We start from the raw sequence: 72,089 nt of genomic DNA, 5'->3' as shown, positions 1-72,089 counted from the left end.
TACCTGAGGTACTGTGGCCCCTGTTCACACTTGTGCGGCCGATGACGTCGTCACACAGAGCTGTTTGTTTGCATGTTGTGCAACGGAGGTGGCGCTTTTGGTGGGGAGGGTGGGAAAAGCGGCGTGAAGTGTCTATTGAGCGGTGGGACCAATGTTACGGTGTGCGCTTCACTGTGGGTTTGTGGATGTGGTGGTGGTGCGAGGGAGTGGGTGTGGTGCGGGGGGAGAGAGGCTGTGGGGCTTCTGTCATCTCATTTTTATTTGCTAAGATTTTGTATTATTTGGATTTCATAGACGAGCCTAAATGTTTCAAATGTAATGCACAGGCTTCCATATAATATCAAATATACAAAGTGTAGATCGTGCAGAGTCTAGTCTCAGGTCTGATCTGATTCTGGTCTGGTTCCCGTTTTGTCCAGTTCATTAAGTTTACTAAGTTACACATTCCAAGACCAGACTGTGAAAAGTCAAGATTTTCAACAATAACGGTGCATGGTAAAAGTTAATAAAATAAAATTTTTGGACATTTGATTTTTCACAAGTTCAGCCCAAATCCTACACATGAAATCAATACAATCTGATCCCCCACACATCCTGGATCTTACTCTTTGCTCTTAGTTTATTTCATAATTTTTATAGAAGTATCGGCTCAGGACTTGGAATTGGCAGATACTCAAAATCAAATGACTCGGAGGCAAAAAAAAATGTGATCAGGACATCCCTAATTTAATCTACACTAAGTTCTACATCATATTCTAATTCGTTTAATTGATTTTTTGCCTGGAATTACTATCTCGTAAAATGTAATTACAGATGCTTTACAAATGAATCATCTATTGTGAAACCATTTTGATTAAAGGCAAGTGTATGTCAAAACAATCTAGTCAAAACAAAAATCTACTCACTTTTATGAATAAATCCTAACTGCTTCTTAGAACAAGAAGATCTTACCTTGTCTCCGACCAGCATAGTGGCCCGTGTCAGTAGGTCTTTGCGTTCAAAAGAGAGTTTCTTCTGCTGTCCATCTACTGTCATCACCAGCAGCCCAATGTCCGGTCTCAACATCATATCCTCCTTTTTCTCCTCCTTCACCTCCTTCTCTTCATCTTTCTCTTGTTTAGTAGGCACATCCATTGGTTCCTCCTTCTCCACCTTGATTTTTACCTGTAGCATGCACACACATTGAGAACTGGAGGTGTTTCTTTTCTGCGTTCAGCTATTTGATTTTGTTTTGCTTTCAGAATCTTTATTTAAATACATTTTTAACTTAATTATTGACTTGAAATTAATTCAGGCAGATGCATACCTGGCCAGCCATGACCAAACATTTTTCCTATGTGTAAAAAGATGACGACTGACATAAACCTGATAGTAATGCTCTGTCTGACTTTGGTCACTCCTCCTTCCCCAGTGTCTCAAGAAAGCTCTAATCTTTACAAATTTACATTTTGAATGTTCATTGTTATGCACTGTCCCTTTACAAATAAATAAGTACTTAATCAATTATTACTGGCTCTGATTTCATGAACTTTTACAGACAGACTATAGACCTTGTAAATGGAAATCGTTCGTTTAATTACCCAACCCGTTAGCTAAAAAACTAACTAAGCTCTGCACAGTTGGAGCAACAACAGCATTTTGATGTAAAGTTAATTTGAGTGAAACAACAGCTCCACTGACAAAGGAAAATTATAAGTAGAGCTTCCAGTAATGAGAATTTAGAGCATAATTTAGATGAAAATTATGTCAGTGTTTGAGCTGAGTGCGTGCATGAAACACTAACCACAGGCTGAGGGGTTCCGTTTTGGGCGGTTTCTGATTCTGGATCCTCTGGTTCCTTCTTGATTTCCTTTGGAGGCTGTTTGCAAATGGCCTTTAGAACAGTGCCATTGAAACGGTCTTTACTAACTTCATCTGGATCTGGCCCACGCATCATGAAGCCCAGAGGAGTCAACTACAAACAAGGACAAGAGTAACAAATGAATAAACATGTAATTCTACAAAAGTGGCCAAACGTGCCTATAACAGGCTTCAAATTTGGTTTAAACAAAGACAATGTGGAGGCCCTCATAACTGGATAAGGGAATGAAGAATGGAAAATAATATGTAAATTTTTATACTAGCAGCATTCAGGCCATACCATTCAACATTAAATAGCACCAAGTTGTGAGAAACTTTATTCTCAGAAGTTGTCCTGTCTGTAATGCCAGGTGTCACTTGTACTATACCTTGTCTCGAGCAGCAGCCAAAGCTGCAGCCACTTCCTCTTTTTTCTTCCGCTCCGCCTCCAAACGGCTCTCCTCCTCTTCTCTCTTTTTCCTCTCCAGCTCCTGTTTCATCTCCTCCATTTTCTGCCTCCGCAGCTCCTCTTGCTCCTGTCGTTTCTTTTGTTCTAGCAAAACCTGCTCAGAAATTCGATTGAGTCTGCGGAGCCGGATAGCGCGCTTCTTCGTTTTTACCTACGAGTGAAAAATCAAGATTGAGAGAAACCCACATCAACACATCATTGGTGAAAGAACAGGAACACACATATGTGACCTCATCTCATTCACTGCAGTCACAATTGCGCTTTGCCATTAAAATCTTCTCCACACTATACTGAAGTGAGATCACGACTATAGAGTTGCTCTGACCTGTGTCAGGGTAAATTCCACTTCTTTGTCCACGTCATTGGAGCTGAACTCTGTGTCGCTGAAGTTCTCCTTTTTATCAAATGGGATGTTTCCATGTTCCTCAGAAATTAGGGTGCCTTGTACTGCACCCAGCTTTTTGATGACGCCCTGGAACAAATAATAAATGTGGGGAAAAAAGGTCAAACGGCAGAAAAATAAGATAAAGGATACAAAGGCACCACTCCTAGTATTAAGTAGTCCTGGTGCAGAAGTTAACAGTAGGATAAGGGATGCACCCATACTGGTATCTGATATTGGCGCCAGTATTGAAAATTTGATGGATCATATATCAGCTCTGCCGATATCCCATTTTGGTCTGTAAATTGGTTTAATAAAAGACCATTTACTGGCCAGTGATGGCCCAAAATGGTCCAAAATGTCTCATAATATTAAACTAATATTAAACTAATATTAAACGTGGCCCATGAGGTTTTAATTATTGTTACTGAAGAGCTCAAAGCTAAGCTCCAGACTTACTCACTGAACCCCTGTGAGAGGGTAAAAGGCTTAAGAGTTATTCTTGATAGTGAGCTTAGCTTTGAGCCACACATCAGATCCATCACTAAATCTGTTTTTTATCTATCTAAAAATATTGCCCGAGTCGGACCTTTTCTCTATCAAGCCAGTGCAGAGACTTTAATACATGCTTTTATCACAAACTGTGTTGATTACTGCAATGCCTTTCTGGTCTTCCAAAGAAAACTACAGCTCTACTACAGCTCCTCCAAAACTCTGCAGCACAGCTGCTGACGAGGACCAGGAACAGAGAGCACATCACCCCAGTACTGAAGTCTCTGCACTGGTTTCCTGTGAGCTTCAGGATAGATTTTAAAGTTCTTTTATTGGTTTATAAAGTTCTTAATGGTCTTAGTCCTATTTATTTATCTGATCAGCTTTTATCATATGAACCCTCTCGAACTCTCAGATCCTCAGGTAGTCGTCTTTTAACTGTCCCAAGAGTCCAAACTAAAACCCACAGTGAGGCGTCATTCAGCTTTTAACAGCTGACCTGAGGATCTGAGGTCTGCTGCGAGTGTTCATATTTTTAAAAGTAAACTCAAAACATATCTTTTCAATTTAGCTTTTAATTTAAACTTTTACTAGTTTTATTATTATTAATTGCTTTTAATTAAATTACCATTACTATTTTACTTAGTCTCCATCTGTTTTTAGCTCTCCATTTGTATTTTTACTATAACCCCTAGGAGCTTTATGTTTATGTTTTATTGTTGTATATATGCATGAAATAATGGGGTGGGGGGGTTGCTGTTGTTTTTAATATTGTCATTTTTTTCTGTTGCATGTTAAGCACTTTGTGCTACATTTCAAATGAATGAAAAGTGCTACACAAATAAAGTTTGACTGATTGATTGATCAGGGCAGACTGCCTCTCAGTGAGATCTGGAAAAGATGGAAAAGGAGGTCTTTGTAGACATTGAAGGACTTTACCATGTTGAGGGGCAATTGTTGTGTTGCCTTAAATCCACCTCTATGCATGACATTTCTTTGGTCTAAACATTAGCACAATATAGGCCATTTAAATGATCACGGCAATTGAAGCATTTGAACAGAAGTGAATTTAAAACTCATGTGGGTCAGACTGCCCCGGCGTTTCTGAGCTCGTACCTTCTCCCTCTTCTCCTTGGTGTGGTTGAAGGTGAACGGGATTTTAGGCTTGATGTTAGCGGCTCTCTTCTTGCCCTTAGTTTTATCAATGAGGAGGTTCATGAGCACTTGGTCGTACTTCAGCAGCGTCACTCCACAATCTCTGTGGTCAAATGTCACATTGGTCTTGTTTGTTCCAATCATCGCGTGAATCTGACCCGGATACCCCTTCGTTGTGGCCTAGAAAAAAGTGAAGTTATTTATACAGTAGTAGTCTGAATGATTTGTTGCCTGGGAGAAATTACTCAAACATGCGTGGATGACATGTTGTTGTTGACATGGCATGTTTCTGATAAGAGAACAAAATTATGAAATGGTAGAAATATTAAGAAGTCGTTTTACATAATACCCCCTCTTTAAATAGTAGTTGTAAAAGCCCTGGTAATTTGTTTTGAAGTAACTCTTTATCGGCCCACAGCCATCGGCCCACAGCCATCTCAGATATTTGTAAATGTAGCTCCCCCCCAATAACAAAGAACTAAAATCCTAATTCTAACATCCACTGAATAGACTGACCGTGGCCTCGATGATGGGCTGGCTCACAACTCCCTCATACAGCTCTGTGTCCAGCTCAAAGTTGGACAGGGGGATGTCTGGTCTCATTTGCAGTGGTTGGTCACTCAGGTCTTCTCTAACTGCCTGTGCCTGGGCCCCCACCTCTTCCTCTTCTTCTTCCTCTTCCTCCATCTCTTCGGTGGCCAGTGAACTTAGAGTGAACAGCAGCGGCTCACTGACTCTGCGGATCCGGATGGCACGCTTAACTCCATGGAGCTTTGGAAAAAAACATTGCAGAATTTTAATTTCAATTGGATAAACTTTCTGCAATAATTGTGGGTAAAGATGAGATAAAGTTTAAGAAAAGCAGAAGAATAGGAAGCGTGCAATCAAAATCAAATCTAACAACACTGTGCTAGTAGAATAAAGCTATAAGTCTATAAAAGTAATGTTTAAAAGTATTTATGAGTGCAGCAGATAATCCAAAAGTGAGTGATACTGTTTGTTACCCTTTACTTTCATGGCAAAACTCTGTACTGATGTCAGAGTTGTGAAAAGCGCTTATAAACTGTTTGCAATGAATACTTAGAATGCTCAGAATTAATATAGAAAGTCAAGAATAATTTGAAATTGTTTGCAGTGGTCCAAAGTTAAGTCATAGTTTAAAAAAAAAAAAAAAGTGCAGCAAGCATCATCGGCCCACACAGTCACAGTTCACACTTCCTACCTCAATGACGGTGAACTCCACTTCTTCGTTTATGTCTTCTTCCGTAAATTCCACATCGCTGAAGTTTTCCTTGATGTCAAAAGGGATCTCTCCAGCTTCGCACTTGATCACACCGTCACTTTGGTTTCTCAGGCTCAGGATTACTCCCTGAAGAGCAAAAAACAAAAACATAAGTGAAATGGAATACTTGTACACCAAGAGCCATATTACTCATATCAACACGGCCTCTTTGTGTTATGTGCTTCTAAAAAGAGAAGACACTCCATTCAAGACTGCATAACATTATTTCATTAGTATCTGATTTTGGACCACTATGGATGACTGAGGAAGTACACAGATATACGACCGCATGGCAATAGGAAAGAATGCAGGGATGGGCAAAAAAAAAGAATAAATCGATTAAGTCATTTTAAGTTCAAAATGATTTGTTTGGAAGAAGATCCACTTTATGTCACTCACTTTCTTGCTCTGAAAATTGCATTAGAAATGCAACAAAGGATGCTCACTGTGTGAAAACAGAAAAGCAAAGTTTAGCACAGGGATAGATGCCGACTGCCCTGAAATCAGTGACATCCAAAATGTGAAAGTGCAAATCACATCTTTTGCCCTACATTAGCAACAAGTTTAATGCAGCCTCAATACTGTTAGGATTTAGTTAGTTTTATTTCATTCACAAAATCAAGATACATTTCTCCAATTGGCCAATGGGTTCAATAAGATCATTTCTCAAAATAATGTTCCTATTATACTACTATTGTCTGTAGTCTCCAGAACAACTGCAAGAACAAAAAATCTAATCAAAAATTGAATTTCTTGAGAAAAAAATCAGTATTCAGTATTTCTTAGTATCAAAATCAAGGTTTAAATTTTATTATCAAAATCCATTATAAAGAAAACAAAACTCCCATAATGTTGGAAACCCATCACTGTTATGAAACCCTAACACCTGTCTCAAGAATGAAATTTATACTCTACAAATTCAACTGGATGAAATTATCCATGTAAAAATTATTTGTGCCAGCACATTCTTAACAGAATCTATGGGGAACACTGAAACTAGCGCTAGTACTTTGTAAGTATCTGATAGTGTTGTCACGATACTAATATAATAGAGTAGCTCAGTTGGTAGAGTGTTTGTTCACTGATCTAAAGGCTATGCTGTCGTTGTGTCACTTAACCCACCTCGCCCCTAAAGTCTGTGTACACTGGTGTATGAATGTGTGTGTGAATGGTGAGCGGTTCCTCGTTGTGAAGAGCTTTGTGTGTCTTGAAGGAAAAGTGCTATATACAAATGTGACCATTTACCATTTGAATTAATTATTTGATTAATTTGAAAGTATTTTGGTTCTGAGGGGCTTGCTATGCAATACCGATTCTGTTACCATGATGATGATAATAATAATAATAAAAATGTAAAAAAACACACAACATTACATCACAACGCTTTCTTTTCTATTCCCATGTGGTCTTATATCTGTGATCTCAGTGGTCCAGATAGGTTCCATAGTGGGCGTATGGGCGTATACTAGTCTGTGTGCTCTTATACTTGTTCTGATACAACTCAAACTATTCATGACTTTTATATATATGATATATGAATTTTTGTAGTATTGATACCTGCTCATGAGTATCTAGTTTTGATACTAGTTTTAGTACTGATTAGTATATGATGATGAGTTGACATTTGACAATCCTAGTATCTGTTATTTAATGTTTTTTTTCATTCTTTCTAGCATGTACATTTTTATATTTTACACTTGCCTTCTCCCGCATCTCGCCCGTGTGGCTGAAGGTCTCTGGGATCTTGGGCCTGATGTTGGTAGCTCTGCGTTTGTTTGTGACTAAGTCGGTGAGGAGGTTCAGGAGGATGTGGTCGTCCTCCAGCAGAGTGACATCGCAGTCTTTCTTCTCATAGGTCACGATGGTCAGGAGTTTACCGATGGTCACATTGACCTGCCCGGGGCAAAGGCGTTCGCCTGGCGCCGGCTCCTTTAGGGGCTGGCTCACCACGCCCTCGTAGATCTCAGGGTCCACAACCGCTGTCCCTCCATCTGGTACCTTAATGTCTGTGGCAATGTGCTTGTTCTGTATTACAAGGAAACAGGAAACATGTGAATATATATGAAGGTGACACCGAGTTCAATTTAACATATTGTGCTAGGTAAAGAGAAATGATCCTTACACTTTCATTAACAGCCGTGAAGTGAACTCTCACTCCTTTCACCATTGCTTTGCGATTCCCAAAAAATGAAGTAATAGTGAAGGTGTACTTCTCCTTGTCGTCTCCCTCAATGTAGCCGCTTGATGGCTTTAAATATGAAAATAAACAGACTAGAAATCATGCAAGGCTTTGGGGGCAGGAGTGCTACTTGGATATGCAAAAAATGTGCAGAATTGTTCTTTTGGTGCTCTTCAGTGAAGGGACCAGTCTCAAATACAATGTAGGAAAAAAACTGAGGCACTCAAAAAGTACAAAATAATTAAAAGCCTTTAATACCACATGGCAGATAAAATGAAAATACGCCAACACGTTTCGAGTTTGCCCTGATGAAGGCCGAAGGGCCGAAACGTGTTGGCGTATTTTAACTTTATCTGCCATGTGGTATTAAAGGCTTTTAATTATTTTGTACTTTTTGAGTGCCTCAGTTTTTTTCCTACTCTGTATTTGAGACTAGAAATCATGTCACATTTTCAGCAAGAAAGCATTTCCATTTCCATTTCTACTTGGCTCTACTAGGCATATTATAACCCAGCTGTTGAGCATTTCAGCTTGAGGTGGTGCCACCTCAGAAAGCACCAAGCACAGGAGAAAGACCAAATGTAAAAGATTTAATGTCAAGCTGACCCTGTTTCGCCCCTGGTGCCGTCTAGTTCTACATAGCACAAAACAAAATTGCTGTGAAGTGAAGATGAGTCGTGTACGTGGATGCAGAGTCAAAGTGTATGGAGTAGAGCTAAGTAGGACTTAATGGAATACAGAAAAACAGACATTCATTTTCTATTATCTTAAAATGTACCATGGCTCTTACCCCAACGTAAGATATTGTACCTATGGACCGGCCTGGTGGAGGTCTGCGAACAAAGAAAAATTGACAAACTTATCCCCAAAACTGCTCCATACTAAAATTGTTATAGTGTAGAAAATCCAGTTTTAGAATATATATCTCATTTTACAAAGGACAGCTGAATGAGATTTGTGCAGAAGTTTGTGGACTTACTCTTTAGAAACACGTTTTCCCAGCAGGCCTACATGTTTAGAGACCTTCTTGGGTTTTGGAGGTTTAGTCACTGCCTCTGTTCCTGGAGGAGGAGGAGGTACAGGTACAGCAGTGACAGTGTCCACTTCAGCAGGCTTTGATCCAGCGGTGGTAGGAGCAGAGAGCAGTGCTTTAATCTGCAGTAAGAGAACTCAAAGTTAGTCGAAAGATCAGAGACACTCCATGGACAGGCAAAACAAATGTACAGCGTGACTGACCCAGATGGGCTTTTCTGTGTCGGTCTCAGAACTCTGCAGAGATACACAAATATAAAATGCGTTACGGAGTTTGCTTAACATAAAATCAAAAGTTGCACTAGGAAAGTGCGTGTTTGTAAAGCATTAAAGGCAGCCTCACCGATCCACTCCAGCTCCCAGGAGGGTAGCCCGGGAAGCCAAAGGGTGGGGGACAGTCTGGAGGAGGACCTATTGGAGGAGGAATCCCTGGAGGAGGAATCCCTGGAGGAGGCACCCCAGGAGGAGGAGGTAACCCCACACCTGGAAGAGGTAAGCCTGGTGGAGGGCCACCCATAGGAGGTACTCCTGGGGGAGGTAAATCCGGATGGGGCCCTGGAGGGGGAAGGGCTGCAGGTGGTGGGCCCAATGGAGGAGGCTCAGGGCCCCATGGATCTGGGGGTAAGTCCCAGGGTGGTGGTGGTCCCCCTGGTGGTCCCCCTGGTGGTCCTGGTGGTCCCCCTGGTGGACCCCAGGCATCTCGGGCTCGACACTCTTCATGCCAGCGGCGCCACTCTTCCTCCCTTCTCCAGTCCTCAGGGCCCCAGTCCGGAGGTGGGTGAGGACCCCACCCTGGAGGCCCTCTAGGGCCCCAGTCAGGTGGTGGCCCACGAGGCCCCCAGAAATCAGGTGGTGGGGGTCCACGGGGTCCCCAGCCACCAGGAGGAGGGCACCAGTCATCTGGGGGAGGCCAGCCCCCACGAGGGCCCCAGTCTGGGCAAGGTCCCCCCCAGCCAGGGGGTGGTGGACCCCAGTCAGGCCCCATAGGAGGATGTCTTGGATCCATCACAGAAATGCACTGCTTCTGAGACTGAGGCGAAAGCTGCAAAGGAAGTAAATGTACACTCAGACAACAACCTTTACACGTTCTACACGTTTAATTACAAACACGTGCGTTATACACGTTTTCCAGTTTGTTTACAAACACGTACGATGCACGTATCTTGGATAGAAAGTCATCACACACAATTCATTATGATTCATTATTACACACACATGTACGTGCTTACCAGTGGCCCTGACAGGCTCTAGTGCAGCACCATAGAACAGGGGACATGCAGCACTGGGGTGCACACTGTCCGGTGCCTCTCAACAGAACGAGCTAACACCAGCGGCCAGATAACAGAGACATAATGGTCCGTGGACACTTCCTCCAACCCCCAAGTTCGCTCCCAGCTGAAAGTCCTTTGAGTTTACGGCGCAACCTGTGGAAAATGTGTTGATACAAGAGCTAACAACAACAGCGCCGGTCCGGTGTGTAGAAGCTTGTAGGAGGCCTTCTGAATAAACACTAACCACGTGGGCTTTTAGAGGCTTTAAGAGGCAGTGCTAAGGGTCACGGTGCGCCCACACCAACAATAACAAACAGTCAGACTAAATGCAGATTTACTCATTTATTTCCCGGACTAAATCTGATGCTAAGAGCTAAAGCTAATGCTAAAGCTCCACGCTCAGAGCGAGCGGACACTTCCTCTACTCACACACAGCGCACAGCAGCGTCTCCTAGCGGCCACTGAGAGAACACACCAGGGACCGAACCAGGGACCGAACCAAGGGACCGAACCAGGGACCGAACCAAGGGCCCGAACCAGGGACCGAACCAAGGGCCCGAACCAGGGACCGAACCAGGGACCGAACCGGGCTAAAGGCACTAGTCACACTGTATGGTTCTAGGACTGTTTAGTAACTACACACAGGACATAATGTAGTACAGCTTTGAGCGTTAGAGCGCTCCGTCTTTGTCTGTAGCCTGCTTTGACCAGAACGTTTTTTTGTATAATCGCTTTATATCAATATTTCATTATTATTGCACACCTGTGGATAAGGAAAAAGCACACAGTTCATTTCACAGGCCATGTTGTATGTATAATGGTCTAAGGACCAAACCTATTCATGTTTTTCACATAAAATGTTTGTCTGCAGACAATTATTTTAATTATTGATCTTTTAGACTGGTGTGGGCTTCCTTTCTCTTCCTAACACTCTTTTCAGTGCAAAATTAAATAAAAATAAATATTTCTTATAAATCTCAGCAACTCTGGGAAGGCCAAATTAGACCGCCCATAGGACCAAGTTTAGCACCTGGGCCCCACTGATCATATCTACATATAGGCCTACTAGGGCCACACTTTGAGGACTTCAGCTCCTCCTCTGCTGAAGTAGCCTAGTCAGACAAACCAGGAACAATTTGGTAACACAGGCACATGTAGGCTATAACACAACCTTTCTTGGTAAATATGTTTCATTAATTCTCAGACTTGACAGACTTTATGATCCCTAAGAGAAATTACTTGCACAATAATTCCAAAAATACAATACAATTGTAATAGGGTATTTTTTTCATTTTAATTAACAAATTTAATAATTGTGATAAGCCTCTAGTCATTTTTGTTGTTTATTTCATTCTGTTTGTGTGAGCCTTTTGTCCCTCACAGGTTCAGTGCATGGTTTACAGAGCTCAGAAGGAGACTCTGAAGAAAACTTACGGGAGAAGTGGCATAAATGTGTCAACAATCTAAACTGGAAGGAGTTTAACTGGTAACTAAGAATGAAATTGTGCTTCACCTTTCTGTCCACAAGGTGGTGATCAAGCGCTGCATTGGGAGTCTCAGTAAAATTGTGTGTAGGTGTGTGTGGGTGTGTGTATGTGTGTGAGAGAGATGTGAGCGGTATAAGTGTTTCCCAGGTCTGACAGATAAACACAACATTTGAGTTTTCAAATGTATCCGAACTCATTTGAGCAGGTAGCAATACTAAAAAAAAAGTTCACAGGACAGAAATGAGCCGTTCCTGAAAAGCTTTAGAATGATCTAGTATACAGCCATGAACCACTATGGAACCTACCTGGACCACTGAGAGATTACACACATATGACACGACATGGGAATAGAAAAGACAGAAAGAACTATTATTTAATGTTGAAAATCACGTTCTAATGTCTGAATGAAGAGTGTTTAAAAGGAGTTATCACTACTGTCATTGGTAAATACTGGGACCTAGTGATGGCCCGTCACCAGTCAACTTCTGAGAAGAAAGCTCCTTAATGGGGGACTTGGGATCTGTTATTAGTAGTGGTATTACTAAAGAGGGGGCCAATTATTCTGGAATGTAAATTGTTTTGAATGCTACATTTGCTGAAAAAAATAAACATATTTTATAAGTTTCACTGTTGTTTTTAACAATGTGAGTCAGATCACTCCCCTTTCACTGCACTATCATATTACAATCATATTAGGTGGTGTGTAAAGCTGTGTGTGGCTTGTGAACTGAGCACTGAACAAATGTTCCTGCCAACTGTAAGGTGGTTTGAATAATGTATGGGAGAGATCACTAAATTACTCAAACATGCATTGATGACATCTAAAACCACTTCAGGCATGCCTAGGGTGACCATTTGTCCCGCACATGCCACAGGCCCAAAGGTCAGGCTCTATATGGTGGTACAGACAATCATGAATCAGTGCTAGTGCAGCCTTTGCAGCTCAGTGAGTGAATTCTGGAGGTTCTGAGCTTTCACATGAGCCATGGTCTGTCCATACGCTGAAAATGAGACAAACCTGGATGTGTCTTCTATCTGCTGGTTAAGGCTCTAATGGCAGTCTAGTTGTGACTGTAATACCTATTTTAAAACTGCAGGAGCACAGGTGTAACACAACATAACAATTACCTCCTGACATTTACATCAAGCAACAGCATCTCCATTAACCAGGGGAAGTGGACACTATTTCCCCACAGCTGTCCACACTGACTGGACCACAGAAGTCATATGATTACATTTCTTGCAACATATTCAGGTGTAGATTACAGGCCCAGAGGCCAGAGTTGAGCAGCAGTGCCGTGACAAACTAAATCACATTTTCACAGTCTCCATGCTAAATTCCATGATGTGAAAAACCCCTTCAGCAGCTCATGTATTGATCACCTTGGTTACAGTTCACTCGTTAGCAGGGCCAGCATCCTACTGCACTCAGAGGAGCTGCGTGATGGACCGTCTCCTCCACTGCAGGCTCTTCTACTCTCCCTTTGAGAAGCAACTGTCCATAATGTGCTCCTCACAGCCAATTCCTTTTTTACACATTGATTTAGAGAGCAGAGGGAGTCCATTGGTTCAACTGTGGACAGGGTCACTGGAAAAGAGAGGCACGGTGCGGACAGAAGCTTGTGAGCTGTACCAATCATACACACCATAAACACATCATCGGAGGATACACAAACACGAGGAGGGATAGTGCAAAACAGACTGATGCAACATGATCCAACACAAACACGTACCACAGCTAAAAACAACATTAGCATTTTATACTAGTAGTTGTTTCCTCTCACCATTTAAAGTTGTAATTGTAGTGGTTCATGCATATTTGAGCAATGTTTAATAGGCTTTGGCTCTTGTTTTTTTTTTTATTTAGTTGATGATTTTAAATGATTCATGGGTGTCATAAAATATAACTATGTAGAAGCCACAAGTACAATGTCGTCTTTAACACTATGATCACACAATCTGTTTAAAATGTGTGTGGTTTAAATCAATTTTGTATTTTTCTTGAGTTTTCAGACTTATTTTGGACAGTGTTTGCATATGTGTGGATTGTGTCACCAAATTTGGTCACAGGGTGAGAAGATTTTCAAAATCAATAACTCAGACTTCCGAGGTTTGTGGTGGTTGGTAATAATAAAATTGTGAAACAAGTGCGTAATAAAGGAAAACTGTTATGCACTCAGCCCATTAATGACTAACATTTGAGTAAGTATAGTCACATTTTCTTTGTGTTTTGGTCATTTTTAAGCAGCTTTTTTGTATTTCACTTAAACAAATGACAATGTATGTATGACAATGTATTACTGTTGGCAAAATGGGTCAAAAATAGGGACAACTGGGACAAAGCGATAGTTTTGAATGAAACTGTCCTGGGTAAATAGGGATGTCATACTCACCCTACCATGGTAACTGATGAACAGTGTTGGGAGTAACGCGTTATAAAAGTAACAAATTACTGCTGTTACTTTTACTTTTACTGCTGTTACTGTTGCTTTTTGCTGTAAAGCAGTAATATGGCATTAAGGGTGACGTATAGTTTTGCGTCGACTCAACGCGCCCTGCCGCTGTCGCCTTGTTGCCGTCGTTTTTGATTTATGGACCTGTGTTGAGGTCTATGCACCACGAAGTAATTCACTGAAAAAATGCTAGGGGGCGACGATATCTGTCCATTCATATATACGGTCTGTGAGTATGACCCGCAGACGTATAATCTCTGAAAAGTTTAACATGAACCACCTCTAACATGATAAAAGCACAGAACAGACTCACCATTAGTACAATATTCCTCTGTCACACATATGCGCAAAGCTGCACTAAACACATTATTTCTCAATGTACTGTATACTGAAAGAAAGAAAAGCCAACAGGAATGTATACAGAGCAGTGGTACGGAGGACCAATCACAGCTCTTATCGTCTGCGTCGCTTCCCCTGCTTTCTGTGGCGTTTTGACGCGTAGTTAGAAAATTTCAGAGGTGCACGTCGGTCAATGCAGAGGCTCTGCGTAGGGCGTACGCGTCGACGCAGACTCTCTAAGTCATGACGCAGATGATTTGACGCTGGATCGTAAATTGGCCTTTACAGGGAAAAAAATAGTAATATTTTATTACAAATGTCAGTAACACACGTTACAATGCTTTTTTTTACCTGGGTTGAAGTGGTGGGTTTTTCTTCATACAAATTTGCTAAAATTACCGCGATATCAGCAGCGCTGAAACGCTGGAGGTGTGCCCACGTAGACCATCGGGTGACCGCGAGCGAATGGGCCAATGCAGAACTCCATGCTCCACGGGGCGAACTGCAGCTGATGCCCAATGCCCAATCGCGCTCGGGTTCTCTCAGGGGCGGTCCTAGATTCCAAGTTCTAGTCCAAGATTAGTCCTGGTTTGGTCCTAGTTTAGTCCTGGTTTAGACCTGGTTTAGTCCTAGTTTAGACCTGGTTCAGTCCTGGTTCAGCTCTGGTTCAGTCCTGGTTTAGACCTGGTTTAGTCCTGGTTCAGTCCAGGAGTTCAGCATCTTCACAGTTATTTTGATGAGTGTAACTTAAAAGTAATGCAAAAGTAAAGTAATGCGTTACATTTTATATACAATAATATTCTAATGTAACAGATTACTTTGAAATGACAGTAACAAGTCATAAATTACGCTTTACAGTTTTAAAGTAACTTGCCCAACAGTGCTGATGAACATTCCTCCATACACATACACGTACAACACCCCCAACGTGATCACACTGCAGTGCATCAATAGGCCTATTCTTTATTCATATTTGAAGCTCTTTCCTTTTCTCCACACTGATTAAAATGCACATTGAAACTTGAGATTGACTCCGGTGAACTGGTGACACTATCCAGACAGCCCAAGGTCTGGTCCAGTCAAAGGATGTTTTTATCATCTAAGCTGTGTCGCCATGACGACGGTAAGTGTCCTCCTGTAGATTGTGCCTGAATGCTTGTGAGTGACTTGTATTCAGCAGCTTCAGTGGAGTGTTTTTCACTTCGCTGGCCTGTCCTTAGCCCCTCACACACCCAAATACAAGAGAAGCACTCACAGTTTACCCGTCTGAAATAACCAATTTAACCTCACCACTCAGAAACGTAGGCTACATTTGTTTTCAAACATAAATGCTTTTTGAATACGCATAGGCTATAGCTCTAATTTAAAGAGCACATGACAGATTACACGACTCATTTGGCTAAAACATAGTTAATTAGTGAGTTAGTTAGTCTTTTGTAGTTTTTAAACACAACCTCATTTCAAACAGAGCTGGTACTGGGCAGTGCCTGGAGGACTAAAGGAGAGAGTGGAGGAGAGAGGGGGGTCTGACATGGACCTATAAGAAAAACTGGATAAGACGTTCCCCTTCTGTTCTAGCTCGAGACTGACTAGTGGCAGCTCCAGGTACTGCAGCTCCCGGGAGCTTGGGCCCAGAAACAATCCTCCCATAGAAGTACAATGCATTTTGTGGAAATTCAAACTGCCCATGTTCAGCTGACAGGACATCCACAACTTTCACAAAGGTTGGTTTTGTAAAGATTTTCACAGAGCGAGAGGAGCTACAATGAAGCAGAGCGTAGCCGGAGCTAATGATTATAAAACTTTTTTAAAGACAACTGAAGGATTTTGAGCTGAGAAAAAGTTTATGATCTAAAACTAGGTAAAAATCACCACAAAATTCAACATTTTTGAAAGTTGTTAGTGCCCTGTCAGTCGAATATGAGCATTTTGTGATTATATTGCACTGTATGAGAAAAATCCTGTGTCAGCCCAGGAGATTTTTTCCGCTGAGTTACCAGTGAGTGTCACTACGTCAACTGGAGGCAGCTACAAGCAACAATACCCTCCAGTTATTTTAATAGATCCATGATTGCGGCAATTGCTCTGATTGGTCCAAACGCTCCACGCCGTGCATGTTACAGATGGGTGGGAGGAGCTAGCCCATACTGAGGAAGTAAATGTGGAAGAGAAACTAATTTTTGATGCGCACAGGCCAATGAAAACAATACAACACCATCTTGGGTTCACCTTCAGATTTTATTATAGTTCTTTGGGTCTGGAGGACTAAAGGGGAGGAGGGGCGGGGTGTGGAGGTATAAGGAACAATGTGATTGGTCTAACAGGTATCCACACTTCAAACTTTGGTGTTTGTAATCAGAAAGATCTGTCCGTAATCAGGGCAGTTCTGTGTGATGTCACCAACTACATGTAGCTGCAGTAGCTACTGGAGGACACACTGAGTTTTAAATGTTTTGAACCAGAAAGCTGTAAATCTATCTAGTTGTTGCCAAAAATGTGTTGGAGTAGTACATTGTTAATACTATTAAAACAACATTTACACAGTTAAGAAGTCAAAAAGTTGGGTTTAGTGTTTAGTTCCACTTTAAAGATTTGTGATTTTATAATTTTACTTCCGGGTTCAACATGGGCAAGAGATATGACATAGGCCTGTTATGTAGACGTCAAACTATCAACTATCCTTGTGCATAAGTTGTCTCCTTGTCTTCTGTCTTTTTGGATGGAATTTCCCATGTTGATGACGTAGGTAGAGGGATTCCGTTATTAATCACTACTTCCTGTATTTTTGTACTGTTCTTTTCAAACTTTTTTTTTTCCACAAGCTTAACTAAACATGTCATATGCACTTCAAGAGTTATGTATTTTGCCTCAATCAGACTTCTAAACCTCATCATTTATAGCTCATATCACACTAGAACCTGATGGAAGGATCTGTAGAAATCCATAAACATGACCTCGGCCTATGTACAAACTAGAGATGTGTGGATTGCGGTTACAGCCGCAGTGTCCACGGCTAAACTGTGGGTCGAGCGGATGACGTGACAAAAAATAATATTTTAATTAAATTCGGGCGGGTGGCGGTTTAACTACTCAAATTAAAATATATATATATTACAGCCTATATTGTTAAGTGTTATGAGGTATGCGTCTTTACTCCTATGTGCAATGTTTAGAGTGGCGTGTGGCGTGAGCGTGACTGGCTGACTGACTGAGTGACTGCGTGCGTGAATGAACGGTTGGAAAGCGACTGAAGCGAGTCAGGAAGCAATTGTCCTGTTATTTAGTGCATCACGGCAAATAAAGCCACGATTCTTGAGCAATGAACTGGCGCGTTTATTGAGCCCACACGCTCATGGTGAGGCTCCGAACAGGGAGTTAAACCCTGAGCAACAAGCAGCGTTTTGTTACGGACAATTAAGAATGTGAACATGCACGTTGAGTGAATTTTGGAATGAATGAGCTCTAGAGTTTGCATTTTTATCGAGGCTCTTTAGTTTGTTTGCTGTATGATTGTTCTAAAATCTAAAATCAATGGGCGGATGGCGGGCGAGTGCGGTTTTGAAAATTACTCAAAACCTTGGGTGCAAATGGACAGCGGGCGGATGATGAGTTTTGTGTTGCGGTTGTGGATGAAAAAATAGCCCATCCACGCATCTCTAGTACGAGCTAATGCTTTGACTGATAGCAACATGCTCTGTGCACAGTAGCACGCTAGCTAGCTCACTGTACCCCCAAAGCTAACAGTCATTTTTATTAAAATTGTAAAACATAAAATAAACAAACGATTCAAATTCAAATTAATTAAAATAAAGAATACACATTTGTTTTTATGTCTAGAATACTTCAGTTTGTGGCGTTGTGTTAATATTTATTGTGCCTCAACATCAGCATTAGCTTTAGCATTGCGAATAACATCTCTCACAGAAGTGTGTTTGGAACATTTTTAACATGTTGTCAGTGTAGTGTGACCAGACGTCCCTATTTACCTGAGACAGTTCCAGTTTTGAGCCCTGTGTCCCCTGTTTCTGCAGATTTATCCAATTTGTCCCAGTTTTATACAAGAAATGTGCCATGTGTCTAGGGTTGCCAACTCCCTGAAAAATAAATAAAGGACACCTCATTGGCAGGGCCGGTGTCTTGTTGATTTGAGCTACCCGTCAATTTGAGCTACATAGTGCTATTGCACATGTGCACAACCCCCAAGCGCTGTTCCAGTTTAAATGCCGTCGTTTTGAGCTTCGGAGTGGAGTAACAAGTCACATTTTAAAAGTGTATTGGTTTTATTGTATGTTTTGACCAGTTAAGCGTGATAGCATGGACATGTGCAGGTTAGATTTTCGACAGAATACTTATGTTAGGCTGCAGGTAGCTCATTGTGACAGGGCAGCCCATTTCGACAGAACACTGTAAAGCACTGTCGGCGTCATTGTCATCCACGCTGCAACCTCGACCAATGAGATGATGAGCGGGATGTGCATGTGCTGTCAGCTCATTGATCACAGAGCAGGAGAGACTGAGAATATGTTTACTGTACATCAGGGGTGCTCACACTTTTTCAGCATGTGAGCTACTTACAAAATGACCAAGTCATAATGATCTACCTAATACAAAGCCAAACAAACTGCACTGAAACACTCTGTGCCCCTTTTTTGGACCCTCACCCACAGTTTGAGAACCCCTTCTTTAAGAGAACTTCCTCTGGCACTTTACACAAAACTGTGAAAAAAGTAAAGGAAGATTTTTAAACCTGTTTTTTAAAGTTCCAAACTTGGAGTTGCATTCTTTTCTGGTTTTGCAGTGATATTTACCAGCGTCTGCACGTTTACCAAACCAAACGCACATTGTGACAAACACAGATGCATTTGTGCACTTTTGTTAGACAAACTTCAGCCAAATGTGGCAGTAGGTCTGTTCTGTAGATCTGCTCTATGCTGTAGACCTGCTTTGTGCCAACACTGTAACACAAATTTAGACTCATTTTTGCTTCACGTTTGGTCTTGCTCTTCTAATCAGCCGCACTGTGGAAGGGGCTTGTGTTCGCTGTACGCAGGAAGGAGCGAGAGCGTGAAAAGGCGAGGGGCGGCGTGCTGACGTGAGGCAGATGGACAGGTAGGATGTTTAGGAAGTTTAACCTGCCCTGTGATGCACGCTGGTACACGAGGGCACACGCTGTTGCAGACGAGCCGTGCATAGGGAGCGTGTGTGTTTGTGATGTGCCGTAGAGTCTCCGCGGGTTTCAAATGAGCTACAGGCTGCACTGAGACGCCCCACACGCTCCTGTACCCCGCTACAAGTTTATTACCAACAGCAGCGGCTGTAATGAAATATGATCGCACTTGTTGAGTGTCAGACCTTGAGTGAGAGACAAGACCGAGTCCAAACACGAGTCCGAGACGAGACACGGCGATCTACCCACACGACCTTGGTGATCGACTGGTAGATCACCATCGACGTATTGAGCAACCCTGCTGTACATTTTCTTACACCACTTTTGATTCTCACGGTAATACGGGACGAAGTGTGTCCCTTTTCAGCTCAGTACGGGATGTGTACTTTTGTTTCCGAATACGGGACGGTTCCGTTTTTCAAGGGATGGTTGGCAACCCTACAGGTGTCTCTATTTTTGACCAATCTGATCCCTGCCGACTGTATTGTCATTTGTTTAAGTAAGATACAGAAAATCTGCTTAAAAATGACCAAAACACAAAGAAAATGTGACTATACTGGCTCACATGTTAGTCATGAATGGGATGAGAGCAGAACAGTTTTCTTTAATTACGGGCTCTTTTCATAATTTTATTATTACCAACCACCACAAACCGGGGGAGTTTTTAATTTTGAATATGTGGTCACCCTACATTAGCGTTAGCAATAAGACAAACATCTCTCACAGAAGTTGTTTAGAACATTTTTAACATGTTGTCATTGACATTCACCACTGTCTCACTGTCCACTGTTTGATCTTTAAACATTTATTGCTTTTAGTGTCACCCGGCAAGAACTCTTTAGAGACAGAATTGGACAGGAAGTAGTGGCGCTAACAGTCAGATTGCCGGATGTTATTGCTCACAGGGCCTATTGAAATGTTCATTTTTTTGTATTAATTACAAAAGAAACGTGGACATGAAGCCAAGTTGTTGATGTGATTTGATGTTTTGGTTTTCAAGATGATTATCCAATCCAGAAAGCAGAATGAACAACAATCCTCTACTCAGCTTGTCTGATCTGAACGGTCATTACCTAAAGCCCAGCATCAGTGCTAGTGTGATCGGTAAGAATGGTAATATATGCCCCTAATACTATGTTAAGGTACTATGTTTAAGAGTAACTTTTTTTTTTTTTTAGCATTCATCATATCTGTGATCGACTGCTGAGCCTGGGATCCTTTGTTTTGGTGATTGATAATGCCTTCACCCACCACTTGGTGGATTTTGCGCTTTTTCTCCTCATTGTATTAAACTTCTGCATGAGAGAAGCAGTACAAAATCACTCGAGTAGTTCTTCTTATTCTTAGGTGGGGTTTACGAAATGTTTTACACTTATTATATGTACATTGTTAAAACAGTTATCTGTAGGAAGAGCATGTTGAATGAGGCTAGGAAAACATTTTGTTGCTTTGTTTTGGTATAAATAAGATTTTTTTTTTTTTTTTACATTGAGTGCGTACACATGTACATCAGTATCCCAGTTATGATTGGGTTTTTTGAGTATCCCGGTTTCGTCATGGTGCATGTATCCTGCAGTATCCCAGTTTCGGTATGCCGAATAAGGGAGTATCCCTGTTATGAGAAACCAGGATACTGTAGCTGGTATATTCCGATAGTAACAGGGATACTGTGGTATGTATACTGTATGCAGTATCCCGAATACTGCAACATAAAGTTGAGTGCGCATGCATCCAAAAGATGAATACTTTTCAGTCTTTTCATCACAACAGTAGCAACATAAATAAAGTGACCAACATAAATAAAGTGACCAACATAAAGTGACCACAGATGAGTGAAATGACTGCACTAAACCTGCACATAAATCTGCACTCCTATGACCTGCACACTAGAGATGCACGGATGGGCTATTTTTTCATCCGCAACTGTGACACAAAACTCATCATCTGCCCGTTATCCATTTGCACCCAAGGTTTTGACCAATTTTCAAAACTGCACTCGCCCGCCATCCGCCAATTGATTTTAGATCTTAGAACAATCATAGAGCAAACAAACTCATCAAACAAAGGAACCTCGATAAAAATGCAAACTATACAGCTCATTCAATTCACTCAACGTGCATGTTCACATTCTTAATTGTCCGTAACAACCCCAAACTTGCCTGGCTGTCTTGCGCAGCTAATAAATTGACAACATTTTCCGACTAGGTTATTTTTTAACCTTCTTACTACTATACTACAAGCATAGACTGTACAATGACACTAGTTTTTTTCAGATGTAGGTAACAATACTTAACAATATAGGCTATATATATATATATATATATATATATATGTGGTGTGTATGTGTGTGTGTGTGCGTGTGTGTGTGTGTGTGTGTATATATATATATATATATATATTATTTTTTTTTATTTGAGTAGTTAAACCACCACCTGCCCGAATTTAATTAAAAGAAGTGAGCTGTTTTTTTCCCGTGGCTCCTCCCGGTGTCCCCCCGGAGGAGCTGGAGACGTGTCTGGGGTGAAGGAAGTCTGGGAGTCCTGCTTAGGCTGCTGTCCCGCGACCCGGCCCGGATAAGCGGACGAAAATGGATGGATGGATGGAGCTGTTTTTTTCACCGCTAACAGTTTCTGCAAATGATCCATGTGGTTTAAGTTTTGTTTTTGTAAAACGTAAACAAATATGCACAAAGCTGAATTATATTGTCAACGGGCTGATGTGGTTATGGTTTATGTGTTGTAAAGTTGAGTTTATTTATGCACAAGATTTTAATAAAAAATCTGCTGCTTTGTTTGGTTTGATCTGTGCAGTTTATTGTGGGATTCCTCATTGCTCTTTAGCACTTGTTAGGAACCTTCCAAGCTCCTAAAGGACGTCATGCTTGTTTGTATTTTTCCTAGCTTATTAAATTGAATAAAGTTACATTTCACACTTGCGCATTTGTAAGATATGAGTATGAGTATCTGAGTATGTGAGTATCTCGGTTTCTCAGCGCGCATGTATATGCAATAACCTGAATACTACCATAACCGGGATATGGCTAATAACCGGGATACTGATGTGCCTGTGTATACACTCATTGTGGACTTTGGACTTTGTGGACATTGTGTACTCTGCCATCTTGTTTCCACACAAGCTTATGAGCCACATGTAAAATACTGTTGATAATGTTTATATTTCATTGTATTGAACTTCTGCATGAGAGAAGCAGCGTAAAATCCCTCCAGTGGTTCTTTTTGTTTTCAGAGGTATAGTACAACATTGCCCATTCCAGGATTACAACACTAGTGCAGCCTCTGCAGCTCAGGGAGAGTGTTCTGGAGGTTCTGAGCGTTCATGAAGCCTGTCCATAAACTGAGAATGAGACAAACTTGTGTCCTATGTACAGGTTAAAGGCCCTGTAGACATTTTTTTCCTTGCATTTGAGGAAACTTTGCCTTGCTCCAAAATATCTTGTATAAGCGACTCTTGATGTCAAAACAAATCAGAAGTGTACTGTCTGCCTTTAATTAGAAAGAGTTTTATTATGTGATAATTATTGGGTGACCAGAATTTCAAAAATAAAAAACTGGGACATCCTGTTGATTTTTTTGTGGTTGGTAATAATAAAATTCTGAAGTGAGTGCGTAAATAAGACAATTTGTTATGCAGAGACCATTAATGACTAACATGTGAGCCAGTTTTACCACATTTTCTTAGTGTTTTGGTGATTTTTTTTTGTATTTTACCTAAACAAATGACAATTTATGCCTCTCTTGACTGTTGACAGGGATCAGATTGGTCAAAAATAGGGACATCTGGGATGTTTCTTGAATAAAACTTACAGGGACAAATCACTGGTTTTGTATAAATCTGCTGGGACAGGGGACACAGGGCTCAAAACTGGGACTGTCCCGAGTAAATAGGGACATGTGGTCACTCTAGATAATCAGGAAGTGTGAGTTATCATGCTAGTTGTTGTTCGCTTTACTGTCACGGCAAAACTCTCTGGTCTCTGAGAGTTATGAAAAGTGCTTCTAAATTCATTGAGGTGAATAATTAGGATATATCTGAATGCATAGGGTAAGTGCGGAATAACTTTGGGCTACTGCGAACTGTTTAAAATCAACTAATTCTGTTTTTCACATTTTAAAAAGACCTACCTTTTTACTTGCTGTTCTCCATTTTTTTTCTCTGTATTATGCTGTAGGCCTGGTGGGTGTTTTTATCTTGTTGGTTAATTGGGTCCCTGTTTGTCTTTTTTTTTAGACTCCTGATGTGTCTGCCTAACCTACTCATATTATCTTTTCATTAGGTAATTTAAGTTAGTTTTTACTTAAATTACCTAATGTTTCTGTGGGGTTTTAATGTTTATTTGTAAAAGCCTTTGGCCATTTGCCTTTTTATTTGTGTCTTTTTCGTTGTTTATTTTGGGTATAATTTGTGTACACTGAGTTCATGTTAATTTGTTTGTTAACCTTAGCTGTATTTTTTGGCTTGTTTGACTAGTGATGTGTCCTTCGTGTCAAGGCTTTGAAGCGTGTGCCGAGTAATCCAGGAAAGCTTTGGTGAAGCGCGTATCAAGGCTTATATCGGTGACATATGTGGTGACGTTTGAAGCCTCGTGAACCGCCCGTACCACGTGACTGGTTCGTGGATTTGGCGCGCGATTTGAAACATAAGAGTCAGTGAAACTCAACGGATTCCCCCTCACATTTTGTGGTTTTGGGTTATTGCGAGTTTGGTACATTCTATTTCAGATTCTGAGCCAGCAAGAAAAAGAATATTTTCCCTGTTTGGGAACATTTTGAGCTGATATCTTCTAATAAGGTACATAGTAATAATGGCATCATTATATAAACAATATTACTAAATACACAAATTTGACAACACAGTGTTTCCCCTGGTCTAATATATTTCTCGTAAAAAATAAAAATTTAAATCAGGTGAAGTGTCTACTTTTTCTTTTAACCCTACCATTATACATGAACACTCACTCCATGTTAATAAATCACAATTTCTGTTGATGTCACAAACATTTATTTAATCATTCATTTATTCTGTATAAATCTTTCCATCAGAACCTCGATGATCATGTTGATTGTTCTATTGTCTCTCTGCCTGTTATACGTTTTTTGACCACTTGATGGCACAGTGGAGCAAATGAAGCACCTTGAACCATCGGCTCAAGAGGTGACCAAATGACTGGAACGCTTCAGTGCTTCATGGTGCTTCATCTCACCATCACTAGTGTTGACTCTTTTTTTCTTGCTCCAGGGCTGGTTGGACGTGGGCGCCCGTCTGGTGGAGGGTTGGTGGTCGGGTCTCTCACTTCTGCTCCATCAGTCCTCGTGTGCTGTGGTATTTTTTTGCACTTCTTCACGTATTTGCATGTTTTAGTTGTTTTAGTAAATTGTGTTTATTTGTGTGTGTGTTGCACGGAGTGTGATGAGTGCTCGATCTCCTAAAGCTTGATCCTCTGCCGTGTGTGCCCACCGCCGGTTAGTATTTTAACATTTTTAGTCTTCTCTCTTTGGGAGAAATATCCTATTTAGCTAGATCAGTATTTATAGAACAAATACCCTATTTTTCGGACTATAAGTCGCACTTTTTTTCATAGTTTGGGTGGTCCTGCGACTTATACTCTGGTGTGAATATATAATAACATTTTCACACTGACAGCCTTGAGAGGGCATTCTAGGCTTGTGTGTCAGTTTTCTTCGCATATCTCCTGCAGAGAAAGCCACTGTCCTGCTGCAAGTAATGAAATATGCAGTAGAAAATGGTAATCGAGCAGCAGAAAGAAAGTTTGGAGTGAGCGAGAAACTTGTGAGGGACTGACGGAAAGTGAGAATGAAGAACACAGCTTCACGGCAACTGGGAGGGTGCACCATGTAACTGTCCTGGAAGTCACTGGATGACAAAGCATGAACTTCAGTGACAACTGAAGTTGCACAGAGTTGCTCAGAAGTGACACCAAGGATGAAGAATTCAATGGATTCAATGGATTTAGTGATTTGGAGTGAGATGGAGAGTTTGGTAAATTTATGTTCTGTTGTTTATGCTATAGTTTATGAAGAACTGTTATTATGTTACATTAACATATTAACGCCTGTTCAGCCTGTTGTTCTTTATTCTATTGTTATTACTACAACTTGACTTTCAAGATAAAATATCGGTTCCTGATCCCTGATTTTATAAAATTAATTTCCCCCAAAAAGTGTGACTTATAGTTCTGTACGACTTACATATGTTTTTTTCTTCTTCATTACGCATTTTTTAGCTGGTTGAGTGTTGCTGAGCAAAGCCAAGTGTCTACTGGCTCAGCCCGTCCATCCTCTGGCTCCTGATTTTATCCTGATGCCTTCAGGGTGTCAGTTTTATGCTCCGATACGAAAAAAACAACCGGTTCTCTAATTCTTTTGTGCCCTGTGCTATTAAGTTGTTAAATTCTAAAGGTACAGTTTTATGAAAGTTTTACACTGTAATTTGTACTTTATTTTGAGTTCCACTGGTGGACTGCAATGGACTGACACACTTTGTGTTTGTTTGTGTTTGTGTGTGTGAGAAGTGAGAACTGCTCTGAGATGCTGCTAATGAATTGCCTTATGGGATAGATAAAGTTTTCTGAATCTGAATCTGAATTTATACTCTGGAGCGACTTATAGTTAAAAATACGGTAATAATAAATGATCTATTTTTCATAAACTGGTGGTTTATAAATAAATTATTCTCAAACTTTATATCTGTCTCTCTTTGCATCCTTTATACATCTAACCTATAAATTAAACCTAAGTCACGGATGCATATGGAAATAAGATAATTTATGTTTGTGTATTGTGTATATCAACAGACTAAACGTGGATTAGACATTAAACACAGAAAAATAAACAGTTTGAGCCACAACTAAGATTCTTATGCAGATTTTAATCCATTTTAATAGTTTTTTGCTTTTGCTTTTTTAACATACATTTCGACTTTGAGAAGAGGTTTAATTTTCATGCAGAAAAACGTCAAGTACTTTACTCCGAATAGCTCCATCAGATCCATGTTAGCGTCGTCACAGTTAGCAGAATATGGCTTTGTCTTTTAAAGTCTGTTTTCATTGTCCAGAAGGCGCAGCCACTAAAGAATCTGCCATCACACAAGGGGATAACTGGTTCAAATCTTACTCAAAGCACAAATGTGGGTTCTCGGGACACCAGAATAAAAAGTCCAACAATGTCTAACAAAGAATTTCCAACGTATGGGATGATGTCACTTTCGGATCCAACTGGAAACTTCACAGCTGATTCTCGCTTTGTTTTTGTTCCTTAGAGACAGTTACCTTTCAAAACGCAACCACAAAATTCACTGTCATTCTCCCAACATGTAAAGGTCACATTTGAAGTTTTATCCAATGCTTACAACAGAGTCAAAAATACTGTTCCCCATTTGTAGTGAAGTCCATTTTCAGCACGGAAATGCAAAAGAGACCTTTGAAAACTTGCAGGAGCACTTCAGTGGGTTTCAACAATGCATTTTTGTTCACTTCTGAGACAGCCTTACCAAACAGTATGAAAGTATCTAACCTCTTGTTATTCCTTTGCTCGGAATGTTCCACAGTATGGCGTTAAACAAATCTGTCTCCGTGGAGAAAAGCAGGTGACACCATTAGGTCACTGCATGTTTTTCAAGGTGTTTTTGTGCTATAAAAATGTGATAATACATGCCTCATAGTTGAATGCCATACTGTGGGACATTCCCGTTAAAGATCGCCATGGAGAAAAGCAGATGGCAAAGTCCCTACCAGAAAAGTGCACCTTTAAAGAGGAACTAAACACCTAAACTCTGCTAAACTGGGGAGTACCTGGAGGACAGGAAGGATTAGGGACAGTGATTGGTTAAAACAGAGATCGACTGTAAACGTCCTAAAGATTTTTCACATTTTTCATTGGTTTAGCGCTGACAAGTGGTGAATACACGCTGTTTTCAACACACGTGAGGAAATATAAAACACAAGAGGATTTTATGGTGATGCATTGATGACTCTTTTGTGATCGTTAAAAGACTACAATCTGTTTGGAGGTTCAGATCTGGTTTTACACATGTATGAGCGCTGTTATGTGGCAGATGTTTGTAATTGTCTGATATCGGGGCATTTGCTAAATGCTCTTTGGAAACGGTCTGCTGCGTAAAGGGGACAGCTGTTTGAGCTGTTTGACCCGAGCTGTTGTGATGGTACAGTTGTGGATCTGCTTTTGAGCTCTGTGGAGGAGAATAAACACAGGCTCTGGGTGCAATTGGTGATTTGCAGATGAAACAAGACAGAATAAAGCATATTTTTACTGTAAAAACTGCAATGAGTGTATGTGTGAGGATCTTTTTGAAATTTAATAGCTTCTTTATCAGGTAGTTAGTTACTTTCATCAATCAGTAACACAGTTATTAACACAGATACTTGGGGGGGGAAAGCAAAGAGTAATTATAGCTAATTACTTTTTTTGAAGGATCATGTCCAACACTGGGCGACAGTGAGGGGTTATCAGGAACAGTGTGATTGGTCTAACAGGTATCTACACTTCAAACACCGACCCTGCAGCCTGGTGTTTGTATCAGAAAAAACTGACTGTAATCAGAGCAGTTCTGTGTGATGTCACCAACAACTGGAAATTGCAGAGCCCGAAGACAGCACTCTCTTAGGCTGCGTTCAGACTGCAGCCTGAAGTGACCCAAATCCGATTTTTTGGCCTCTATGTGACCAGTATCTGATCTTTTAATGACAGTCTGAATGACACAGATCCGATTTTTTCAAATGTGACCCAGGACACTTGGATATGTGCTCCTAAAACCGATACATCTAATCTTTTGACATGCGACTTCAATCTGAAAGGTCAAAGCGCATTCATTCCCTACCCTAACCTACACGTTATCAACAAGACACAAACGTCACTATTCTGGGCTGAAGTAGGCGAAAATTGTTAATGAACTCCGTGTCACTGAAGCGAAGCACATCACCTCTTACCACTCTTGGCTACGTCTCCACATCCACACATTCCTTTCAACAGACGTCGCTGCCACTGCCCCACAAAACACCACGACCAAAAACCTCGTCCTTCACCTTCTCAATCTCCTCCTTAAAACAAGTAAGTTGTTCATGTTCTGGCTCCGGTACGAGAGGAACTTTAAAATCTCCAGGTGCTCAATGCTGCGTCCATGTTTGGACAACTTCCATAAACACAGAGCACGCTCACTGCGGTTGACGTCATCGTGTCTCCAGTGCACATGCGGGACACTTTCGGGCTGTTTAATGTTCACACTGGAGTCACATACAAGTCACATTTAATTGGAAATGTGAACGACCTCGCAAAAACATCGGATTTCACAAAAAAATCCGAATTGAGCGTTAAGCCCTGCAGTCTGAACGTAGCCTTAGATTTAGACCCCCAACTATATATATGACATACAATTGTGTTTTATATTAAATTGGCCTAGTGTCGTGTATAAACAGCTGCTCTGTTATTGTACATTTCAATACTAGGGGGGTGTTCCGTCGAAGTCGCTTAACAAGTCCAGGCTTATCCTGAAATCCTGAGTTGAATCTAGCTCCATCTCCAGTTTAAGCCTCAACTCGTTCCATGACAGAAATAAGCCTGAGTCTGACCAAAGCTAATTCAGGCCTGAAGTTTAAATTTGTGCTTGCAGTGACTCTGGAAAGACCAGAGAAATGGAGCAACAATGTCACAGAAAATGGGCCAAAAGTGTGACTTTTTAAAATGATCTGATTAAACGAGAGAGGAGCGACAGCAACACGGACAAGAGTTTGATTTGGGACACTGAACTTATCTGGTCATTCTGATCTGAGGAGCAAGAGGAAAGACATGACTCCCTCTCCTCTCCTGTTTTCTCGTCCTTCTCCCCCGGTCGCTCCGTGGGTAGAGAGGAGGCTGACTGCAGATTGCGGAGTGTGGTGCCTGGTTTATACACCTGGGGAATGAAGTTGCCTCACCTCTTCCCAATGCGTGGTAGTGTGTGTACTCTTCACATGTAGCCTAACAAGAAATGATAAAATCCGGGCCGACGTGTTTGCACTTTGACAGGGAGTGAGACACGAGGGAATGAAGAGAGAGAGACATACGTGATGAAAGAGCAAACAACCAGAACCCACTGAAAACCAATTCACTGTCATCCTTCAAAAAAGAAAAAAAAAAAGAAACAGTCTAATCAACCAAAGAGTTCGTGACCCCCCTGTTGAAGAGTTCTTCTTTAGGACACATTACAACACCAGTAAAAAAGTGAGTTAGTGTTTAGTTCTACTTTAAAGGTGCACTATGTCACTTTTGCGGTGGAGGGTCCTTTACTTGCTTCTCTCCAGTTCTTTGCTTAGAAAGTCTGGACTGTTACACAGCCTCCCCAGTGGCCCCGATGGAAAGCCTCAGAACTTTAGCTGATCCTGTGCTCTCCCTCGTCGTCTGTCTCCTGGAGAAGCACCAGGTCTTCAGAAGAACCTTACTCCGTGACTGAGTGTGCCCTGCACCACCACCACCACCACCACCTCCACAGCAGCAGCAGAAGCAGAGGGACGCAGAGGGGGCCGGGCTCTCCAGCACCGGACCGGCCGCAGGGAGGGGCAGGGCCTGGGCAGGGGCAGGGGCGGCGGCGGCGGTGACGGGGGGTACGGAGGTCTGAGGGCCCGTGCGGAGACAGCGCCCCCTCAGGACGTGCTGGAAGGCGCGGTTGAACTCCTTGCTGAAGCAGGGGTAGATGATGGGGTTGATGCAGCTGTTGAAGTAGCCCAGCCAGAAGGTGATCTTGAAGACGGTCTCAGAGGGCTTGCAGGAGGGGAAGATGGAGCCTACAGAAGCAAGGAGGAAAAGGTGTTAGAATATAGTTTAGGTATACTTAAAGGGGGACTATTCTGCTATACTGACTTTTTGGATCTTTCTACCATGTTATAATGTTCCATCATCAAAAAGAATGTGCAGGATAAATCATACATGGGCTTTAAGAAATACGTCTTTGAATAGGTTGAAATGGAACTAAACAACCCAAACTCATTAACCCTAAGCTTTCAAACTTGTATGTATATATATATATATATATATATATATATATATATATATATATATATATATATATATATATATATATATATATATATATATATATGGAGGGCTAGTTATTTTGGAAGAAATGGGCATTTTTTTAAAAAATAAAAGATTATTTAAAAGTATTATTTTAAAATATATATATATATATATATATATATATATATATATATATATATATATATATATATATATATATATATATATATATATATATATATATATATAATATATATATATATATATATATATATATATATATATATATATACATATATATATACATACATACATACATACATACATACATGAGGAGTGTAACAGGTCTGACAGGTATCCACAGTTTAAAGTGCCTATGACAGGTCAAACTCATTTTACAAAAACACAGTTAAATCTTTACATGTAAGATTTCTGCAAAAACAACCACATATTGCCACAATTTGGCCATTATTCAGTTATGGGGAAGTCTATAACTGTTACCTAAAACTCCTTTATTGTCTGACAAATATAAATATAAGAAAACACCTTTATTTTGTTGAAATCATGTTTAAAGTTAAGCTCCTCCTATAGCCATATCTGTTTAGATCCATGTATGTGTGTGTGTATGTGTGTGTGCAAGCATCCATATCCAGACCCCCTGCTGTGATGCTGTGATTGGTGGATTCCATTTAAGATGGCACCTGGATCCCCTCCTGCTGATTGGTGGAAACCGTAACACCCCCAGCCCCCTTTAAACGGACCCACCCCCTGCCACTCAGGGCAGCTGTTCTGTCTGTGGACTTGCCTCCCACCTTTGTGTCTCTCGGTGTATTTTGTTGGAGACACTAGAGTCCTTGTGACTTAGAGACTGGTTTTGTTTTTGAGTTGTCATTTTGTATACGTTGTTTGTTTTAGCCTACTTTAGTTTTGCTACTCTGTTTAGAGGGTCTTTTTTTACTAATTATTGGAAATATCATCTTTTGTTAACGTTACCTTAACAATTCTTTTAAATAAATCACAACTTTAGTTTTACCATTTTTTAAAATCTTGTTCATTTTGTTACTTCCCCCTGTCCCTAGCAGAGCTGGGTCAGAGTGTAATACCTTATCCCACCTCAGTAAATTGGTATTGATTGATTAATAGGATTGCATTAGGTAAGTCTTCCAATTGGTTTGTTTTTTGAAATTTTGTATCGGTGTTGGTAATTGGGTGGTGGAAGTTTGCCAGTGTTGCCTGTAGCTGTTTTGAAGGCTGCTGTATGTGCGAAATTGTGCCTTATGCTGAGTTACAGCAGATGAGGTTGGTAGACGGCCTGACCGGACAGACTTCCTCGTCCTATGTTCCTCTTGCCTCTCACATTCCCCAGCTCCAGAGATGGGAATCTGTACTCTGCGTACCTAGCCAGTCTCAATGGAGGCTGAGGGTAAGGGAGAGGTGGCACTACTTTGATTTGCCTTCCATCTCCCAATCCGTTATAGTTTAGTTCTGTGTTGTGCCTTTTTTAATTTGGCCACTTGATTCTGTTTGTAGGTTTATGTGGTTTTCTTTGGGGCACTTGTGTTTTAGTTTAGTCAGTGTGTGTGTCCATTTGTTAACCACTTGTTTTGTATAAGCCTGCCTGACCTCCTTTTGTGGCACAAAACTCAGTTTATTCTGTTGTTCTGTTTCTTAGTTTAGGTTATTTTCTGTATAGTTTAGTCTGTTTTGTTAATTTACCTTTTATACCCCTGTTAATTAAACATCATTTAATTTATTCCATTTTACATCTTGGTTTTATTTTTGTTACTTCCCTGTCCCAAGCAGAGCTGGATCATAACAAAAGTATTAGAAAAAATGTGTTGCTTCTGTGAAAACTGTGTCAAACTTTTGGATAGAATTCTCTGTAGAGTGATCTTATTGGGGTTTAAGGGTGCGTTCGAATTATCCGTCCGACTTGGAGGTTGGAGGACGTTGCCTAGCGACACACACTGACTTGACCCTTTTCCTCGGACGGTGGAACTTGGAATAACTCGGAGGAGACCAAGCATGGATTCTGAGATGGTTCATACCACAAGTCTTGGACTCTATTTTCATTGTGTTTGGAGCTTTGGTGGTTTAAATGACAATTTCAGTCACTCGTATTACTGCAGTACAATACTGCCTCCGTATGAGTGCCTATGGGTATGGTAGTATTACTGCAGTACCTTACTGTGTCTGTATCAGTGCCTGTGGAGATGGCGGTCGGTGTTGTGGCGAGGCCAATATTGAACACAGACTTGTTTTAAACGGGTGTTGCTAAATGTCCTTAGAGTTGCTAACAGAAGATAAACAACAACACTTTTCCAGTTGGTGTCCATGTATTTCTCTAAGTCGGACACATGACGTCATATCCAAGATCCAAGTGGGAGATGGATGGATAATTGAACGCACCTTTAGAACTTTCTACTTCTGCAGTTTTCATATATAATAATATTTTTCCACTTTTCTTTGCAAATTGCTTCTTGATTTGTTTAAAAGTATTATTTATATTTACAATAGTTAAAACCACCAAATTAAATAAAAATTTGAGAATAATACAAATCTGTCATATGCACTTTACACTCCGCTCCTGCAGTCAGGTGTTTGTATCAGAAACATCTGAAACTGTCTGGAGTCAATCGCTGGTAGTAGCTGCTGTGGCTCATGGAGGAAACACACTTATGTTTTTGAGCAGAAAGCTGCAAATGGACCTAGTTTACATTAAAAACTGCCAAAAATAATCACTTGAAACAATAGATAATGCTGTAAAAACACCATACATACAGTTAAGGATTTAGTGTTAATGTAACAATAAGGGAACACTGTTATAATGTGTAAAAGATCATGAAAGTCAGTTTTGCACGGTATGTCCCCTTTAATGAGACCAGCGTGTCTGCTCTGACCTCTGCTTTTATCGTAGTGAAGAAAAAATGAGCAAAAAAAAGACATTTTAAATCAAAAATCCGGTTTTATCTCTGAGATCGCTGGCGTGAAAAGCACACAGCGAAGCATTTATAAGCAGCTCCATTAACTGTCTTGGAAGTGTATATCTCTGTCTGAATGGGGACAACCTTGCAGAATCCTCTGAGTGAACCACAGGGGTGTACAGTATATCTCTCTGGCACATGCTGGTGTCAGTGCTTCGTAAGCACGTGTACCTTCTCACCCCCATAAGACACCCCAGGACCTCCACATCAGCTCACAAAGAAAAATCCAATCATTCCTCAACCTTTTTCAAAATTGGAGTTGTGAGTGTTCATTTTCCTGGATAATGCCGTAAGCTTATAAGGTGGAACCAAACATTTTAGGATGTAGGGAAGCAGTCGGCCTGGTGACCTCCAGGTACTGTCCAGGTTCTGGTCAGAGAGACTGTGTAGCCATTTGTGTCTCAATGCTAACTTTTATTAAAATGTTACATCTAACATAACACAATTTAATTTGTAGTAAGACTGCCCAATTACTGTATTTTCCACACTATTAGGGCAGTCTGGATTATAAGGCACGCACTGTCATAGACCTGAATGTGATAAGTCCCATTGTGGCGTGTAACTGTCTGTGGAAAATTTTTAACTACGTTTTAAAATTGTACATATATAGGTTGAATATAAGCCGCAGGTGTCCACGTCTTCAAGAATGTTTTCAAGTTTGGGTCGTCTGCTTTTATCGCCTCAAAGTTTTTGTTGTCTTTTTGCATTGAGTCAGTTCGTCACGCTGCCATCACCAAAACTCACCATTGACTCACTGATGTCAAGCTCACGTGCAGGAGCTCTGTTTCCTTCTTCTGCAGCCACATCAATGAAGTGCAAAATAACTGTTCAAAACACAATCAAATGAGCAACTTCCTCAGCGCTTCACCCCCGTCTCTCCCTGCGCATGTCTCCTGCAGAAAGAACCTCTGTCCTGTCTGTATCATGTCAGTGTCTTGTAGATTTCAGCAGATTTCAAACTCTCTCGGGGGCGGGGCTAGTTCTGTCAATCAGGTATGAGTGGATGTGCGGCTACTGAAGTTTGAGACGTTTCTTCTTGTCATTTATGCATACAGGCAAGACATATCCCCCTCACTGAAGTTAATTTAGCTTCATAACTTATTTTATCACATGACAGTAAACTGTTTAGTGCTCTGACAATATCATGAGCTAGTGCAGCAACTTCATGTTAACCCTAGATCCATGTGTAACTGCACAGACAGCGGCGTTTTCGGCACTCAGGCTGCGCATATCCACCGTGTTGCCAAATCATAGACCTTATAAGAATGGACAATGTGCCAAACAAAGAATCTGTCCATATATTAGCAGCAGGGTTGAAAGTGTGAAAAAAAGGTAGCAGCTTATAGGCGAGTTTCAGCTGACGTCATTGTTATTAAAAGCCCGCGTTGCATGCTGGGAAATATTTTGGTCGGAGGCAAGAAACAGGATAGCGGTCAAACACAGTGCGTAACCTCGTGTATTTATCCCCGATAATGGTAAATTCCTGCTGCATTATCGGATGCACAAATAGAAGCACGGAAGAAGGAAAATGTCTTTTTCGTATTCTGAGTGAAAAGAACCACTAACGGTGAATTAAACGGCTTTCAAACATTCACAGAGCAAACGTAGAAGATCCTAGCAAACCGTGGACTCCAACAAGTTCAACAACACATCGAGACTCTTGGAGGTTTTCATCTTTTCTGCTGTGAATGGCCCAGGAGTTTCCACCAAGTCATTGTGGATATCGCCCAAGTGAATATTTGTCAAGGTAGTTGGCGATTCCGACCAGAAATTTGGTTTGGTCCAGGCTTTGTCGGGGTTGAAAAGGGTGATTTGGCCAATTTCTGGTCAAATCGTCTTGGGTCTTCTGCCGTTAGAGTGGATAAATAACCGGGATCAGTACCCTTTACGTGCTTTCTCGCTCCGTCCGTCATGTTGAATTAGTGTTTATTGCTGCCGACCAAAATAATTCCCAGCATGCAACGCGCGCTTTTGTAAACAATGAAACTCGCCTATAGTCCGGAAATTACAGTACTTATTTACACTGAAGCTTCTCACTGAAGGAATCAGAACTATGAATGACTCATATGAAATGTATTGAACAAAACAAAAAATAAACTCAAAATAACTCAAAACTTGTATTAGATTAAATTTTTTTTAACAGTCACTCTTTGCTATGATTATTATGTTGCACTTTTTTCATTTTTTGACCCTGACAAAATACAGTTCAAGTGAAAACCAGTTCAGAAGGCTTTATCAGGAAGCTCATTGAGAGAAGACCAAGGATTTTCAGCGCTGTCGATAAAGTATTTACTACATAATTCCATATATCTTTTGTATGTCTATAAAATGTCGACAGTAGTAAACCTAAACGTAGCGCGCTTCAGTCCACCTGCAGCTGGAGTCTTTGTATCCTATCCTTTACAAACATACCGTATATTGTATTCTTTGATAAATTTACACATCTCCTCCAACCCCTACTGTTAAAGCACTGAAGAAAAAATATATGCTGAAAATGGGAAAAAAAATCCAATCATTCTTCAGCCTTTCACAACTGGAGTAGGGAACGTCCGTCTTAATTGAAACGCATAAGTACCGAGCACCCATGGGCGTCCTCAGAGCACCCTAGGGTGAGAGCAGGCGTGGATACATCACAGGCCATTAGAGCCCGTGCTTGTTATCTATAATAGGTTTTCATATATAGCAGCAGCAGCAGCAGCAGCATCGGGGCAGTGCAAACCGAGAGGGCCCGATGTTCGCTCTTTTATTTGTTCTGTTTAGCCGCTCATAATTGAATTCCTGTGTGTGCCTCTTCAGAATGTGAGGAGGAGCAGAGTGCAGAGCAGCGGGGGAGCGAGGGATGCGTGGTGGTAAGATGTCCGAGTTATTATGTAGGACGGGAGAAAGGCTTGGATTTGAATGAAAAGACACTGGACTGTGTGTATTAATTCTGAATAAATGTCCAGTACCTTTCATTCATGTTGGCACCCTGAGACAAATGAAAAAAAAAATGGCACAGTGCTCTCTTATTTTAGTTTAAATTGGGATATTGTTGTTACAGAAATTGCTTTTCTGTGCTGTACCGAGGGCACTCACTGCCAGCTCAGTCCTTGTTATCTTGGCCTATCATCAAAGGTATAATACTCCCTACAAAGGAGACTGAAATTAGACTGGGACTAGACAGGACTGAACAACACTATCACAATGGCACGAAGGTTCGGCTCCTGGAAGCACTGCTGTGATACTGGTTTGCTGTTTGTGTTGGAAGGAAATACATGATCTTTTCAGTCTGTACATAATATAATATAATATAATATAATAAACTTCATCATGTTGTGACACCAGCACTTCAAATATTCAAATGCAAAGTAAAACATATAAAACCATTAAAGTCAGAATAAAATCTGTAGTGGGGCAGAGAAGAGGGAGAGGAAGAGGAGGATGGTTTGTGGATGCAGACTGAGAGACAGGGGGTCGAGGAGGAGAGAAAACTTTCTTCTCCAATAGTGAGTTTGAAGGTTGGAGATGAAATAATTGTCAGTTTTCTGTCAGCTCCATCAGATCCATGCATTTGGTGGGAGTTTTTATCATTTTTTAAAGAAATTTTATGTGGTTTAGGTGGTAAAAGATATTGAAATCTGCAGCCTGATTTGTGTTGATTATTTACAGAAACATATTGACATTGAGATATTATGAAACTCGAATGTTCATAAAAGTGTAATAATACAATTTAAATTTTCAGATATATTTAAATTGGACACAATGACAAATAACTCTTATTACAACATTTTTTTTTTTTTAGACTGGAGTAAATCAGTTGTATGTGCTTTTAGTGTGTCTGACGGAGTTGACAATAATTGAGTTGTATCAAAAAATGTTTTTATTCAAGACCTGATCCTTTGCATTTCTGTTCAACTCAACTCTGACTCACTCTGCAAAGACATATAACTCCCATAAATGCAGAATGCTTTTGAAATAAGTCATTTTCAAAACCTGTTTTGTCCCGATTCTCAAAAATCACTGATACACTACCGTTCAAAAGTTTGAGGTCACCCAGACAATTTTGTGTTTTCCATGAAAAGTCACACTTGTTTACCACCATGAGTTGTAAAATGAATAGAAAATATAGTCAAGACATTGACAAGGTTAGAAATAACGATTTGTATATTGTGTGTTTTTTTCCATCAAACTTTGCTTTCGTCAAAGAATCCTCCATTTGCAGCATTTTCAGCATTGCAGACCTTGGGCATTCTAGCTGTTAATGTGTTGATAATCTGGAGAAATTTCACCCCACGTTTCTAGAAGCACCTCCCACAAGTTGGATTGGCTAGATGGGCACTTCTTGCGCACCATATGGTCAAGCTGCTCTCACAACAGCTCAGTGGGGTTTAGATCTGGTGACAGCGCTGGCCACTCCATTACAGATAGAAAACCAGCTGCCTGCTTCTTCTCTAAATAGTTCTTGCACAATTTGGAGGTGTGCTTTGGGTCATTTTCCGGTTGTAGGATGAAATTGGCTCCAATCAAGCACTGTCCACAAGGTATGGCATGGTGTTGCAAAATGGAGTGATACCCTTCCTTATTCAAAATCCCTATTACCCTGATCAAATTTCCCACCTTACCAGCACCAAAGCAACCCCAGACCATCACTTTACCCCCACCATGTTTGACAGATGGCGTCAGACACTCTTCCAGCATCTTTTCAGTTGTTCTGTGTCTCACAAATGTTCTTCTGTGTGATCCAAACACCTCAAACTTTGATTTGTCCGTTCATAACACTTTTTTTTCCAATCTCCCTCTGTCCAGTGTCTGTTCTTTTGCCCATGTTAATCTTTTTCTTTTACTGGCCAGTCTCAGATATGGCTTTTTCTTTGCCACTTTGCCCTGAAGTCCAGCATCCTGGAGTCGCCTCTTTACTGTAGATGTTGACACTGGCATTTTGCAGGTACTATTTAATGAAGCTGCTGGTTGAGGACCTGTGAGGCATCTATTTCTCAAACTACAGACTCTAATGTACTTATTTTCCTGCTCAGTCATGTGGCAGGGCCTTCCACTTCTCTTTCTACTCTGGTTAGAGCCTGTTTGTGCTGTTCTATGAAGGGAGTAGTACACACCGTTGTAGGAAATCTTCAGTTTCTTGGTAATTTCTCGCATGGAATAGCCTTCATTTCTAAAAACAAGAATAGACTGTCGAGTTTCACATGAAAGTTTTCTTTTTCTGACCATTTTGAGTGTTTAATCGACCCCACAAATGTGATGCTCCAGATACTCAATCTGCTCAAAGGAAGGTCAGTTTTATAGCTTTTCTAACCAGCTAAACTGTTTTCGGCTGTCCTAACATGATTGCACAAGGGTTTTCTAATTATCCTTTAGTCTTCTGACACAATGCGCAAACACATTGTACCATTAGAACACTGGAGTGACAGTTGTTTGAAATGGACCTCTATACACCTATGTAGATACTGCATCAAAAACCAGACATCAGCAACTAGAATAGTCATTTACCACATTAGCAATGTATAGAGTGTATTTCTGATTAGTTTAAAGTTATCTTCATTGAAAAAAACAGTGCTTTTCTTTCAAAAATAAGGAAATTTCTAAGTGACCCCAAACTTTTGAACGGTAGTGTATGTATGTAAGTAGCCAATATCCAAAGGCTAAGTGATTTTATTAACAACTGAAATCAAGATTTTGAAAATAACTGTGTTCAGAACAAATAATAATGCATTAATCCTTTGGCACTTTTCCAGACCACTACCACTCACAAAGATACACCACAGTTATACTAAGCAATGCGGGTGAAATGTCTTTCCTAAGGACACATCATCAGTTGTCACTGCCGCCCCACTGTGGCATCTGGTATTTCCAGTGGTCTCCCATCCAAATGCTAACCAGGCCAACTTCTGAGATCTGATCAAATTAATCTCTGACAAGGAGGTTTAGTCGTTAGTAAAAATTTAGTAGATATGTGCACATTTTGTCCTGATCTTTACCTGCTTTAAAGGGCTCATATTAGGCTATTTTCTGATCTATGTTCCATAAAGAGGAACACAACATTTTGAGCTTTGAAGATGTAGACAGGGTTACCATACTCAAACATCTGTGAATAAAACAAAAGAATGCATTTTGTGTAATATAGGACCTTTAATCCTTAGTCCTGGTGTTATGGGGAAACTAGTTGTGTGGTTTATAATTGTTGTGACCACCAGGGGGCATTGGTAAGAATGCACTATGAGAGATGATGAAGTTTATGGCCAGTGTTGGAAGATTACTTTTAAAATGTATTCCCCTACAGATTACAGATTACATACCCCAAAATGTAGTTTGTAACATAATCCATTAAATTACTTTAGATGAGTAACGTAATCTGAATACTTTGGATTACTTGATTTGCTGTAGAGAAGCAAAGACTAGGAAATCATAACATAAGGTGTTTTGTCTGCTAAAAGAAAATGAAAAACTTTACTTAATCAACTTAAAAATATTATTGATAGAAGAGGAGGAGACATGTCCACACAGCATGATTTAGTCCTGTTAAATCCTGTTTGAGACCTGGTTTAGACCTGGTTTAGACCTGGGTTTAGACCTTGTTTTAGACCTGGTTGAGTTCTGGTTTTAGACCTGGTTTAGTGTCCGGCAATAAGTGGAATTACCGGGGGAAAAAAAAAAAAAAAAAAAAAAGGGATATAGCCCAAAATGTGAAAACAGGAAAATACCTTTGTGTAATCCATTTATTTCAATCAAATAACTGTAATCCAATTACCACTCACTGAAACAGTAACTGTAACCGAATACAGTTACTCATAATTTGTACTCTGATTACGTAACTCTGGTACATGTAATCTGTTACTCCCCAACACTGCTTATGACTTTATTAAAAATGCTGAACTGTTTGTGTGTGTGTGTGTGTGTGTGTGTGTGTGCGTGTGTGTGTGTGTGTGTGGTCCTGAAACAAACAAACAGAAGGAAGATATATAAATTATAATATACTCTATAAACAAACACGTCGGAAACAAGCGGTAATAGCTCTGTAATAATAGCAGGCCGCTAGCTAGCACTTAGCATCTAGCACTTAGCCTTTTCATGAAACATATAATTGGCCCTTGAACACACATTTTCTATAATCTTCTACTGCTAAAAACTTCACAACACTCTGTAAACAGCTTGATGTATATGTGCCTTTCTTTAAACCACTACTCACTTCTTTTATAGGCACACGAGACTTCGCACCCACGAGCTCCGCAGGACAACAACAAAAACAACTAAAACACGGAGCACTGTCAACCAAACTTAAAACACCATAACATCTGATTGGTGACAATATCTGTCAATCAAACATCCGGCAGAAATATATTATGTCCATCGACACACCTGGTATTACCCAACTACATGTTTCCATAATTATTACTTTAGAACTGTTCTTTATTTTTCTGGATTTTTTTTTTTCACTGTAAAAAGTCCAACTATAAGTCAGCACTCCACAGCATACAAGCACTGGTGCAACAATCTACAAGAACTCCTGAAAACTAAGATTCAATCACACATAAGTAACAGCAAAAGGTTCTCAGACTGAAGACCCTCCTTATGGTTAACAATATGATCCTATCTAAAGCTTGATACATGATACATCTTCACAAACCTGACGCGATGTGCAGAAGCTTCATTAGCGAGATACACATAATGTTGTGATTTCGTCTGTCACGAATCACGATGATTACAATATCAACTGGAACAATAGAATTAGAGGCTCAGTGTTTATGGCGTGTACATTGTATTTGCAGTAATGTGAGATTTTTGACATTTTGATGTAATAAAGTAAGATTTGTAGGGGGTAGAATAAATAACCTATGGCTAATTATTGGTTAAATCTAGGGATGTTCCAATCACATTTTTTTGCCCCCAAGTCGAAGTAATTTGATTTTGAGCATCTGCTGATATCGAGTCCCGATCCGATACTTCTATAAACATTATGAAATGAGAGCAAAGAGCAAAGAATAAGATCCAGGATGTGTGTGGGATCAGTTTGTGTTGATTTCAATGTTTAGTATTTGGGCTGAACTTGTGAAAAATCAAATATCCAAAACTAATTTTATAAATTTTTCTAACCATGCACCATCATTGTTGAAAATCTTGACTTTTCACAGTCTGGTCTTGGAATGCATAACTTAGTAAACTTAATGAACTGGACAAAGACTAGACTCTGCACAATCTACACTTTGTATATTTGATATTATATGTTTGCATGTGCATTACATTAGAAACATTTAGGCTCGTCTATGATCTCCAAATAAGACAAAATCTTACCAAATAAAAACGAGATGACAGAAGCCCCACAGCCTCTCTCCCCCAGCCGCTCCCACTCCCCCGCACCACCACCACATCCACAAACACACAGCAGTGCCCACACCGCAACATCGGTCCCACCGCTCAATAGACGCTTCATGCTGCTTTTCCTACCCTCTCCACCAAAAGCGCCAACTCCGTTGCGCAACATGCAAACAAAACAGCGCCGTGTGACATCGGCCGCGCAGGTGTGAATACGGGCCACAGTTCCTCAGGTAACAGTGCCTGAGCACAGCACGGCCCAAAACTCCCAGCGTAAGTGTGCCTCTAGTACAGCAGGCGCTGGGACAGACAGTCACACTGACTGGACGTCCCTGAGCAAATCCTGCACCTCAGTTAAAAAAACAAAAACCTCTGTGTTACATCTATATACGTATATTATTTAACTGATACCTGATCAGACCATAACGGCCGAGTCCAGATTGAGTCCGAAATCACGAGACTGGCACCGATTTCCTAGTTAAATCTTCAATGTATTCCCTGTTTACTGGAATTATCCTGTTTTGTGGCCTAAAATAGGTTTAATATTAGCGTTTATCACAGTATTTCATATAATGCTTCAAAAGTTATCGTGACCTAGTTGTTATAGCGCTCTGAAGGGGGAGTGACTTAATGCGGAGGGCAGAAGGAGGGAGGAACAACTCAAACTCAGACTGCCAAAAGTGTCAGTATGATTCTTTTTTTGGCGAATATAACATTTTCATAATAATAAAACACAAATCTAAAAATGGTATGTGTTTTAAGTGTTTTGTTGCCTTTTTAATGTATTTATTATTATCATTTATACAGTTTATATATATATATATTTGATCATATTTGTATTGTCGTGCACAGTTCATCGCTGAAGTGAACTTTTCGGAAAGAAGATTTTGATTGTCCTTGTAGTAGCGGTAATGACTTCTGCAGCTGGCGATAACAACCTCGTCTCATTCAAAGGAAGCCTCGACCAATCGCGCGTCAGTATTTTTCCCTTGTGTAGCACTGTGGCTTTATGGGTAATTGAGTCTGATTGCTGTTATTAGATGACACTTTGAGGGGACCACAGCAGAGAACTACTGTAGCAACTTCTCCACAAAAATGACGGTAATTTCTTGTAATTTCAAGTGAGAGCTTTGTGCAGTCACCTTTGCCGGTCTATGTCGTCTCACGGTGCATTATTTGTGTCCGTAGATGCCAAATGGAGCTTCGAATACAATGTCAAATTTGTGTGTTTTCGTGAGAAGAAGCATTATGATATTAGCTGTACTATATGTTGACATCATTAACCAAAAGAACCAGTGAAATCTTTTTTGAAAGTGAATACCACTTTAAAGATGCACTATGGAGCTCACAACCTGGCTGTAATTAGGGCAGACTTGCATGATGTCACCAGCTACTTGAAATTGTAATGGCCAACAAAGTCACATTTAGATTTAAATTGACCTAATTGCCAAAAAATTGCTAGGAACACATATAATGCTATTCAAACACTATATACTGTATTTTTCGGACTATAAGTTGTACTTTTTTATGGTTTGGGTGTTTCCTGCGACTTATACTCAAGTGTGATTATATATTAAAATCTTCACAATGACAGCTGCAAGAGGCTCTAGGTTTGTGTGTCAATAAATTTGCTACTCCTATTACTCCTGTACCACCATGTGTCACTCTGTGCGACTGCGCATGTCTCCTGCAGAAAGAGCCGCTGTCTTAGCCTGATTCATTAGCACCTCGCAGCGTTAGGATTTGTTCACTCAACGGTAGGCGGGTACTTATTTTATTTAACCAGTCCCTGCTATTTGGTCGTGACGTATGTAATGCGCCAAATCCTGTAGGAAGAAGGGCAATAACGTCTTTCCCCTTGATAAAATTCACCAAACATTCTCTTTGTTCTGTCTTTATTGCCACCATAGAATGTATGGCTTTGTCTACATCCATCTCGACCACTTTGTTTACTGTTGTCCACAAAAGGGACCCAGACATGGTATCTTCACTGATTGGCCGGTGTGCCGTCTACAACTTCCGGGGTTCTTGCAAACAGTCTTGTGTATTCCAATTCCTGACCTAGTCACTGGAGGGAAATTAAACTGAGCTGAGACACTAGGTGGTGCCAGCCTGGCTAACACTGTCCTTCTGCAAGTAAAGATGAAAACGGAGCAGCAGAAAGAAAGTTTGGAGTGAACAAGAAACTTGTGACATCGGGAGGATGCACCATGCAACTTTCCTGGAAGTCACTGGATGGATGGACAAAGTCTGGACTTCAGTGACACCAAAACCATCCTGTCGGGATTCAGAAAAGCCGGAATAACTTTAACTGGAACTGATGCTGAGTCTGACGACAGCAACACAGAAGAGGAAGAGGCGTTCCGCTTACCTCTGGAGGTCATGGAGTTGTTCAGAAGTGACACCGAGGATGAAGAATTTAATGGATTTAGTGATTTGGAGTGAGATGGAGAGTTTGGTAAACTTGTTCTGTTCTGTATGTTATATTTATCTGAAGAACTGTTCATATGTGACATTAACAGTCTGTTGTTCTCTCTTCTATTGTTATTACTAAAACTCGACTTTCAACATGAAATATCGGTTCCTGGTCTCTGATTTTATACAATAAATTTTGCCCAAAAAGTGTGACTACTCCGCTACTCCGGAGCGAATTATAATCTGAAAAATATGGTATACACTTTGGAAATCTCTACTGAAGTAAAGATAAAAGGTAGCTGTTGTCTTGAAAACTACCACTTCATGACATCACAAGGTGGAACAGAGCATTTTGAGCTTTAGAAATACCGACAGATTAATAAGGATTACTCAAATTGTTGAATGAAACAAAACACAACTCCAGGTCTGTTTTGGATGAAAAAACAACATTCTAACATGACTTAAAGCTCACAAGAGTCAATGTTGTGTAATACAGAACCTTTAATTTCTGATAATCATTGAACTACACAGACTAAACCCGCCATGTGACGATAGAAGAGTTTATAAACCAACACATGAACTTTTGTTTCAATTTCAGTGAAAGTTTTGAGACAATCTTCAATACAGACCATACAACACAACAAGACAATTCTGCAGCACAGAGCAAATGTGAGAAAAGAAAATGAAAAGGCAAACACCTGCTGGGTTTTATATAGTACCACTCGCCGTTTCCATTAGATACACAGTGAAATAAAAATATGAGAAGAATAAAGATGTTGTCAATGTATTAAGTAAGGTTATGAAAAGTACAATGCATTTATCCATACTTTTTGCACCCTTAAATTGACTCATAAATATTTGCTTCAGTAGTTTTCTCATGTACTGCATACATTTGCACTTTATTTGTTCCAGCGCAGTTGTTCGGGCCAACCACCTGACCCAACGCTTTAGAGCAACATTAACGTCCTTGTATCAGAAGGGGGCGCTGTAAACAGGGATGTATTTGATGGTATCTATTACTTACTTTTCTCATATTAAGTTTAAAGCTATACTGTGGAACATTTCGGGTAAACCAGTAGCATCTCCATGGACACAAGCAGGGGGAAAATTTGGGTGAAATGATTTAAATTAGTCCCTCATTGACTGATCTCAAAATGCATTCCAAAACTTTATTTTGAGCATTGGCTCTGAAAAAACTGGCCAATCCATATTCATAGTTAATTAAAGAGAGGGTATTATGCAAAAAACAAAAAAAAAAACAACTTTCTACCATGTTATAATGTTGTTCCCTCATCAAAAACATGTGTGAAGATGTTTTAAATGATCCATACATGTTTAAGTATTTTAGCGCTCTCTCCTGGTCCTGTTCAAACCTCCTTACAAGCTGACTCCACATCATGCAGCTCCACTGAGTGCGTTTACATGCACATCAGTATCCAGGTTATTAGCCATATCCCGGTTATGTCAGTATTCGGGTTACTATGTTTACATGCGCACGGAGAAACCGGGATACTCATATTCGCGTATACATGATCAAATGGAGTATCCTGGTTTCTTGACATAATCTTACAAATGCACAAGCGCAAAAATTTACTTAAATCAATTTCATAAACCAGGAAATATACAAACCATGAGCTCCTTTAGCATAAGAAGCTAAGGAGCTACGAGATCTCCCACAATCCACTGCACACATCAAACCAACAGATTCTTCATTCAAAACTTCTGCATAAATAAACTCAACTTTACAACATATAAACCAGAACCACTGTAGACCCACATCAGCCAGTTTGATCAGATAATTCAGCTCTGATCACATTTGTTTACGTTTTACAGAAATGAAACTTAAGACCACATCGTTAATTAGCATAAACTGTTAGCGCCGATAAAAAGAGCTCGCTCCATGTGCCGCTGATGTGGTTCAGATTCTTTTGGACTAAATGACACGACTCAGTGGATTATGTGTGTTCTTTTTGTGACAGAAGAGGTGCTGATGATGGTGAGTCTGTTCTGTGCGTGTACAGTTGTAGAGGAGACAGTTCATGTTTTAGCTTTTCAGCGATCACACGAGTGCAGGTCAAACGAGTGCAGATTGTACGTGTGCAGGTTTAGCGCAGCTCTTAATTTTACAGTCATTTTACTCGTGTGGTCACTTTATTTATGTTGGTCAATTTATTTATGTGTTGTGGTGAAAAGACTGGAAAGTGTCTTTTGGACGCATGCGCACTCAACTTTATGTTGCAGTAACCGGGATACTGCGCATACATGCCACAAGTATCCTGGTTTCTATCAGAATAAACCAGCTACAGTAACCTGGTTTCTAATAACCGGGATACTGAAACCGGGTTACTGCGTATACATGCACCATGAAGAAACCGGGATACTCCAAAAACCCAATCATAACCGGGTTATTGATGTGCATGTGAACACACTCACTGTTCCATGCCACTGAAGGTCTCTGATTTAGGTGTAGACCCTCGCTCACTGATGTGTTTCAGCTCCAGAAGAGCATGCGGAGAGACCCTTAGTTTGCGAAATAAAAGTCTTCGAAACAACAGAGCAGATCACTACTGTGTTAAATCAGATCGCTCGTTAGCTCATGTCACATCAGTTTAGAGTTGTTTTTTCATTACGCATTAAATTGTTGAGTGAACAAGTCCAATAAAGTTTTCATGTGGCGCTGCATCAGTGGCATAAAGTGAAAGTGAACAGTCTACTGAACCCAACTCTCAAAGAAACAACTAGTAAAAACATCTATTAGAAGTAAGCTGATGAAAATAAAGTCAGTGTGGAGTTACATTTACTTTGTAAATCTCAATGTAGTTCACGTTCTCTTTTCTGTTTGAAGTGTTCTGAACTGGGGATTTGTGGGAGGACGGTGGAGTGTGGGAGCACCGCCGCAGCCCTGTGTGGCACGTACATGGAATGTGAAGCGGCTTCATTCACTACAACAGGTATGATATGACTACACAGAGCAGGGTGCAGCACAATGGAGCGCAGACGTGTGAATCTTATATGTTGTCTTGGGAGTGCAGTTTCCACATTCTGCCCGCAGCCGGCTGAGACTGTACAGCAGCAGAGAACGCAGTCAGTGGGACAGACAAGTCATAGTAAAACTGCACCGAACTCGCAGACAGTGTGAATCTGTCAGAAGATTCTGCCCAGTGCTCAGCCCACGAGCCTACATCATCCATACTCCCACACACAGAGATAGATGAAGTACTCAGTTTTGTTACTTAAGTAAATGTAAAAATATAGAGGCAAAGGATTACTCAAGTAAAATTATCACATTAAAAAATCTACTTAAGTAAATCTATTGAAGTACCTGTTTAAAAATATACTTTAAGAGTAACCAGTAAATATATTTTGTTGAGATATTTTAGGACAATTAAAACATCAAATATTGTAATTTTGATACAGAATTTAGCTGATTTTAAGTGATTCAGCTGATTTCTTAAATTTTGTAACTGGTTTGTGCATTTAGTTTGCTCAAAGTTGGGACATTCAAATTAAATGACTTTTCACTTTTCTGTCCAGATCTAAAATGTAGCGGAGTAAAAACACATACATGCCCTCAAATGTAGTAAAGTAAAGGTAAAAAGTAATCACTGTAAAATATAGTTAAGTAAAGTACTGATACCTAAAATTTTACTAAAATTGCACTTAAATTGTTATTGTACTATTACTTTTATACTTTACCTTCCATCACTGCCCACACAGCAATTTTCCAGAAATATACAAAAGCAGGATACAAAATAGTACACTACAACTTGACAAGCCTAATGTGCGGTAGTTTCATTAGCTGATGCTCGCTGATTGTGCTGCGATAATGCTCTGAAGGGGAGTGACTTAACGTGGAAAGCAAAGGGAGAGGAGACTCAGAGCATCAAAAACAAAACACGGTGACCTAAAGATATTATGTGTTAGAAATTAATACCCAACAGAACTGCAATACCTCCTCTTTAATTCGTAGCTATATTACTACTATACTTCAAGTACAGTGTTTGATTGTTATTATGTAATGTCCACCCAGTCGTCTGTGCCCTGTCTGCTCCTGCCCCAGACTCCTCCGTCTCTGACATTTCAAAGTGCCACGTGAAGTGATGTGAGGAAGAAAGGACAAATTCCAACGTGTAGGGGTCAGAGTGGGGTCGGGCCCTGTGGAAATCCCAAGAATGTGTCTTATATTTTGGTTCCTGAGCGTCTGGCTGCTTATCGCCTGCTGCTATGCACTGGGAAAACCTATGGAGCTATAGAGTGTCACGCAGGGTAGGGACTGTAAGGCCAGACAGGGGCTCCACAGTCTCAAACAGGGATTTAAAGAGTTAGACACAGGGCTTCTTTGGTGGGCTGATGTACAGAAGGATACTGAGATGCAAGGGAGATGAAAAGTAGGGAAAGGTTTTTGTAGGAAGTTTTATATAAATTTCAAATAGAGATAATATCAAAACTGGACCAGAGAATGAATCGATTAAAAGGTTTTAGATTGACATATGGTACATGTGAGCTCTTAATAATGCAGGGAATTTATCTGTCCCAGTCAGAGCACTGAAACATCGAAATGAATATTCACCTGCACTGGTCTGTGCAAAATAGATAGAGTGTGTTTGCACATCAGTACACCACATGGACACATCCATCCATCCATGCTTTGTCTGCTGCTTTACCCAGGGCCAGGTCGAAGAGCTAATAGTCTGAGCAGAAATGCCCACACACTTCCTCCAGCTCTTCCCGGCCAGCTGAGAGACACTGGAACAGATCCCCTCCCCTCCTCTGCTCCTCTCCACATGGAGGAGCAGCGGCTCTACTTAGAGTTCCTCCTGTATGACTGAGCTCCTCAGCCACACCCATCTCTAAGGAAGTGCCCAGCCACCCTGCAGAGGAAACTCATTTTGACCTCTTGTGTAAAAGTGCTTAATTATTCTGTTTATTTCACAGCAATTATCATAAAAGATTTTATTATCAAAAATAAAACACACATTTCTCTGAAGTGGCTAAAGCAAGGCCAATAGATGAAGTACACATAATAAAAACTTCAATTATCAAAGCATCTAATGTTGTAATTAAAAGTTCAGCTCTGCATTAGTTTGTCTGAGTTGTCCAGTAGAATATTACTAATATACATCTGAACAAGGCTGTTGATGAAGGAGCCCTGTTACCATTAATAATAATAATGTATTCTTCATTCACTTCACACTCGGTGGTAGTGAGCGACTACTACAGCCACAACTGTCCTGGGGCAGACTAAAGGGAGTGAGACAGTCAGTCAATGCCATCAGCCCCTACAACCACTCGCACACCACATGCATACTATGTAGGGTGGGTTAAGTGCCTTGCCTAAGGACACAATGACAGGCCATTGGTGCCTCACAGTGACTCTGTCCAAATACTAACCAGACCCAGCCCTGATGAGTGTCTGAGATGTGATGAGATCAGACTCTGACACAGAGGCCACAACTGTTAACCATGTCAGTGATTTTTGCACTTTTCTTATAGCTCAACTGGTTGTATTGTTGTTGTGTCTGTGGTACATTGGTTGCGTTGTTGGGGTGCCTGCATACAGTAGTTGTGTTTTTGGGGTGCCTCCGTACATTGGTTGTGTTGTTGGGGTGTCTGTGTACATTGGTTGTGTTGTTGGGGTGCCTGCATACATTAGTTGTGTTTTTGGGGTGCCTGCGTACATTGATTGCGTTGTTGGGGTGCCTGCATACATTTGTTGTGTTTTTGGGGTGCCTGCGTACATTGGTTGTGTTGTTGGGGTGCCTGCGTACTCTGTGAACGGGTGCATCGTCCGTACAGAACCTCATAATGTGGAGACATAGATTCTCACTAACTAAATGTGACAGTTTAAGTCCCAGACATGATTCTGTCTGTACAGCGGCTGATTGATTGTACTGTAAAAGTTTTCAATTGCCTTGAGCAGAGAAAACACACTTCTAATGGTGAGTTTAGAGCGTTATGGTAAATCTGTACTATCTAGTATTTATATATTCACTTCTGGGTCACACTGTGTTTGGCACAGCGGTCCTGGGGGAATAAACAAGTGATTTATAGGAGCATTCTCATAATCAGAGGACGTGACATGATTCTCAACACAAAACACACAGTTTCATATCATCATGTCATGCCCAGTCTGCTGGGTACATATATATATAAAATATATTGGTTTTGTGCAGTCGATGTTGTTGTAAATGTGCTATAAAAACTAAATTGGCACTGATATATTTTCTACTAAACATTCCTACATTGTAAATTGTGTCTAAAAAAAAGAGTCTTTAAGGTATAATTATGAAGTGTTGTTTGTCTAATAATCAGGAAGGTGTGTTAGGATGCTAGTTGTTGTTCACTTTACTGTGACAGCACAACTCAGCTCTAGTGTCTACATTTTGTGCTAATAAACTCATCACAGTGAAAAATTAGGATGTTCTGAATGCATAAAGTAAACGAGGAATAACGCTGGATTACAACAAACATTTAACATGATCACATTTTGTTTTTCGCATTTTTAGCACAGTAAAAATCAGGTACAGCACCTTTTTGTCATCAAATGCAATGCAATATTCAATGCACAATGTTGGTTAACCAACTAAAAGGTGAATAATGACACACAAAACACAATAGATAAATGATGGAAAAGTTAAAATCATGCAAATAAAAAAAAAAACAAAACCTTCATTAGAAACATGATGCTTCAGGTCAAAACAGGACTAACCTACGTGTTTCGACTACAAATAAAAAGCTTGTAAGAATTTAAATATGTCTTTAAATCTTCAGAAACACTGTAGTTCTTTTGTCTTCTTAAAAAAAATGATGAATTTGCTTTTTCACTCTGAGCTTTATTGAAACAGCTACAGCTCACTTGGTCCCACTCCAAAGGAATGCTGCTAACTCCAAAGCAGATCAATTGTGACAAGTCAATTAGATTAGCTCGACAAAGAAATCCAGAGTTAATTCATCCAGAAGAACCCGTGATGCACTTTAAACCACTCTTGTTTGTTTGTGTCTAACCCGGTGGAACAGACTGAGTCCCTGAATGCCACTGCAGATCCTTCAAGTGCATATAACAGATTAAGCTACTTATTTCACTAGGAGATAGGAGTTAAAGTGGAACTAAACACTAAATCTACTTTTTTCCACTATTAAACTGTGTATATGGTGTTTGAAATGCTTTATCTACTGTTCCTGGTCATTCTTTTGGCTACTTTAGTGCAAAATAGGTACATTTGCAGCTTTCTGGACAAAAACGAAGTGTGGAACTGCCTTCAGTGGTCACTACAATTTTAAGTAGTTGGTAACATATAAATAAGAAGATAATTTGTTCCATTAGATTTTGAATTTTAAATGCTGCTGATTTTTGAAGTTTGAAAAAAGATGTTTGAATTAATTTTATTGAGAATTTTAGTTGTATAATCAAAATAAAAATGTTCACCTTTTAAATATTCAGCGCATGTATTTTCAAGCCCTCCAATAGGCGAGTTTCAGCTGATGTCATTGTTATTAAAAGCCCGCGTTGCATGCTGGGAAATATTTTGGTCGGAGGCAAGAAACACGAAACACAGTGCGTAACCTCGCATATTTATCCCCGATAATGGTAAATTCCTGCTGCATTATCAGATGCACTAATAGAATCACGGAAGAAGGAAAATGTCATTTTCATATTCTGAGTGAAAAGAACCACTAACGGTGAATTAAACGGCTTTCAAACATTCGCAGAGCAAACATAGAAGATCCTAACAAACCGTGGACTCCAACAAGTTCAACAACGCATCCAGACTCTTGGAGGTTTTCATCTTTTCTGCTGTGAATGGCCCAGGAGTTTCCACCAAGTCATTGTGAGTGAATATTTGTCCAGGTAGTTGGCGATTCTGACCAGAAATTTGGTTTGGTCCACCTTTTGTCGGGGTTGAAAAGGGTGATTTGGCATCCGTCGATGCCAATTTCTGATCAAATGGTCTTGGGTCCTCTGCCGTTAGAGTGGATAAATAACCGGGATCAATACCCTTTACGTGCTTTCTCGCTCCGTCCGTCATGTTAAATTAGTGTTTATTGCCGCCGACCAAAATAATTCCCAGCATGCAACGCGCGCCTTTGTCAACAAAGAAACTCGCCTATATTTCAGGGTGCTTTCACACCGACAGTATTTGGTGTGCACAAAACGGTCCATTCGAACCAAAAGCTCTTAGTTTGGTTCATTTTCATTGGTGTGAAAGTATCAATCGGACTTGGACCCGGACCAAATCAAGTGGATCGAGACCTCAGGAAAGAGGTGGTCTCGGTTCGTTTGAATCCACGCCAAATGCTAAACTTTGGTGCGGTTCCTCTGGTGTGAACGCGAACTCGGGTCCAAACCATAGACAGTAGGTCCAAATGAACTGTAAAAAATGTTCGATTATCTTCCAACTCCCACTTGGACCTCGGAACTTTCCTCACGTCCGAGCTTGAAGTGTATTATGAGGTTTCGCGTGTCCTCTTAAGAGTCCTTTAAATCAAGTATTTGTTCAATATTGGCCTCACCACATCGACTACCAAACCCACAGGCAGTGATATGGATGTGGTAAAGTACTGCACTAATACGAGTAACTGAACTTGTCATTTAGTAAACCACCAAAGCGTCCAAACACAATGAAAACACTTCATATGATGATGTTTCCTATTGGCCGTTCTCATCTGTGGGCGGGGTTTACACAGAAATAAAAGAAATGAGGTTTTGGTGAAGATAATTCTGACCAATTAGATTGCTTCACTACACAATTTCCTGTTTACTTACTCTACTTACTCAGTTAGATCGAATCACTTTCTTAGGGCTTGGCATTGTGGATCTTTGCTACAATTTTTTTTTCACTCTGAATTTTGACTGTTGAATTTGAGGGCTTGAAAATATTTGTGCTGAATATTTAAAAGGTTATTTTTTATATTGAATTTGAAAATGTACACATATGATTTCATTAACTGACATTCAGAATAAAAATAAAGTTGGACATTCAGTGGCATTTAAAATTCAATATCTGATGAAACTAATTCTCTTTCATACTTGGATCTTTCTTTATCTTTTGCAATCTGTGACAATGGTGCAGTGGGTTTAGTGTTCACTCACCAATGAGAAGATCAGGAGTTCAAATTTTGTAATACCTCAATCACCATCGCCCACTTTTGATTTCTTCTGTAGAGGTTGGTGGAGTAGCCAAAAATTTTAAGTAAGAGTGCCATTACTTTTCTTCTAAAGTTTTTTTTTTTTTTTTTTTTAGTCAAGTCAATTAAAGGGCCCATATTACAATTACACAATCTTCTGATCTATGTTATAATGTTGTTTCCTCATCACAAACAGACCTGGAGTTGTGTTTTGTTTTATTCACAAATGTTTAACTCACATACTCTGCATATTTAGGCTGAGTTCTTCTCTCTGAAGACTGAAAACACTCTGTTCCACCTTGTGATGTCACATGACGATACAGGAAGTGCTCCACTGTAGTCCAATGACCTTCATTTGATCTTCCGATATTTTATGTTATTAGGTTGTTTTTTCAGACCAAGAGTTTGTTTTTCATACCTGACTGTTTCGGCTGCTCCACTGTGTTTTTAAACTCCATACACCTACATTAGCCTGATTCATCAGCTGGTTTCACTTTGTAGAAACCGTCTGACCTCGCAGCATTAGGATTCATTTGCTTGACGGTAGACGGGTATTTTTTAATTTAACCAATCGCTGCTATTTGGTCGTGACATATGTAATGTGCTGCTAACGGGGCTAACTGGTATATTAAACTTTTCCCAAATCTCGTAGGAAGAAGGATAATAACATCTTTCCCCTTGATAAAATTCACCAAACATTCTGTTTATTCCACCTTTACATCCTTGATCTCGGGAATCGTTGCCAACACAGAATGTTTGTCTTCATCTACATCCATCTCGACCTCTTTGTTTACTGTTGTGCTGTTCCACAAAATGGACCCAGTCATGACTTTAAAGCTCTTTGCTGACTGGCCGGTGTGCAGTCTACAACTTCCAGCAAACCATCTAGTGCTGGCATGTCCAAACTATGGCCTGTGGGCCAAATGCGGCCCTCAGACAAACTTTCCTTGGCCCCCAGGGTTTCAGGTGAATTGACCCAAATTAACTTGTATCAATTAAAAATTAACTTTTTACTGCAAGCTTATTTGAAAATCTACCTTGATAAAGCAAATATTTAATATTTAATGTGTGGTTTTATGGATCTTAGCATGAATAAAGACTGATGGCTCATTCTACTGTGTTAAACATATTACAATTATTCACTGTATTGAGCATCAGTCTATGGTCCCTCGATCAGCCCTCTGCTTCATTTGTGTTTAGATATGTGGCCCTTAATGAGAAAAAGTTTGGACACCCCTGATCTAGTTTATTCCAATTCCTGACCTAGTTGCTGAAGCACTAGGTGGCGCCATCCTGGCTACACCTACACCTAGAATCATTTGGATAATTTCAGATCTGGAATTGCCAATCTCTACTGAACTAAGGTGGAACAGACCAGTTTGAGCTTTGGAGATGTACTAGTACACAGACTAATAATAATAAACGATTACTCAAAACATGTGTGAATGAAATACAATACAGCTCCTTGTTTTTGAGGGGGTAACCACATTATAACATGGCTTAAAGCTCACAGGAGTCAACTTTGTGTAATGTGGGACCTTTAACTGATGTAAAACTGATGTCGCGCACTTTAAGGTCCCTTTGTGTCTACCAGTCAAGACCACTAATATCCTGGTCTTTCCCTGGTGAGATGGTATCTGCATCACTGTATACATTTCATTTCCTAACAGTGCGGACGGAGCGCGAACTTCAAAGTGCTTATGTAACAGTCAGAATACGCTTGTGTTTAATTAACTCACTCGCACAACTTTCACAAAAATATTTACTTCAGATGTGAGATGTTGAGATGTGAAGTGTGTGCGCTTGGTGTGTTTAGAAAGCGTGTTATATACCATTTAAGATAGCCAAAGGTCAAATCAAATAGGCCTATGTAAAATGACTGTTCAGGAATGATGTACTTGAGGAATATTTATATTTTCCATGAGTGAAAACAAGTGAGAGAAGTTATATAATGTGTATAAAGGTATTGCCATCATAGAGTGTACAAAGAAGTGAACTATGGGAGTGTGTTGCGCTCGGCTTCAGTTCAGCTCCAGTCAAATGAAGCTCACCGAAGCCGTGGGTCAGGAATTTATTTAGGGACAAAATAGCAAAATAAAAAGATTAAGAGAGTGGGTTGATGAACATTTTAAGACCAAAATGATGAAGCTCACTGCAGCATTTACAGAGAGAGGGGTGATGATTTTTTTAGGGTTGGGCAAAAATTAAAAAAATGCATTAATCGCATGAGTTCGAGTGTGATTAATCGCATGTTATAAGTAAAACCAATTAATGAATTAAAAAGTAGAGTATAGCACACTTTTATTGGAAATGTAAATGAAAGAGTCACACATTTGTTGTGCAAAGAGCATTTCTTTCAGAGGGGAACCTTCAGGGCCTTCAAGGTATTCAGTGAAGGCCCAAGAAAATATATTGAATGAATTACTACAATATATTTTTTCAATATTTTTTATTCAGTAAGTAATAAACACTACACTAGTAATTATTTCTAGATCATTGTTATAAACTTGGACTAATATGACTCTCCCTGCTAAAGAAACACCTGCAGGGCCTTCGGTGGCTGGAACGAAGACCCGCGCAATTCAAGTCAATATGGGGATGAGTTTGAGTTTGACAGTTCGTGGAAACCGTCTGACCTCGCAGTATTAGGATTTGTTCACTCGACGGTAGGCAGGTACTTTTTTCATTTAACCAATCACTACTATTTGGTCGTGATGTATGTAATGCGCCGCTAATGAGGCAAATCTCATAGGAAGAAGGACAATAATGTATTTCCCCTTGAGCAGAGGCACTAGGTGGCGGCAGCTTGGCTAGCCATACGCTCCAAAAGATCACAAATTTTCTTTTCAGAAATGTTCTTACACTGTCAAAATTAACTACAGTGAAATAATAGATGAGGGTTGTATTTCTTGGGAGCTGGCCCCAATTTAAATGGACAGTCTGGACTTTTGGACTTAGGACCTAATTTTCTAGTGAGCCAGAGTGTTGGAGACGTGTGGAGACACTTTTTAAAATATTCCATCCTGTTCTTGTATTTGCAGAGGTCGCTGGTGCTAGACTAGTGCATGTCAATGGCCATAGTTATCTCCTGCCACTAAAAACAGTCTTATCCACTCCACGAAACACCTGAAGGAAATTATTACACCAGAGTGTTGTGGTGCCTGATATTCTCCATTCGACGCCTGTATGCCTTAGCCCCCTTTAAGATATTAATGCTTAGGGGTTCAGGGGGCCCATATTCCAAGAACTGAGATGTAATGACTAGGAAATGAGGTCCTATGTCCAAAATTCTGCAACTTTATCATGAAACTTGATCAAGCCCTGGAGCCTAAACATATCTGCTCATTTAAAGGTTCTGTATTATTTATCAAAACTGACTCTTGTGAGCTTTCTCTTGTTATAATGTTGTGACCTCCTCAAAAACATATTCACACGTGTTTGAGTAATCCTTTATTAGTAGTCTGTCTACATCTCCAAAGCTCAAAATGCTTTTTTCCACCTTGCGAGGTCATGAAGTGTTAGGTTTTCAAGTTAAGAGATCCTTTTAGCTTTAGGCTATATGAAGACGCAAAAGTGGCATCGCGTCTTCACTTTTTATTCCGCGTTTAGACGAGCGTTTTCAGGAGGAAATCTGTATGTATACGGTGACGCAAACGTGTGTGGAATTGGATTGGGTATGCATGCCAGCTGGCTAGGTGGTGCTTCTAGGTGGTGATGTATGTGACATAAACGTGTACACGACGTGAGCAGATTTGACCAGAGTTTTGCGTCTTGGGCAGTGTAGACAGAAACGCTACAGTGGAGCGTATTCAACTTTTCCGCTCTGGAGGGTGTTTTCAGATTTTTTCATTTTTAAGCCCCAAAAACGCCGTCACCGTCTAAACGAAAGGCACTTCTGATAAAATATGTTGTGATTTTTACCCACAAGTGTTCTCGTGTGAGCAAGCCCTTAGTTCATCCAAAAATATTCTAGTGAAGGTGTGTGGCATTTAAAAAGCATTTTCTGTTTGAGAAAAGAAACTGGCCTAAATATTGCAGGGTAAAACAAAACACAACTCCAGGTTTTTATTTATTTTTTTGCCTGTGCCATGTCCTGTGCTGCTGACCTGTTTTGTCTACCGCCAATCATCTCCTCCTCCAACCCTAACCCTAACACCCATGTTCTGTTTTAATTAAGCCCTGATGATGACCAGTTAAGGTCGAAACATGTCGGCTTTGGCCATTCAAATAAAGGCCTTTTAACTATATTTTTCCTCTTGCAGTTTTGTACTTTTTCTACTTGTTTGGAGTGCCTGGAGTCCGTTGTGTTTGAGTTTTGATCCTTTTTCCAAGAGTACCCTCTACCTGCTCCTACTGATTGGAAAACCTGCAGCAAACAGCCACAGCCTTTTCAGCAGCTCTCAGACTCTCAATAATAAAAAAAATGTTTTTACTTTTCAGTCCAGTTCAAAAATGTAGTGAAGCAGGAAGTTCAGATACCTGCTCTCAAATGTAGTGAAGCAAAAGTAAAAAGAATCCACTTTTTAGTAAATCACAGACACCTACAATTTATACTTAAGTTCAGTTATTTACTACTTTTTCTTTGTGACGTGCCACCCCTGCATCTAAATCTCTTCAGGCGTGTTTTTGATGAGGGAACGATATTATAACAAGCGTCTGGAAATCAAATTTGCATAATAACCTCTTTAAACCACATCGCTTTCACTACGTAATTTTTGCAGCAATAACGCTCTGCTCATTAACATTATCGTCTTTCATATGCATACAAATGTGGACTTTTATTTGACTATTTGATTAGCAAAATCTTTAATTTATTCTATGCATTTCTCTGTCTCTAATTGCCCATGTCCATGAGTGTGTCTGTCACTGAAGCACCAGGCAGCTGTGGGAGTCAGATTGGAAACAGGTTTAACACGGTGACAAGCCAATTCAAAGTTCTCGCATTTAGAATACTTTTAGAACTTTCAAACCGCTTATTTGTCCTTATGCCATTTTAAAAGCAATTTTGTAGAACAGAATGTGACAATCTTATTTAAAATGATGCCTTTTCTGCTAATCTGTGTAACTTGCTTTTGTTGAGGTGATAATAATGGTCCTTGATTCTGCAATTGGTTATCCCAGCCGACGTGATTGCAATTCTGACTCAAGTGCGATGTTAATTTATTTGAACACTTGAAAGAGTTAATAAGGCTTAGAGCTTTTGAGATCTTTGGCAATATGTGACAATGGTGGTGCAGTGGGTTTAGCGGTCACCCACAAACCAGAGGGTGAGTGGTTCAAATCTGGCTGTACCTCAAACCATCGCCTTCTCACGCTTATGTTGTCAGAGTGGAGTAGCAAAATATTATTATTACTCAAGAAATAAAAGTAGTGATCCATGAAATTGCTAAAGTAAGTATAGTATATTTGGGAAATGACTACTCAAGTAAAGTCTAGTAATAAATGTTAGTGGTATTTTCAAAGTATAGATTACAAAAAAGAGGACAAAATAAATGAATTTAGTCAACAAAAAGCTTTTCTCTGAGAGTAACCTAAACTTTTACTCGGGTAAGAGTACTGTTACACAAATATACAGTATATCTCAAGTAGGAATAAAAGTATGGTGTCTAAAATCTACTATCAGAAGTGCAGTTTTCTTTAGCAGTAGTTAGGCATGGGCATTCGATGACATTTTCTTAATCGGTCGTCAGGGTTTTTATATTAAAATTATCATTATTATTACTATCTGCACTACTAATCTGCATAAATAAATTCTACTTTACGACAAATAAACCATAATCACTCTAGAGCCACATCAGCCCGTTTGACATTATAAATAGAAAGACAGAAACAAAACTTAAAACCACATGGCTAATTTGCATAAACTATGCGAAGGGAAAAAAAAAAAAACCCTCTTGTGCACTGATGCAGTGAAATACAGGTTAGTGTGACCATATTTGCGTTTGTCAAAACCAGGACACCGTACAACATTGAGCGACTCTCACCTGGCAAAACTTTTTCCTACTGGACACCGAAACATATGTGCTGCTTTATACACTGTGCACATGGACTCACACTTGTCCCGAGCAGAACAGAAAGCGTGGAATTTCTTGTACAAGTCATCGTTAAATACACATTTGCGCTTCAGTACGTTGCAATCTGACCGACTGTTTGTGTCTCGCTCCTTCTGAGTGCAGAGAGACACATGTCCGGACCCCTGTTTGGTCACACTACGCACAGCAACTTAAATTCGGTTTGTCGATTAAAATGAACGTAATTGATGAAATTCTTAATGATCAATTATCGATTAATCGACTAATCATGCCCATCCCTAATAGTTGTAGAAGTAAACATACTTAACGTCACGTAACGTAACTGTGATTGTAAAGGTAACTGAGTACTTCTCACATCTCTCAATCAATTTCTCTGATTGCACATTCTTTAATTTGACTTTTTTTTTTTATGTCCATCCTATTGCAGTCACATGGTAACACCTCTGTGAAGTTGGCCCCCTGTCAAACGCAAACCTACACAAAAACTATGTCTATCCTTTGTGCTTCATTTGTGCTGTTTTGTGCTGCAAAAAGTTTCATTTGTGCTTTAGTTTTAGAGATATTAACAATTCTTTTATAGGTCAAATTAGGGTCAGCCAGCCCCCTGGATGCTTAGAAATGCTCTAAAAAGGCCTAAAATGGTGTCTATTAGTTTTTGTGCTGTTTTGTGCTGCAGAAGGTTTTGTTTGTGTGATTATGGTTCTTATGATATTAGCACTTTTATTTTCAGCCGATGACATCATCCAGCCCCTCAAAATGTTAAACAGCCTCAAAACAGGCAGAAAATTATACAAAATGTTTGTACTCAGTTTGTTCTGTTTGGCGCTGTGAGTATATTTCTAAAATTATTATATTTGCGGAAATTATATGATGTCCTTTCTGCTCAACTGACGACAGCGGCTTTAACAAAACTCCACAAAACTAGTGAAGAGAAATGATCTCAGGCTGTGGAAAAGTCTGTATTATTATTATATAAAATATGAATGAAAAGCAAGTTACTAAAAACTGATACAGACTTTTCCACACCCTCAGATCATTTATCTTCACTAGCTCAGCTGAATGGAAAGGACGTCATATAATTTTCACAAAAATAATAATGAATCATTTTAGAAATATGCTCACACAAATGAAAATTGTCACAGTGCAAAACAGCACAAACGAAATACAAACATTTCGTATAATTTTCTGCCTGTTTTGAGGCTGTTTAACATTTTGAGGGGCTGGATAAACGTCACTGGTTGAAAATAAAACTGCTAATATCATAAGAAACATAATCGCACAAACAAAACTTTTTACAACACAAAACAAAACAAAAGAAGCTCAGAAGAATGACACAATTTTGGGCTGTTTTAGAGCATTTTTAAGCTTCCTGGGGGGCTTTCTTGACCTATAAAATAATAGTAAATATCTCAAAAACTCAAGCAGCACAAATGAAACTTTTAACGGCAAAAAGCAGCACATACAGATGATGAACATAGTTTTTGTGTAGGTTTGTGTTTGATGGGGGCCAACGTCACACAGATTAATGTAACTAGAAGGTCTGGCCATGTTTTGAACCAGATACACTTTGGTTAAAGGGCAAAGCATTAACGGCCCCATGTATCTGAGCATAATGTGTCTTGCTCTCGTACATATAGTCACTGTTGGGCAAGTTCCTTTAAAACTGTAATGCCTTATTTATTACTTATTACTGTCATTTCAAAGTCATTTGTTACATTAAAATAAACATAAAATGTAAGGCATTACATTAATATTGCATTACTTTAAGTTACTCTCACCAAAATAACTGCGAAGATGCTGAACTTTTGCGCCTTATATGGATTGAACCAGGACTAAACCAGGACTGAACCAGAGCTGAACGAGGACTATAACAGGACTAACCTCAGACTGATTCCAGGACTGAAGAGGAGGACTAAACCAGGACTGAACTAGGACTCACTGTCGGGACGGGCTCGAAAGTGACCACAGGAGAAAGGAGCGGCTCTGCTCCGCATCTCATGGAGGTAAGAGCGACTGTCGCCCAATCGCGCTTTATGGACACCATGCTGCGTGGGCTCGTGGTCCTGATTTCAGCAACTATTTGCAGGTACCCGACCCGGTGCAAGACTCTGCTACAGCGCGTAACTTCTACCTTCCTTCAGCGTGTCCAGAAGTCCAACTTTTTGTGCGATGGTTTGCATTGTTCTCTGCCTTTTGCGTGCGACCGCAGGAGCCTTTGTCAGTGCAGAACGTTTCGTCGACGTTGTGGGTTTTGTTGGAGACAACACTTGCAAACATACAGCACTTCAGAATCACACTGATAGAGATTGAAAATGTATTTAAATTTGGCAGCTGAACACATTCGGTACTGTACTGTACAGGAGACAGGAATCCCTTAGTCAATCAGGACGCAGCGGGAGGAACGCAATATGTGTTCATACACTGTAAAAACAAAAAGCATGCAAAATTGCATTTAAAAAATGTGCGAAACAGCAAGACCGCGAAAAGTGAACTGCGATAGAGTGAGGGACGAGTGTAAACCAGGTCTAAACCAGAACTGACCCAGGTTTAAACAGCGTGGAGTTCTTTGTCGGTCCTTTCGCCCAAGGTTACCTGAAGGTCTACGCGGCCGTGTCTACGGCGTTTCACCGCTGCTGATATTGCGGTGATTTTAGCAAATTTGTATGAAGAAAAACCCACCACTTCAATCCAGGTTAAAAAAGCATTGTGACACGCGTTACTCACATTTGTACTGAGTAATATATTACTATTTTTTCCCCTGTAATGCCTTACATTACTGCGTTACAGCAAAAAGCAATGCATTACTGTAATTCGTTACTTTTATAACGTGTTACTCCCAACACTGCATATAGTGTTATATAAGCAGCTATTAATGTCCCCTGTGTACTGTCTGCATTTAAATAAAAAGTGTTTAATTGGAAGTGTGCAGTTGTTGTTAGCTTTAAAGTGATGTCAAAACTGCCTTCTGGTCTGTGAGAGTTGTGAAAAACACTTATAAACTCATCATGGTGAATAGTTAGGACTCTCTGAATGCATAAGGAAAGTGTGGAAGAAGAACTGGAGCACTGCAAATCGTTTAAAATAGTCTAGTTCTGTTTTTCACATTTTTAAGACAGTAAAATTTGGCACAGCTCCTTTAACGTTGCATGACAAAGATGTGGAAACGTCACTACACCCACATTTAAAATCCACATCATTTCTGTACTTACATTTCACTGTGAGTCACTGTGAGCCCAGTCATTCTTTTAACTTTTATTTATGCTATCTTTCTGGATAAAGGTTGAGGAAAGTCAACTCCAACGCAGTGATAGTCTTTGTTGAGTTTGTCTCTGATCAAATATAATAGCTCTAAGCAAACAACAGTGAGTCCTTCATAAACCCACCATCTTTTCATAATCACAGCTCATGCTACAGCAGCCCACAGTAAACACCATTTCAGAGAGAATCACTGACGGAGCCCAAGGTTGACTCTGCGTTTAAACTTTGATTGAGTTGGATTAGTTTGAACCTCCTACTCTATAGAAAGAAGGTAATTTATTAGAACATTTATCTTATGTGTTTAGGCTATGCATGAATATACTAACTGAATCATCTTCTAAGTGGGGTGTGTGGATTTAAAGCAGACCTATGAGACCAGTGATCCCCAACCTTTTTTGCGCCACGAACCGGTTTTATATCAGTATTTCGCGGACCGGAGGGCATTTTGGGGGGTGGGGTGGGAGTTGCGTAAGGGAGGAGATGCGGTGGATGGTCCGGAGCATGGTTAAGTTCTGGCTAAATCCTGTTTTAGTCCTAGTTTTAGATCTGTTTTAGACCGGATTTACGCCTGGTTTAGACCTGGTTTAGTTCTGGTTTAGTGGCATGTGGTGTATGGGAGGGGGAACGGTCTGCGCAGCCTACAGGACGGGGGACGGTCCACGCGATGTACGGGACGTGGGACAGTCCACGCGAACATATGGGAGGGGGGACGGTTCGCGCAATGTATGAAACGGGGGATGGTCCGCGCGACATATGGGAGGTGGGACGGTCTGTGCGGTGTACAGGACGGGCGACACTCCACGAGACGTACAGGAGGGGGGGACAGTTTGCACGGCGTACAGGACGGGTGATGCTCCACGAGACATATGGGAGGGGGACAGTTGGCGCTGTGTAGGCGAGAGGGGGACAATCCATAGCGTACAGGACAGGGGACGGTCCGTGTGGTGTAGGGGAGGCGGGGGATGGTTGGATCGTCCATGCGGCGTACAGGAGGGGGCGTTGGCACTTTTGTGGCCCAGTACCAAAAGACTCACGGCCTGGTACCAGTCCCTGGCCCGGGGGTTGGAAACCCTTGTATTAGACCAAATAGACTTTTCAGAGTTTGTTACCATGTTATTGTTGTTTCCCTTTCTCGTATCCCCACATTTCCCCACTTGAAATTGTATTTAGAGTACATGTTTGAGCAATCTTTACACACTTGTATTCAATATGTCGTTCCTCTGTTGCCTTGTTTTCACTACCACCAGTCCAAGCCCACTGTGACATACTTACTTTGTTCTGCAATTTTATTTTCTTAATCGGTGGTCCACGTAGGATTTGACAGCACCATTTTGGTTAAAATTTTTTACAGATCTGTTGCTCGGTAGTGTGATGTGCAGTTATCCATGGGAAGAGCTTACGACTGCATGGCTCTTTGTTGATGAAGTTTGTGGTGAAATTGTGCACCACAGGAAATCAGCTAACTTTTTTCTTTTGTTAAGTTTGATATTCTGATTTAAAAGTCATAAATTATAAAATCAGTCAGAAGTCAGAAGCACATGTCTTGTGGTGATGATGTGTAACTGTTCTGCTGGGGCATCTGCAACATGCATGTCTTTGTGGAGCTGTTATTGCTTTGCTACAGTGCCACAGTTAAAAAGTCTAAAGTATTTTTGAGTGTCTGAAGTGTCCCTTTGATGTCTTTGGGTGCAAAATCAGCCTGCCAACATGACCAACACTGACTCAAAGACAATTCTCTGGACTCTCTTAAAATATGTTTGAAATTTTATTTGAACAGACAAAGTATTCTTCCAAATGAGCTGCATGGGGAGCTCTATCCCTAAAGATACCTACTTCTGCTTTAAATTCATTTATTCAATTCCAAGTTGCCTGGGATCCAGATACACCTTTCTTCCAATACTTTATGAAAATACGAGTCACCGGTAAATTTCCCTGTTTCAAATGGGCATGATTGACAGGTGGACTAGCCAATCAGGGGCATCCATGATCTGTTTGTATTGGAAAAAATAAAGCAAAAAAAAAAATCACAGAGAATTTAAGATTTCTCCAGAATCAAGCCAAGCACTAAACTGTAAATCTGAGCTGGAAAAAATGTGTGTTTTTTTTTTGTAAATGATATGTGACCAATGAGCTGTTTTCACATGTGTCACTGAAATAAACAAATCAATAAACAATACACAAAATGATGGTGTTTGATCGGGCTTGAGACACAACAAAGGGCGTCGGGGCCTGACTGATACCAATCTGTATAAAAAATACAAAGAGATTTCATTCTGGATTTTGCAGGCAAACTTACAAGTGTTGTTATGCTGAAAAACACCACATGCATTCTGAATGTGTGCGGGGACCCAACTCCACCGATCTGACCTTGAACTTTGGCTTGTGGCGTCACCTGCTTTTCTTCTGGGAGATATGTTTGATGCCATACTGCGGAACATTTCAGACCCTGTCCCAGAAACATATAGTAATGGTGCACCTTCAGTCAACCTCTCCTTTCACTCCTTTATACAATAGAGCAGGGGTCGGCAAATACTCAAAGAGCCCTTTGGAGCGTCTCCCGCAGAAAAGAAAAACACCCGGAGCCACACAACCCTTTTGACTCTCAACTGAGGACAACACTGCATTTCTTTTTTTTCCTGTAAGCTCTGTATAAAAGACTAGAATGTGTTGCATTTATGAAAACAATGAAATGCTACAGACAATATTTGTCCATTCATATATACAGTCTGTGTTTTTGACCTGCAGATGGATAATCTCTGAAAAGTTTCACATGAACCACCTCCAATTCGATAGAAGCACAGAACAGACTCACCATCAACAGCACATCCTCTATCACAGAAAGAACACACATATTCCACTGAGTTGTAGTCCAACAGAAGCTGACGCATCAGCGACACAAAGAGCGCTTATACTTTATGCAAATGAGCCATGTGGTTTTAAGTTTAGTTTCTGTAAAAGGTAAACACATATGTACAAAGCTGCATTAAACACATTTTTACTCAGTGTATATTTGAGTCCTCCTCGTACGAAGTGAACCAAAACTGCCGTCTGCTTCTATGTTCCCTCATCATTTTATCGTGCGTAGTTCCACATGTCTCAGTCTCATCAGTCGTGAACGCAAATGAATCTGCCCACGTAGCATTAAATGTTCTGTTTTATTCAGAAACTTTTCTTTTCTTGGATTTATTCATTATTTACCTACCAAAAAGGCTGGTTAAACCCTGTCTGGTTAAAAACATGCTTTTAAACATTTTTTGTCAACAACTTTGAAAGAAATCCACAGGCAAACATTGACCCTGTTGGATGTGTAACATCTTTTCCTACATTCATTGAACTTTTACTTTCATTTTCAAATTTGTTCCCTCTAGTTTCTGTAATAAGTTAAGACATTAATGAATTGTCAAAAATTCTTGCCCCGTTTTCCCTCATGTTTTACAACTTGACCGGACCCCTTTATCTACAAATTTAGAATTACATTTAAAAACGAATAAACTAAAAAAAAAAAAAAAAAACATTGGAATATAAATAATGAGTATTTAATTACAAAGTTACAGAAGGATGAAAGAGCCGTGGGTTGCCAGCCCCTGCAATAAAGTGTAATTTTCAACACAAAAGGCATTTAATTAATATTATATTGTGCTCTGATGCAATAAAAAAAAAAAAAAAAAAAAAAAAGTTCAAGACCATTTTCAAACTATTCAAAACATAGTCTGATTTCAAATTGTTACCAAAGTTGTCAAAGGAGTGCAGTTTTAATATAGTTTCAGCATCAAATAGTACCCGGGTATTCCTACTTCTATTACTTCTATCTTCTTTCTTTTGTCAGTTTTTTATTCTTTTATCCGGCAGGAAGGAAGAACTCTATTTATAGCTAATAGTTACCCCAACACACATCTCAGAGCAGACCTGAAATGACCAATGCCCTGTCAGAAGCTTTCCAGCGGATATTGCTTGTCTGTGTTTGGACCCTCCGAGCACACATGGAATTAAGGGCCACTTTCTGAAAACTCAAAATGAAGAGCTTTGATAGGCTTGGAGGTTGCTCGTGGCTACCTTGGTACAGTCCATTACCCCAGCCAGAGTTTGATCTCATTTCTATCGGTTTTCCCTACCCCGACCCTCAATCTAATTTGCTGTCTGATCACTGTCAACATCGGTTAAAACATTCATACAACAACAATTACGACGTTTGCGTAGGGGCTTGGTGCTAATTAAGTTTTTAATCGCTCGTCTCATTAGATAAACAAAACAAATGTCTTTCCATCTAGCTCGATTCAAAAAATGATTTCTAATGCTGAACACAAGAAAAAAGTCTATTCACAAAAATGGTACCAAATTGGCACCGACCTTTCATTGCTTCATCTTCTTTTTGCTAAATCCTGTTACGGGCCACAACTTTGGGCCTTTGGCAGGGTACACAGTGGACAATGGCCAGTTTGTTGCAGGGCTATAACAGGACAGACACATAGACCTACGCAAACAGACAATCATCCACTGCCACTATCGCTACAGTTAGACTGACATGGCAAGAGAAATATAACGTTATAATATGCCACAGAGTCAGAAACGTAAAATTGTGAAGTGAGTTTGAGTGTGTGGAAAAGAGACTATGAGACTATTAAAATCCATGCAGTGTCCATAGAAGAAGCTCATACAAAGAAGTGGACTTACAAGAGTGTGATGTCACCCAGAGGCACCGTCCACTAAGACGTTTTTGAGACATTTTCGAGTCGTTTTCGCTGCGGTTCGTCCTTACTAATCTGATTGAAAACGATCTGGTGCTGCCAGCTCCAACGAATTCATTTGAGTACGAATCTGATCCAGCACTGTGTGGACGCCTGAAATGCTGATACGCTGGTGTAGGTCTATACGCTGCGAAGTAATTCACCACCAAAACCCTAAGAGGCTAGAATATATGTCAATTCATATATACGCTCTACGTGTATGACCTGTAGACGGATAATCTCTGAAAAGTTTAACATGAACCATCTCCAACGTGATAGAAGCACAGAACAGACTCATCATCAGCAGAACATCCCTCTGTCACAGAAAGAACACTCATATTCCACTGAGTCGTGTCCTTTAGTCCGACAGAAGCTGAACCACATCAGCGCACAATAGCGAACTGTTTTTTGAGCGTTTAGTTTATGCAAATTATCCATGTGGTTTTAAGTTTTGTTTCTGTAAAACGTAAACAAATATGCGCAAAGCTGTGTGGATAGGGAAGGCTTTGATTGTGGACACAAAAACGACGTGTCTGGACGCAGATCCTTTCCGATATGGTGATGTGCAATTCGTTTCAGTGTGTAAACGTAGCCATAGTGTTCAGATCCAGTCAAATGAAGCTTACGAGGCAAGCAGTTATAGAAGTGAAATTGGAGTTCTATATTAGAAATAGGAAATTATTCACAAAACAGCCAAATAAAAACACCAGGATCATGTAGAGCGGGTTAATGCAAACATTTTAAGACAAAAAAGACAATGCTCACAGCTGCAGCTTACAGAGGGAGGCACCACACCAGGTTTTTACAGACAGAGGTTTGGCTGTAGACATCTCCATTAAAAAGACCCAAGTTGATCATTGACGATCTGAATCTCAGTTTTGATTAAAATTTGATTAATGAATAGCTCTAACAAACACACGATGGATCCGACTTCAAGGGACACAATGTAACGTTTGTGGTTTTCTGGGTCCTATGAAAACAAATTTTCTCTTTCTAACCTTTACCCCTGTTCAGTGTCCTTGGGTGGTGGTGGTGATGTTGATAATGGTATTACTTTGTCTGGAATGTTCCACAGTATGGCATTTCACTTCTAACTATCTTTCATGCATTCTTACTATAAGTTAGATCTCAATGTAATCTCTCAGTCGCCCATCAGTTCGATTACAATTCTGTAGATTTGACCTGTGGCTTGGGACTTGTGGCGTCACTGGTTACATGCTGCTATTCCGACATGCCGCTATTTAGACATTGACGTCTAATTGTCGGAGTAGCGGCATAAACATTACTTTTCAGTCTCCCAGTACTGCAACTCTTCCCCCCCCCCATTGTCAGAGTAGCGGCACTTTACTATTTTTCAAACATTCTGATTTTTCAACATGAAGAATAATAATGTGATGGCCTATTAAAGTTTGCGCTCCCAAATATCATAAGATGCTTGCGCCGGTGCAAAACACTTAATCAGAGAATACTTCGGCCACATAGGATATCACAGTGGGAAAATGTCCGAACTGATAGCCGTGGAAAACAATCATGCATTTTATAAAAGTGCATAGGCCAGCCTTCAGGAAAAGGCTCTAATCTAATCTAAAACGGAGGCTGCATGGGCCCTTTGTGTTTCATTCATTTCGTATACGATGTGTCAGAATGAAGATACTATAAAGATACTAAAAAGTGTCAGAAAACCGGCATAAATAGAGACATGTCATAATGAAGGGATGTTGGAATAGGTGGCGGAACCCGGCATCACCTGCTTGCACCCTTGTTGTGTTACTTAACCCTTAACTGACATCTATGGATTGTAGGAAACGTACTGTATAGGAAATGGGCACATTTTATTGCATTATAATGAACCTAAGTTAGTCTTATAATGTAATGGTAATGAAATATGTATTTATAATGTGTGTTCATCTGCCCAGGGACTGCAGATGGAAAGTAGCAGCAGCTAAATGTGGTATAAATGATCTTTTTTTTAGCCAGACTGGCGCTATCTAGTGCCTCTGCTCAATTTCATTTCTCTCCAGCAACTAGTTCAGGAATTGGAATACACTCGACGTTTGCAAGAACCCCGGAAGTTGTAGACCGCATACCGGCCAATCATTGAAGAGCTGTGAAGCCATGACTGGGTCCCCTTTTGTGGTACAACACACCAGTAAACAAAGCGGTTGAGGTGGATGTAGACAAAGCCATACATTCTGTGTTGGCAACGATTCCTGAGATCGAGGATTTAAAGCCGGAACAAAGAGAATGTTTGGTGAATTTTATCAAGGGGAAAGACGTTATTGTCCTTCTTCCTACGGGATTTGGGAAAAACTTAATATACCAGTTAGCCCCGTTAAAGGTGCCTTACATACGTCATGACCAAATAGCAGCGATTGGTTAAATAAAAAAGTACCCGCCTACTGTCGAGTGAACAAATCTTAATGCTGCAAGGTTAGACGGCTTCCACGAAGCGAAACCGGCTGATGAATCAGGCTACTTTTCTTCTATATGATTAATGAATTTGAACATGGTCCCTGACAAACAAAAAATAAACAAAGAAGGAAAGTGTGTATTGTAGTGCAGAAGTGGCACATACCTATGGGCAACACCAGGAAGAACGGCAGCCAGCAGAGAACGAAGCACCCCACGACGATGCCCAGAGTCTTCGCAGCTTTCTCCTCACTGGAAAACTTGATCCTCTTCAGTACAGCGAAGGAGGCGCGCTTATGCTTTACGCTGTCCTGCTTGTCCGAATGTCCGGCGTTCCCTCGATGTATCCTCAACGTCACTCCCTCCGCGTTCTCCCCTTTGCTCCCCTTCCTCAAACTCTTGGTCTCCCTGGTCGCTACGGTGTACACTCTGCAGTACATGACCAGGATGATCGCCAGGGGTATGTAGAATGAACCAAGAGCAGAGAACAGGGCGTATCCGGGCTCTTCCGTGATCTGACACACCGTTTCGTCTTCCGGTTGCGGCTGCTTCCATCCGAAAAGCGGCCCAACGGAGATAGCCGCCGAGAGTCCCCACAGGCAAGCCACCGCGGCCAGGCATCGTCTCCCGGTCGCAACGGTGGGGTAACGCAGCGGGTAGCTAACGGCAAGGTAGCGGTCGATGGAGATGACGCACAGGCTGAGTATCGACGCGGTGCAGCACAGAACGTCCAACGCCGCCCACACGCTGCAAAACGTTCGTCCGAAAACCCAGCGACCCAGAGCTTCGGACGCGGCGGAGAAGGGCATGACCGCCGAGCTGAGGAGGAGGTCGGCGGCCGCGAGGTTGACGATGAAGTAGTGCGTCACCGAGCGCCAGTGGTGGTGGAACAAAACGGACAAGATGACGAGCATGTTTCCGAGGACGCCGAAAATGAAAAATACCACCATGACGATCCCCATGATGACAGTTTTGCCGACGTCGACCTCTGGGTAAAAGGACACGGTGCAGTTGGAACAGAGAGTGCTCATGTTGGGACCGTTAGCAACCATTTTTGGACGTTAGCATCTTGGGACTACGCTATTAGCATCTTGGGGCTACGCTATTAATCTATCTTTTTTTCTACATTATTTTCCCAATAGCTACATTAGCTAAATTTTAAAGGATACTAACATCTTACTGTTAAAACTAGCCATAGTGAAGCTAACGAAACCGGTAAAATTAGGCTATGCTTTGAGTTTATATGTTTCACATCTTTCTAGTGATAAACAACCCTATGCTAACATGTCAGAATAAATTTAATTATGCAGTTATTAAGCTTGTAATGCAGTAAAAAGAAGATAGGTTAGACTATGTAGAAGTTATGGTAAATATTTATGTTTTATAGGGCGTAGTAGCTAGTTTTAAAATCAATTTTGCATTTGTTTGAATTTCCTTTGGGACCAGTTGAAGAAAACTAAAAGAACTAAAAGACTTCATATTCCAGTGCAGCCATTTTAGCATCAGTCAAAAATATAGGCCTATTGTTTGGAAGTAATTTCACTATAATCACTTTTATCTTCTAGCCTCGATGCAGGAGGTTTCCATATGTTTTCGCCTGCCAAGATAATCCTTTTGTTTATTTGAGCGAGGTGGACTTTTTACTTTCGGCAAGTCTCTTTTCTTCCATTAAATTAACTTGAGCCGCCCGGTTGGAAGTCATTAAACTGCTTTTATATTCAAGGCCATCCACTGTTTTTCACTTATCAATATTACTCCCCGTGAGTACTTCCGCTCTATCTCGTCTTCTTCGCGGTAGGAAAACTTGTCTTTGTTCTTGCCAGTGGATCAGATGGGATTTCTTGGCTAAATGTCACAGCGGCACAGTTTGTCAGACTGGGCCCGGTATGGTTCTGTAGCGATGACAGCTATTGTGTTGCGGAGACATTCACGGTGGATTTGAAGAGGTTTGTCCATGGTTTATTCCGCAGCAGCCTGAAAAACAAGAGAAGAGGAGAAATCAGTCCAACGTTAACCACGGATTCGCATACGGTGTCACGGTAATTGGGCTCATTAGCGCTAAAATGTGGTTATTGAAAATGTCCCCAGTCGAAGTAGCATTGTTAGTTGCTAATTGAGTCCAGTTTAGGCAGATTAAATGTTACGAGTTGTTGCCAAGTATTACACACTTTCTCTCATTTTGTAAAACACTTAATTAAAGGTGCACCTTGTAACTTTCTGGTTGGGGCTTCATCACCTTCTTGTT

The 72,089-nt window shown here is 40.4% G+C and overlaps 2 protein-coding genes across 2 annotated transcripts in view; both read right to left on the bottom strand.

Moving 5' to 3' along the window:
- si:dkeyp-121d4.3 (uncharacterized) overlaps positions 1 to 10,544 on the bottom strand; it is a 20,481-nt gene extending 9,937 nt beyond the window's left edge. Inside the window, exons 1-14 of the mRNA XM_055153529.1 lie at positions 10,060 to 10,544; positions 9,174 to 9,872; positions 9,035 to 9,067; positions 8,778 to 8,953; positions 8,589 to 8,631; positions 7,742 to 7,867; positions 7,317 to 7,644; positions 5,560 to 5,702; positions 4,854 to 5,108; positions 4,299 to 4,517; positions 2,634 to 2,780; positions 2,229 to 2,459; positions 1,784 to 1,954; positions 952 to 1,164 (exon numbers count right to left, since the gene is read on the bottom strand). Of these exons, the coding sequence (XP_055009504.1) occupies positions 952 to 1,164; positions 1,784 to 1,954; positions 2,229 to 2,459; positions 2,634 to 2,780; positions 4,299 to 4,517; positions 4,854 to 5,108; positions 5,560 to 5,702; positions 7,317 to 7,644; positions 7,742 to 7,867; positions 8,589 to 8,631; positions 8,778 to 8,953; positions 9,035 to 9,067; positions 9,174 to 9,836 (2,748 nt within the window). The 5' untranslated portion in view covers positions 9,837 to 9,872; positions 10,060 to 10,544. The remainder of the gene's footprint in view (positions 1 to 951; positions 1,165 to 1,783; positions 1,955 to 2,228; positions 2,460 to 2,633; positions 2,781 to 4,298; positions 4,518 to 4,853; positions 5,109 to 5,559; positions 5,703 to 7,316; positions 7,645 to 7,741; positions 7,868 to 8,588; positions 8,632 to 8,777; positions 8,954 to 9,034; positions 9,068 to 9,173; positions 9,873 to 10,059) is intronic.
- Positions 10,545 to 29,905: 19,361 nt separating this feature from the next.
- On the bottom strand, positions 29,906 to 70,896 carry adra1ab (adrenoceptor alpha 1Ab). The gene is made up of 2 exons (XM_020919261.2): positions 70,011 to 70,896; positions 29,906 to 30,360 (listed from the first exon to the last, which is right to left on the bottom strand). Exons 1-2 carry the CDS (start codon positions 70,894 to 70,896, stop codon positions 29,906 to 29,908), a joined length of 1,341 nt encoding a protein of 446 aa, XP_020774920.2.
- Positions 70,897 to 72,089: the final 1,193 nt, after the last annotated feature.

Source organism: Boleophthalmus pectinirostris, unplaced genomic scaffold (genome assembly GCF_026225935.1).
Source record: "Boleophthalmus pectinirostris isolate CB_2022bp ecotype Guang Dong unplaced genomic scaffold, ASM2622593v1 HiC_scaffold_18, whole genome shotgun sequence".
Classification (NCBI taxonomy): Eukaryota; Metazoa; Chordata; class Actinopteri; order Gobiiformes; family Gobiidae; genus Boleophthalmus; species Boleophthalmus pectinirostris.
Note: the sequence above shows the minus strand (reverse complement) of the source record. Positions and strands in the feature narration are given on the sequence as shown.

What these genes read in the sequence shown, in the direction of transcription:
- adra1ab (XM_020919261.2), bottom strand. Translation starts at nt 70,896, where the DNA reads ATGGTTGCTAACGGTCCCAACATGAGCACTCTCTGTTCCAACTGCACC. An exon ending in CTTCCTGGTGTTGCCCATAG is followed by an intron (nt 30,361 to 70,010) that starts GTATGTGCCACT and finishes TTGCTTCTGTAG; the next exon opens with GCTCCATCTTCCCCTCCTGC.